The sequence below is a fragment of the Elaeis guineensis genome, chromosome 12 (assembly GCF_000442705.2).
Source record: "Elaeis guineensis isolate ETL-2024a chromosome 12, EG11, whole genome shotgun sequence".
NCBI classification, from domain to species: domain Eukaryota; kingdom Viridiplantae; phylum Streptophyta; class Magnoliopsida; order Arecales; family Arecaceae; genus Elaeis; species Elaeis guineensis.
This window is the reverse complement of record NC_026004.2, coordinates 1007921-1079267: the sequence shown is the minus strand read 5'-3', so window position 1 is coordinate 1079267 and position 71347 is coordinate 1007921. Positions and strand designations below refer to the sequence as shown.

Genomic DNA, 71347 nt, shown 5'->3' with positions numbered 1-71347 from the left:
TAACTCTTGAACTCGATCCGTAGAGAGACCCTAGCCCTGGTGGAATCCGGCGAGCGGACGCCATGGTGTGCATCCGTCGAGCGACGATCGAGGACCTTCTGGCGATGCAGGCGTGCAACCTGATGTGCCTGCCTGAGAATTACCAGATGAAGTACTATCTCTACCACATCCTCTCGTGGCCGCAGCTCCTCTTCGTCGCCGAGGACTATGGCGGTCGAATCGTCGGATACGTCCTCGCCAAGATGGAGGAGGACTCCTCCGAGCCCTGCCATGGCCATATCACCTCTCTCGCCGTCCTCCGCTCCCACCGCAAGCTTGGCATCGCCACCAAGCTCATGACCGCCGCCCAGAACGCTATGGAGTCGGTCTTCGGTGCTGAGTACGTCTCCCTCCACGTACGCCGCAGCAACCGCGCTGCCTTCAACCTCTACACCTCCACCTTGGGCTTCAAGATCCACGACGTCGAGGCCAAGTACTACGCCGACGGCGAGGACGCCTACGACATGAGGAAGCAATTCAAGGGTCGCCACCACCACCACCATGGCGACGGATGTTGCTCTGGGGACTCAAAGGCGGCCGGTTCTGGTTCTTCTTCTTCGTCGGGTGAGGGAAAGGTCTAATCTTGAGGTAATCTCGTGAACTTTCTGGAGAATTTTAGTGGTCAGTTTTATTTTGTTTTCTGTTTAACTCCATATAGCATCGGAATTTTGATGTCTCGATGAAGCAATTGGCTAGTTCGGTTCTCTGTTGTCTGATTCATTGCTGTTGTTTTCTATATTTTAGATGATTTAGTGTGGGATTGATATGTTCTAATGGAATGAAATTAACGGCTATCTGTTGAACTTGATGAATTCATAACGGGTTTTGTGACACCTATGGTGATGGAAAAATGTTGAGTTTGTTGATCTAATGCAGGGATCTCTCTAATCTATCACCTTTTACTGAATATAGTGAACCGTTCAGGTTCTCGTCTTGTTGCCCGTTGAGACGTTTCTGTTTTGGTGTGGTATTGTTGCAGGAGATACTGGAAACAAATCACCAACTTGGCAGGGCAGCTGCGTTTGGGCAAAGACGGCCAAGGATGGTGCTTCATTGAGTGAGAGGGAGAGAGCACTGTACCGAAAAAGTGAGAGGGAGAGAATATCAAATGTTGACTTTTGAGGTGATCTCATGAATATTGCTGGGAAAGGAATCATCCTTATTTTTTGTTGCTATCGCTGTTATGACTTCTTGTGATTTGAAGTTGATGATTTGGTGCAAAATCAACAAATCATTGGATTGCTTTTGCATATTTTATATCTGTGTGGTCAATCCCGTTGTACATGTGAAGTTCTGCTTTGGTTTGTGTTTGCTTTTAGCAGCTGAAATTGCGATTCCTGTTGATATTCTATATATGATGTTGATTGAGCCAAGAATGATGTGTTTTGTTAAGTCAAATGGCTTTCCGATGGATTCGATGAATCAGTAAACTGTTGAAGTGATGGCTTGCTGGTGTGTGATATGTTGAAATTGTTGATTAATACAATGGATTGTACTTCTTACTGAGTGTAGTCAAAGTTATGGGTTTTCTCCTTTTTGTTGTTGACATTCTTCTGGTTTATTTTGGCATGAGAACATTTTTTTCCTGAAAGCCATCATGTCATGCATGTCCAATGGATCCATTTTTTCTGTAGAGAAACCATCATGATGTATGACATGTGTGCTGGTATGGAGATGGATAATTTGATTTATCTTTGCCTTATCTTGGATTATGATCCATGTTTTAGTGGTGAATGGTGATTGATATTGGTAATGAATGTCTGAGAAATGGATGCATAGCTAAATCTGGCTGAAAGTGCTTCCTCCTTTGGATTCTGCCAGAAGGTTGCTGTTTCTAGGACAGATGTATCTTTCATTTTCCCCCTTCTCAACCTTTTTTGTGCCTTCAGCATGGTTCTGCATCATTCATTTAAATTGCATGGTAGATACTGGCTTTTGCTCAATATGCCTTTCCTTGTCAATTCCTTTAGTATTTTTTGTATTTGATATGTTTTCCATTTGAAGGATGTTTTAAATGTAGAGTTACTTTCTCTATTATTTAGGATCATTAGATTTACAAAGACAACTATGCTTACAGAGATCTACACTCCATGTCTTTCTTCTGGTATTGTTTGTTGTTTTGCATTTGCATTTTACATACAAAGAATGGTTTGGTTAAAATTACATGACAATCTTACTATGAAAACAGGTATACTGGCAGATCTAGCAGAATGGTAATGATACATCACAATAATCAACTTATAAGTATTCTGCCAGATTATTTTGGCTGGTGGAAGTGCTATCCTCTCTCCCAGGCTTTTAGTTCAAGAGCCTGCTTCTTCTGTTTCATTTTACTTCTTGTCGTACATGGTTAATGCTTGTAGAATTAAGATTGCTTTTCATCTTTGTTATGCAATGATAGGTGATACAAGAACCATGTTTTTTCTAGCCAAATGCTTATATATGCATATAACTTATGCAAACAGCATACAGGACATTTGCATATTGGATGTACTACACTAAAAGAGAATACATGTTCTAAATGGTACATCTCAGAAACCAAATGCTATGTAGAGCAAACACTGCTGCAAGTTTCTTGCATACAGGCGCCATTGATTTATTGCTTCAGAAAGCTTTTCAGATATAAGCCTGCAGATGAAGTTAGGGAGATTGGATACACCAAGTCATTGTCTGCCATCATTTATGTTCAGCAACATTCTTTTCTATAGACTATGATATCCAATAGTATCAGTTGTCGGGTGTCTTGTAGTTTCTCATCTGGCGAGCTCTCTATCTCTTTAGGACTTCCTTCTTCCCATGAATGCTGCTTGGTTCTTCGTAGCAATTGCAACATCTGCCACTTCATTTTGGGTGTCTCTTCTCCCTGAAGATTGCGGCATTGCACTGCAAGTTCAGAGATTTCTTTAAGTGGCTTCATCACTTCTTCCTCTACGAGCTCATTGTCCAATGTGTCTGCGAGTGGATGCTTTTTCATCATCGAAACTGAAAATGTGATGCAGGACTCTCCGTCCGAATAAATTGCTGGGTTCCCGGTGATGAGCTTCAAGATAACTACCCCAAAACTACAGGCATCATTTTTTTTTAAATTTTTTCCTGTTAAATGGCGCATCTGTAGGCATTCAGGATCCCAAGTAACCTGTACAAAGCCTTGACGCTCCAAGATCATATACTTTGGCCATACATTTGTCATCGAGAAGTATGTCGATGGTTTTCGTGTCTCCATCAACGATGGAATGAGATGTTGACGAATACAAACAGGCAGGTGCTTCAGCAGATTCGATGGCAATATTGAAACAGATATCTGATTTGACATTTTTGCTACGGATAGAGTTGTAGAAGGGCCCTAATGGGGACAGTTGCATATACCAACATGGGGATATCTACCTCTGAACAACAACACGAGCTTGGCAACGTTCTTGTGGTTGTTATGTGAAAGAATGAAAATTTTCATTCACAAATTCTATCTTCTTTTATATCAACGATCACCTTAGAATTCTTTATGGCAACTGCTCGTCATCCAAAATTCCTTTGTGAACTAGGTCTACTCTGAAACAACGGGTGTGTATTGGTCAGAGTTGGTTGATGCCCTTTCTAGGTCTTCTCTAATGAATGTGTGCTTTGTATCAACTTGCCTTGACCTCAGTTCCTCATCCAAATCTAGACCTTCATTTTGCGTATCTCTCTTCTCTCTTTCTTTGGGTTATCGCATAAGCATGAAAGAATCTTTTGCTTATCTCATAAGCATGAAAGAACCAAGAGCAACCACAATGCCGCCGGTTGCGCTGAAACCGGCATGAATGTAGAAAGCTCAGAAACTAGTTGGAGAAAAAAGATTGGTATTTGTTAGCTCTCATGCTTGAATGGTAGTATTACAGGGAGAATCTACCATCCGGCCCGATCTTCTCGTTATCGGATTATGATTGAACACTCATGGATATCTTACTGACAACTTGAAAAGATGATAAAAAAAATCTATCAAACACTAGGAAGGAAAGATCATGGAACCAAACTGAAGTGATTTACAACATCGGCTACTACTCGACCCTTGGATCGGAGGCTTGCCGACCTCAATTTCGGGATCATTCTGATTATAAGAGACGAAGCTTTAAGCCATCAGACAGTTAAAAGAAAAGATAAATCCAAAGAAATCTTTTAGAATCTCGGATGGTTTTCTTTAATCATGAACACATGAGTTAAAATCACACAATTAACATCGATAACCCACTGCTGCGGTCGTGGGCACCGATTCTCTGCTTCTATCATCGAACTTGGAGTTCACGCATGACTATTCTCCTCTATATAAAAAGGGACAAGGGGACTCTCAAAGAGGTTCTTTTTGAAAGAATAAATTTATTCTCCCACTCTTATACTCTTTTCTCTATTATTCTCAAGTTCTGATTGATTTAATCATCGAAAAATCCCCTATCAGAGAATCTCCGGCACAAGTGGACTTCACTTGCAGGTTCTTCAAAGAGTTTCAGTTCTTGAATTGAGACCGACCACCCCCATGCACCACGGATTGGAGACTTGCTGCAATAAGTAGGATTCCTAATTGACGAGGAAGGCATGATTACAGAGATTCAAAGTTCGACTTTGACATGTTGCCGCTGCCAACAATGACTGAAACGGTGGCTAAATCGAGGACGACGTTCTCTCCCTGAAAGTCGGCCAAAGCAGTGCAAGCCGATGGAATGAACTCATTGCGAGTGTCAAAAATGAGGTCGCAGTCCGGCAACCCCTCCACCCATGATTTTTAATCCTTGGGAGCTATTTTTCTAACGTAGTTCTACCATCTCACTTTTCCCTTCACCGTTCTTCTGTTCACCAACCAAACCAATTATTTCATCCATTGGTTCACCAGTCAGTGATTTGTGACAAAAGGCTAAATCTACCCATCCCTAGATATTTGGCATCCTACTGCAACCTATCTTACCATCGAACGCTTGCTGTCTTCTCGCCGTTCTAGCAAGCGCAGATTCAATTTCACTTATGATCTATTCTTTTGTGGATAAATATTATAAAAAAATTAGTTAATTTTTTTATTAATCAATTTATAAATATTCTCATGACTTTCAAGATGGATAAGTTATTTTTCTATGGATAACATTTACCCATAAAATGAGAAAAAATCTTATCCATGTAGAAAGTGGGTAAATCATTTTTCCATCAATCAAAAAAGTAATCCATTTAATTCTTTCCTAATATACCCTTAACCATATAATAATATAATATAATAATATAATAATATTATATAATATATATTATATTATATTAATATAAGATATTAATATAATATTATAATATATTATATTATATTATAATAATATATAACAATAAAATAAAATAAAATATTAATATTTTATATTATAATATAATATTATATTATATATTTATAAAATACTATAATAATATAATATATTTTATATATAACATTATATATTAATATAATATATTATATTATATTATTTTCTTATATATAATAATATTAGATATTGTTATATTATATTATATTATATATATCTATAAAATACTATAATGATAATATAATATGTTTTATATATAATAGTATATATTAATACCATATAATATAATATAATATTTACATAATAAAGGGTATAATATATGACAATATATTATAATGATATAATATATTATATTATATATTAATATATTATAAAATACTATAATAATAATATACTATATTATTATATATAATAATATTTTATAATATATAATATATTAATAATATAATATATAATAATATTTATAAAATAAAAAATATGATGAAAAATATAGATAGATCATAGCAACTTATCCAAAAAAAATAGTAATACAAAAGAATATGGATAACAGATTTCTAAATATCTTTCAATGTATAAAAAAATATAGATAAATTATTTTTTTTTAAAAAATATTTATCTAAAAAAATATAATTTTTTAGGTAAATCTTTTATCCATAAAATAATGAACCTTAGAGTTAACCCTCGGAATGGAGTGGATATTGCGTAGAAAGCATGAGGATTAACTCCTCTTAATTGCTGGATGGAACTAGGTGACATATTGATAGATTTCTAGTATTGTTTGACGTGCTTTATAAATTCTAGGAAGCTATCAGAGTGCCATAGAACTATCAGATACGTGTTGATATATTTAGTTGTGTATGCATATTTACTGAGATCTAAAATGTTTGAAGACGTACCACTCAAGACAATATCCCTCTTGAGCAGGCTTCTTAAAAAGAAAGGAATGAGTATTTTGTCACGAGAGTCGGAGGCCATGACCATCCAAGCTACCAGAGGTGTAGGACATGGCATGTGCCAAGATCTAGTCCATTATATTACGGTATAAAAACTTAAAATCCTTTACGCCTGGTTGAATATGGAAGCTTGTGTTTTCCCCTCCCTTCTTCCTGACACAGAGTGTCCAATTATATCTGATCTCACGTACGTCACGGAATTATATATCCAAGTTTCGGGGAGGGAAAAAAAAAAAAGCGTGGAAATGTTTTTTTATGGTGCATTAACATGCGAGGTCTCACTTTTCTGAGTGGCACGTGACGCTTCACCTCATTGAATATATGATATACATAAATATGGTGAGCCCCCACGAATAAAAGCAAGAGCAGAAATATGTTTTATAGCACATTAAACATGGAAGACCTCACTTTTTCCGCAATGGATCGCACGGTGGTCGCTTCAAGATCTGTACAGATGCTGAACGAAGGAGATCAGGATGCTATGATAGCTGTATGGGACGAGATTCAATGATCAGTATTGCAAAAGAACATCAATCACTCTTTCACCGTCAGCATTGCAAAAATACATCAATCACGCCGTTCGTACAAAAGAAAGAGAAATTTTTTGTGCACCGCAGACGGTGTGCACGGTTGTTGACTCACACACAAAATCGAAAAAAAAAAATTTTTTTTCATACGTCATATTTCGATCCTGCATTTGAACAATCATCACGGACGATATACCGCCGGCGGTGCATAAAGAATTTCTCAAAAAAAAAAAACCGAGACCCACACCAACATAGCAGCACTGATTTGCTCAAGGCCCAAGCACCAAGCGTTGTACGGTTTATGGTGTTTTCTTCCCGCTGACACAATATGGAGCATTTGCGGTATCCTTGACACGAGGCAAGGTTTTCCAAGAGGACACACCATCAATTGTCCCTGCATTCTCCATGGTTTGCTAATTACAAATTTTCTACCATGTGATTTATGTGTTATGGGTGAAGACGTACAGCATGTTATATTTAATACCCACTTGCGAAGGACATCTGAAATATTATTATAATTAATTTAGGGGTCATTGCCATTGGGACATTCAGATTTACTCGTCCGATTCTATATCGACTATTCAATTCAAAATCAGCTCTTCTGATTCCACATCTGTCAGATTAAATATACGGCTTCCAAATTTTAAAATAAAAAAAATCATATTTGGATGCCAGATATTACTTTTGATAGAAATAATGATAAATACAAACTTTGTAGGATGGACGGAATCTTGATTTGCTATAATAGTTATCCTTCAGCACACCATTCAAAATGTATAGGGTTATGCAAAATATTTATATTTGATAGAATATGGAACTGATAACATTGTATTGATTATCAACACCGTCAGATATTTTTTTGACAGTGACTACAAAGTACAAATCTTGATAAAAAGAAAGAAAATGAATCTGTCGCTCAGTCTGACAATAATAATGGAGAGAATGTTAAAATGTATCAAAACTATACCATCAGTACACTAACAACTTATCAACTATCAGCATCTTCAAACGGCTACCGACACTACATCGATTTTCGATCCACTCTCGACCATAAACATCAAGCAATCTCCAGCTGGCATAAAGAAAGGATGGCTTATCTCGCCCACGGACCTCTCCTGTCAGTTGCTGACCCCACACTTAATTTTAGCCGATCCCACTTTAGCTATTGATCCCTAATAGTTTCGATCAATTCGAGACTTCTTCAAAATCAATCATCTAACCGATGCAGCATCTTCATGGCCGAAACAGAGTCATTATGACCGACTGATCAACGATCGACCGTCAAACGGTTGACTACCATGATCAACTACCGACTGCCATAGCTGACTGGCCGACTGACCATCATAGCCGACTGCTCATCATGACCGACTAACCGTCATGATTGAAGCAGCATCTTCATGACCCATTGCCTAATTTACAATCATGATACTACAATCATAGATAATAATTACATATCACGATCGTTAGTGAGACATAAACAACCTACTAACTCCATGATTATCGTCCGATAATCAAAATTAACTATCCTTTAGTGCCATAAAAAGCAGGACTACGTACTCAACGGTTACACCCAAATCAACTATAAAAGGAAGATAAGGGAACAGGCAATGGTAAGACACTTCTGGGCAAACATTCTGTCACTTTCTATATTCAACTAACTATTCGTCTACTCTCCACTGACTTAGATATCAGAGGATCCCTACCGGACACAATTTCGATCAGTAGACTTTCTTTTGCACTAACGTCAGGTGCTCCAGGAGATTAGCCGCAACAGATTGGTGCATCAGGAAGGGGGGGGCAAAGATCCAATTATCAGGATGAAAATGAGAGTCCAGAATATTTTTACCGGCTCCGACCGACAATCTTCTCGTCAGAAAGATCCCCCATCTCCACCGACAGAGCCCAATTCTTCACGTTCGATCATCACTGCAGACGCTCAGTAATTCGTTGTCTTTGTGCAGCAAATAAAGATGCTGACAGAAGATAGTTCACAGCCTCTAGCAACAATCGAAGGAGCTCTCACCAGTCTCGATTGTCCCCTCAAATTGACGTTGTCGAATGTCGGCTGTCTTGTCTTGACACAGCTAACAATCGATGGCGGTGCAATCTCAATGGCAGTCTCATCGACAGGGTGGAACACACCACTCATTCCATCACTTTCAACATGCCGATCACTGCCTATTCCCGCCTTCAAAGCTGATAAGAAAAAACGATGATGTTCTTTTCCTCCATCCAATGAAAGTTCTACTCTTGGGTGCTCTTTCCGAGAAGATTTTCGGCGCATGGACAACTACGAGCAGAAGCCCTATAAAGCAACTAAGTGATGAGTTTTCGAAGGACAGATGATTTGAAAAGCTCCTCCAAATAATGAATCGATCACGATCGATGATTCAAAAAGCTCCTTCAAACGACGAATCGATCACGATCGATGATTCGAAAAGCTCTTCCAAACAATGAATCAATCATGATCGACGATTCGAAAAGCTCCTCCAAATGATGAATCGATCATGGTCAATGATTTGCAAAGCTCCAAACGATGAATCGATCGTGATCTACGATTTGGAGAGTTCCTCCAAATGACAATCATGTTTCGATTCAATAGAATAATATTTTTGACTGAATATTTGACTATCTACATATTGGTCAGTCGGCTTTTATCCGATTGACTAGGAGATCCACATCCCGAAAGAAAAATGATGACTCAAACAGCTCATCCAACGGCCATGTCATTCGACGACAAATATGAGCTCCTACTCGAGATATTCGGCTATATACAAATATGGTGCCTGACCGATGACTCATCATCCAATGTACATGCCGATCCAACTTTCATCGAATGAGCGGAACAATACGCCGACTCAACCACGATTGAGCAGAATAATACGCCGACTCAATCATGATTTAGCGGAATAATATGCCGACTTGACTACGATCGGATGGAACAATATGCTGACTCGACTACAGTCGGACGGAACAATATGTTGACTCGACTATGATCGATCGGAACAATATGTCAACTCGACTCTAATCAGTCAAAAAATATTCAACAATTATCTATGATGAATGATGATCACATCCAAAAAGACAATACAAAGAAAAAAAATTTCACTATGAACTGAAGGCTACAAAATCGAACTAAGATCCGATAACAAAAGAAAATTTTCTTTCATTATCAACTGAAATGACCATAGAATCAGAACTCAAAATCATAGCAGAAGATTCGCGGACTCCTATCATCCAATGCGTCAAGTCACCTTAGACTTGGGAGTGGGAGGCAACTATTGGAACATTTGGATTTACTCCCCCAATTCTATATCGGTTGTCTGATTCAAGGTCGGCTCTTCCAATTCCACGTCTGTTCAACCAAGCATATGACTTCCAAACTCTAAAGTAAAAGCAGAACCATATTCGGATGCCAGATACTACTTCCGATGAAAGTAATGATGAATGCAAGCTTTGTAGAATGGATGTGACTTTGACTTGCTGTGATGGATACCCCTCAACACACCATTCAAGATGTATAGGGTTGAGCAAAGCATTTATATCTGATGGAATGTGGAACTGACAACATTGCATTGATTATCAACACCATCAGACACTTTTCTGACAGTGACTACAAAGTACAAACTTTGATAAAAATAGAAAAATAAATCTACTACTCAGTCTGACAATAATAATGGAGAAAGTATTAAAATGTATCAAAATCATACCATCAGTACACTAACATCTTATCAGTTATCAGTATCTTCAGACAGCTACCGACACTACATCAGTTTTTGATCCACTCTTGACCATAAACCATCAAGCAATCTCCAGCTGGTACAAAAAAATGATGGCTTATCTTGCCCACGGACCTCTCCTATCAATTGCCGACCCCACATTAGATTTTAGCCGACCCCACTTCGATTATTGATCCCTAACAGTTTCGATCAATTCGAGACTTCTTCAAAATTAATCTAATCGATGCAGCATTTTCATGACCAAAGCAGAGTCATCATGACCGACTGATCAACGATCAACTATCAAACAGCCAACTGCCATGATCGACTGTCGACTGCCATGATCGACTGCCGACTGCCATAGTCGACTGGCCGACTGACCATCATAACCGACTGACCGACTGATCATCATGACCGACTGACCGTCATGACCGAAGCAGCATTTTCATAGCCAACTACCTAATCTATAATCATGATACTACAATCGTGGATAATAACTACATGCTACGACTGTTAATAGGCATAAACGGCCCACTAACTCCATAATTATGGTCTGATAATCAGGATTAACTACCTCTTAATGCCATAAAAAGTAGGACCACGTGCTCGACGGTTATATCCGAGTCGTTTATAAAGAGGAGATAAGAGAACAGATAATAGAAAGATACTTTTGGACAAATACTCTACCACTTTTTATATTCAACTTACTGTTCATCCACTCTCTACTGACTTAGGCATCGGAGGATCCCATCGGATATAATTTCGATCAATGAACTTCCTTTTATTGGTAGCTCTTCACTGACGTCAGACGCTCTAGGGGATTTGCCGCAATACTATTCAATTTCAAAATGTTGAAGACAATTAATTTCTTTTTTTAGTATCATGATACTCGTTCTCGTACATTGGTTGCGTATGTGGGCTGGTATATTTGGCAAGCAAGAAACTTGCGTATATTTCAAAATCAGTCATCTACTCCAAATCACATTGCATGTATCTCTTATGGAATGGCAAAGGAATTTATTGAAGGCTGTTCCATCTCTTGGTCCCGGGACATCTACAGCTCTAGAAGCTCCTTATCATTTTCACCTTTAGTGCATTGGATGCCCCTTCCCCAAGATTGGTTGAAGGCAAACTTTGACGGTTCTACAAAGAATAGAGTAGCTTGTGCAGAATTTCTTGTGCATAACCATATTGGTAGAATGCTTTGCGTTGGTGCATGCTGATTTTACTTTTTTTCTATGCCATTTACTGTGCTCCGTGCTGCTTTGAAAGCTATATGATTAGTAGCCTCTCTTTTTCATCATCCCAAGCTCATTCTGAAAGACGATTCGACAATAATTATTGAATGGATCAAGCGACAATCCCCTTCGTGTGCAACTCAGCCTATGCTTCATGAGTTCCACCATTTTGTTCCTCTATTTCAGGACTTTAAAGCAGTTCATGTGTTTAGACAAACAAGCAAATTCTACTGTAGATTTTTTGGCTGGTATTAATACAAATATTCATCTTACAGATGCCTCTAGTCTTCATCTAAAAGAACTCTTTATGTTAGACCATCTTGATGTTTCTCTCTATGTTACCCAAAAAAAAAAAAAAAGCCTCTCGACTCACTTTAGACCACATCCTAGGATACCAACCGCATTGGTTTGCATTTCTAACATCATAAAAATGAATGCCCCAAGCCAGCCACTAAATAGTTAGTTCTTTGTAATATATTTGCATAAACATGTCTTCATGACAAAATCAAAATATTTATATTTTTTTGAATAAATCTGATGATTCATACATGTTTTGAGTAAAAACATCCAAAAAAAATTAGAAAATAAAATATCTATAAAAGACCTAGGGACCACCCCCACAGTAGTCCATAAAAGGTCTCGGACATGCTCCACAAAATAGGCTGCCATCCAAAATACATGCCCAACTATTAGGTCTGTGCATCCAAAAACCAAAATGGAGATGTCCCTTCGGAGAAGATAGGTGACAGCTAAGATACTTGCGTTTCAAAAAAGCCTTTCTATTGACAAAACCGACTTTGTTTCATGTAGTTTCTAGGGTTACAAAAAGCATGTGCTTTACTGAACCATATATATATATATATATATATATATATATATATATATATATATATATATATATATATATATATATATATATATATAAACTAGAACATCAGTTATTCAAAGAATTGCTGGGTCTTTGTATCTCTTAAAGATATCCTCAATGCCATCTACAACTTCGGGTGGCAATGGCCGCATGGTTGTAATGAATGCATCAATATCTTCTTTCAGCTGATCCACAGAGGTTGCACCAATGATTGAACTTGTTGTGAATGGACGGTCACGCACAAATCCAAGGGCAAGTTGGACTGGGGTCAGGCCATGCTTCTTGGCCAGCTGGATATATAGTTCAGTTGCTTCCTGAAACATAGAAATGGTAGGAACCACAAATTGAACAGTTTTCATTTTCTCAGGGTTCTGATTCTTGAGTTTGTTTAAAGGTGCTCCGAAAATGTATGGAACATTTCAGTATGTAACGAAGATTGAGCAGCATTGGTTTTCCCTTTGACAGCTATATAGGTTTTTCACCTCTTTTTTGTAGAAAAGGATGAGAAATTTCCCCATTTTTACCAAAACATGTGCAATAAAGAAGCATATTAAAATCAAAGGAATCATATATTCACTAAAAAAAAAAAAGTCTTGCAATAGATGTTCATAATTGAAAGAGAAAAATACTGCTTATGTACATAGTGGTTTTTAAGATGTACTGGAAGAAATATTCCACATAAATTTGTATCATAAAACATACCTTTGCCAATGAACCTTTGTATCTATCCATGTACCCTGGGAAAATGCTTAGCCTGCCCCTTTTTGCAGCTTCAGAGTAGATATCTAGATACTTCCCGCTGAGAGTCCCACTAGCCAGTGGGGAGTATGCAAGGAGCCCAATGTTGCAGTTATTGGGGTGACATACTTCAACAAGATCAACTGCAAGTGTAAAATGTAATAGAAAAGTTTAGTGTGATGTCTGCATGATCTGGAGTTCTTCAAATAACCATTTATTCTACTGCCCTTTATCAACCATTATCTTTCAAATGGCACAAACAAAACTGGAAAGAAATGTGACGCAATGGAAGAGACAGCTAAATTGAAGGAATTAATGAATGATAATGCAACTTTTTAGCTTGCAATTAATGAATGATAAAAAAAATGGTGACCAAATTAGCCTCTTTTGTAAAATTAATATGAATTTATAGATGAATAGTTTATAGGACTTGCCTTCAAAACGGCACCTGACAAGCAGACTATAGCTATTTTGGATGCTGGCAATCTTTGGAAGCTTCTGAACCTCGGCAGCATGTACAAATTCCATAACACCATACGATGTTTCATTTGAAACTCCAATGTAACGTACCTGAAAGTATGGACAACAAGGATAAAGTAGCAAATCCAGATATTCAGGTCAGAAATTTTGGAGTCCAGTTCAACACTTATGCAGCTGTACCAGCTATATAATCTCCATAATGGAATATTTAGGTGCAGGTGCTTTTGAGTACAAACAGGTTGTGAGCAATCTCTATGGAATAAACAAGTGGTAGTTACTGATGGTAACAATCTACGCAGCTACAGCAAATTGTTCCCTTTCAGAATGGGTTATAGCGTTATCTACAACCCGATCTTAAGTTTGTGGACTCCCGATGCTATGAACCAAATATGCAGAGGTGCTTAAATGCTAATATATACATACTTATCGATCACATACAGCAATACATACTATCAATTCCATCAGAAGAACACAAAACGTAGAATCAAAAAGAAAGCACACAGAGACAATGCAGATGAGAGTAGATTATACAAGTCTTTTAGTACCTCCAAAATTTAACAGCTAATACATTTTTGCTCCAAAAAGACTAGGATAACTTCATGAAATTCACAGATGGGGTGACCCAAATACGTGCACATGAAATTAGAGAAGGATTTTGGTATATCATACAGGGTTCTTGATCTGCTATAAGAGAAGACGGTTTTGTGAAAGGGTTAAATGGTGAGTCCAAAATCCAGTATACTGTGATAGTACAAAAAGGAAACAATTTTACAACACATCATGTTTATATAGCTCAACACTTTGATGAATGATGATGATGTATGATTTCTTTCTTTCTTACTCATAATGTGTGTTTTGAAGTACCCCTTCATCTATATTATTTCCAAGCCTGGAAAACATGGAGAATTATTTTCTAGTTGCATGAGGTTAAGATAGCACTCACTGCCCATTAAATGTCACTTCGAAGTTTCCTCACAGGTTCCTTTCTTGCCAGAAGTCATTTTGAATAAGACTTTGGACTAATGTCGAAGGACTAATATCAGGTTTAATCGCTCAATCCCCCTAAGAAAGCCTTCTTAATTTCCTCCATTGTTCATTCCAACTTTGATTGGATAAGACAAAATTGGAGTAACCATAAATAAGATCTCATATTTCAATTCATGGTTTCAAAGAGATACACCATAGTTTCAACTTAAAATAAGTTTGCACTGTGCCTACCTTATTCTACACATGGTTTCAAACAGAGAAACCAAACAGATCTGTCAAATGGAGAGTGTGCTTAGCAATTTGCTTCATCTCACAAGTCCGGGTCATGGATCCTAAACAGTCAGATCGCCCTCTCGATAAGCAATTTCATTAGTCATGCTTCCATTTGCATTTAGCAATTTCAAATTTCCCTACAAAATATAATCTTAAGTTGACCAAAATCATGCATTTTGAATCACAAGTTTGCATGCTGAGCATAAATTGCTCAGAAGATATTACCTTCCCTTCATCAATGAGCTCCTGAAGGGCCCTAAGTTGTTCAGCAAATGGCACGCTGGGTCTCCATTTTGCAGGGTCATATGTAAATTCGCCAAATAGTGCCACATATCGATCTGGCCTGAAGAAACATCATAGAATTATCAAAAATACAGTTCATCAAAATCACAAACTGGGAAACTAGCATAAACAATAAGAAGTATCATGATGTGTTTTGACTCCCTTTTACCAGATAAAAACATGAGATGTCCTCATCTTAAAGCATATAAGTGGTTCAGTTTTAACAAACTAATTAATATATTTTCAGGATCTAAATATTATAAAAACTAAGATCATCCACCATACTTTCGGGCATTGGGCAACTCTGCAATGGATATAGATTCTATTTTCTGGAAGACTAGTAAACCAGACATGTCTGGTACAGATACGAAGACACATAGTCACATACCACCAAAAAAAATCCCACAAAACCTCATGATAATTTATTTTAAAAACTATGACATCAATTTTATAAATTAAATAATTTCCATATCATTATCCAATTTCATTTGTAAGTCCCCACACACTGGATCTCTCTTTTCTCTTCTCTAGTTGTGTTATTTATTTAAAAATTTATGGCATAGAAGCCACACCTTAAACACCATTCAGCTCACAGTGAACTTTATACATGGCCTGATTATAATTTTATAGTGTACACATATGACCTAAAAAGGTGTATCTTACAGGAAACATAAATAACCTATCATTAGTTACCAAGAAACCTGCTAGCAATTGAAAATTAATGTGATGTGGCACAAATTAGGATAGATTTTGAGATAGATGTTGCTAAGCTGCAGAAAGTCATGATAATCAAACAAGGCATACTTTTCCGACCTAAATAATGTGAGATTCATTTGACAGCAGCACTAAGCCTAAATACTATTGCAGGAAGGGCTGCCTACATGCAAGTGAATCACACCAAAAGACCTCCATATGAGCTTAAGAAAGAGGTATTCTCCAGCCAACATGGCATGTAGCTGACCTTCACATGCATAAATACTTTATAAGTTTATATTTAATTTAATTAAGGGGATTACTGTTTGTGTAAAGAGACTGACCAGTGTATCTGCAGTAAATCAATGTAGTCAGTGGACAGGCGCTTAAGGCTCTTTTCTACACTTTCTCTTATATTAGCAGCATCAACCCGCAAAACCTTTGCATTGTCACGAATATAACTTGACCGCTCTGAGTAACCACAAACTTTTGTAGCCAAAATCACCTATCAAAACATAGCAAGTGATCACCTCCGAACTCTGAAAGCCCAAAGTCCTCAAAAAGTTGAAAACTTTTTTCCTGAGTTTATGGTTTTATTTCTTGCTAATTTATAAATTGCAAAATGTAGACAAGATAAGTTGAACAAGAATATTTTACAGAATGACTAAATCCTAGAATCCACAATCAAGGCATTATCGATGTAAATTACAAGTTGACTACAAAATGAGTTACATTGAAACTAGTTTAACCAGTACAACAGCCAATAAACCAAGTCCCTGTCCTGCCAATTTTCCAAGCAAGGCTATGTCCTCGATCTTCAAATCTTGTTCAGCATCTCCATATCTTTCTGTATATTATGTATTATGGTCTTCAAAGTCTTCTTTTCTCCCCAGAACTTTCAAACTGGCCAGCATGCTCGTTTTACCAAAGTCAACTCTGATTTTTTAGCTTGCTCATGACTAACCATCCAATGTCTATTTTTAAAACACAGCCATCTCAAAGTATTACTCTGTTATGCTCTTAGGTGCATGTAGCCTCATTCATCCAGAATATTAGTTATTGGGTCATAAATTTTTCCTCTTTCAAAGTTCATCAGAAGAGAGGATGGGCCTTGGCACAATGATAAGGTTGCTACACTATGATCTGGTTGTCATGAGTTCGAAACCCTCTGTGGACTCCTCACTAGCAGGAGACTTATGCACTGGAACAACCTTTTTTTTTTAGTTTTATTAGCAAACAGCACCTTGGTTATAATTAGGTTTCAGCAACAACCAATGATAATAACACAACAAAGCAATAATTATAAGGACTCCTCATAAATGTAACCATCCAATTTTTTTAGAACTATCGTTAGTTAACATCCACCTACAATACAGAGGTGAAGTAGTGAAAAAACAGGGAGGAAAAAAAAAAAACTTTTGGAGGGTATGTCCTAGGCATTGATGTTGATTAGAGTTTCATGTCTTAAATATTTCCGCTGAGCTTAGTTAGAAAACATATTTAGAGACCAAATCTGTATTGAGCTATGACCATGATGGTTCAGGATGATATTATGAATGTCAATTTGTGGTACAGAATTTCTGTGAGTATTCTTCATCTACCAAAACTGTCTTAATTTTCCATTGACCTTGCAAAGCATTATAATTGAGCATCCAAACAGAAGAAAACATAGAGATCAGATAAGTCTCCAGTAAAAGTCATATGACACATCAACAAGTGAAAGAATGATTCAAGTGGCTTGATCAGTTGAGACAGTACTTATCTTAAAGTTCTTAAATTTAACAAGTTGGTGTTTGTTAGCAGCTCTCTGTTTTGCTAATTTAACTGGAGTAGCAAAAACAATTTCCAGTATTTCTCCATCAGAAACTCTCATACAAAAAGCAGATCATAAATTATTTACCTGGAATGGACTCTAATAAAATGCAAATTAATGACCTTTGGTATGCACATACCTTATCACGTGGTTTAGACTTCATCCAGCTACCTATATAAAGATCTGTCCTTCCCTGTGTCTCCTTTCTCATTGGGACCGGGTACTATGGAATAGAAAATGAAACAGACATCCATGGTGTTAGTATATGGCAGCAGTGCACATATTATGTATTTGCCACAACAAAACCTACATACATATAACAAGATATATTAAAATGGACACTGCAGACTAACTGTGTACTTATTAGATAATCTTGCTAAAAAAATTGGCATGGTCTATATGGTGTACGCACATAGAGAGTTTAAGACATCAGAGTGTCAGATAGTTGACACAAGTATCCATGATCTATGAAAGACAGTCACACACAATGAAATGGCCCTTAGTTTCCATATAAAGAGGCAATGCAAAAGGAGAAAAGCCTGGAGTATTGAGTCAAAAGTGATTACACCCAAATGCCAAAATTTATCCAGAAGCACAAAATAAGCACAATGAACAGCAATTCTTGTACCCACACATTATGATTGGCATATGCAAGATTTGTTCAAACCAGAGTTATATGCTGCATTAATAGCCATTCCACAACGATGACCCAGTGTGTAATATATATGCTCGACTGATATCTGCTCTTTAAACAGGCTGCTAGAGAAGGATGTCTATGTGACTCCACCAATTCACACTTGCCTAAGAAAAATTAACAAAGTACAGAAGTTGGAAAATGTAAGTTATGGTTTGAAAGAGTTATGAAGAATCTGGTTGATGACAACAAGGCCACCCATGTTATTATGGATGCAAAATGTATCATGAACTTGGAACAGCATAGCATTAATTAAATGCTGGGATGAAATTGCAATGCTCTAACAGTATTTAACATATTGCCATTAAAAAGGGAAAAAGGAAAGTAGCAAACTTAAGGCCATTGTAGTAATTTTACACCAACCCACATGATTTTTCATGTTTTCTAAGACAGAAATGCATATCATTCATCAGCCTAAAATAGACTGATTATTATAAAAAACTCACTGCTTCTGCTGTATCCACAGCATTAATACCATGCTCAAATGCGTAGCTAAGCATGTCATGGGCTTCCTTCTCCGTATTCTGTTGTCCAAATGTCATCTGAAAATTTAGGAAAAAAAAATTCACTATTCTTAACAAAGAAAGGGCAAACTTTGCAAGGTCATAGGATCCTCTTTTTCCCCCTAAAACTCAGAACTCTAATCCCCCAAGTACCAAATCCAGAATCTTCTACCATTTCTTGAAAAGGGAACGGTTCTGGCAAACATGAGAATAAAAAACAATTTCAAATACCTAATTCAAGGCTTAAAAACTCCTAATGCCTACGAAAATCAAACTTATACCACCTCTTAGGAAGGAAAAACACTCTGGAACACCCAATAGGGACAATAAATAAATAATTTATCAGAAGTCTGATACCCACAGTTGAAAAAAACCACATCGCATTGTAAAATATGATATTTTTATGCCGTTTCTTGAAAGAAGGGAAGAGGGGCGCGGGAGGAGTCATACTTCTCGACTAATTGCAGGAAAACAGGAAGAAGAAAAATACAATGTTGAGGAACCCATATTGTTTTAACGGTTTCTTGGGAAGGAACACGAAGAAGAAAAGACAATCCTGACGCACTCGAACAAAGATCAAGAATTAAGTTCCGACAACCAGCGTGAAATTTCTTCGCTCGGATAAAAGAAGTTACAAAGACGCACCATAAAAATCAGGACCTCCCGCTTCTTTGTCCGAGAAGAAAGACGGGGCAAAAAATAAGAAAAGGGACAACCACATGTTCCTACCGTTTATTGGGAAAAGAAGAAGAGATAAAAAAGACAATCTTGACTCATCCAGGCATCAAAAGAAAATCACAAAGAACAAATTAACCGAAAAGAGACCAGGGCTCAGTACAGTTCCAAGCATGACTTCGCTTATCCGGAGATCCGAATCGCCGAGCTTCCGATACTGCAATGCGCTCTCCCCTTGCTTCGCTCTGATGGGCGAACCCACCATGGGCCTCCTCCCCCTCCCGCCATTGATGGTAGAGAGACGCTTCGGTCTAACGCCAGGAAAAAGCTCGAAGTCACGTCGGAGGAGAAGAGTGCAGGACGGCAGCGAAGACCCCGCCACGGATGCCATTCCTGCTCCAACTGGAAGCAGCGGATGGCAATTTTCCACGGCACCCCGGAGGAGCTAATCTCCCATCTCCCCCCTCCTCATATCATGCCAATAGTCGAACATGAGGTGCGGACGCCCGCGTATATTTCTGCGCACCGCAGTGGAATTTTCTTTTTTTTTTTTTTTGGTAAAGGAGGAGGACAACTCTTTGTTTTTTTTTTTTCCCTTCTTCTTTAACATTTAATAATGACCTTTGCGCTTCAATAAGCGTCCAGCCACCGTTATTCCACCGTTGGCATCCTTCCAATCGGAGCCAGGGTAACTCTACAATTTTAATTTAATTTTATTTATATTTTTTATATTTTAAAAAATATTAAATTAATTTTATTAATCATCAATATATTCTAATATAATCTAATCATTCACTTATCAATAAATAATATTAACTTTCTCTTTTAATGGATAAAAATATATCTTGCTCATACAAGAGAGATTGTCGATAAGAAAGAAATAAAGATGGAAGCAGAGAAAGCCATTATAAAGAAGAAGGATGGAGCTATAGAGATTGGTATAGAGGAAAAGAACGATGTTGAAGACCTCGTGGATGAAATTAGAAGAATGGGAGGAGAAGGATGCGAGGAGAAAAAAAAGACTGCTGGTAATGAAGGGATGAAGATAGAGAGAATACTATGGAAGATGACTCATAGATGGTGATAGAAAAAATGGATGATAAGGAGAATAAGAGGATGAGGAGAAAGGAAAGAATGAATAATGGATTGCAGATGAGAAGGGATAAAGGTGGAGGGGGCCATCATAGAGGGATAAAGCTTGTGAGCAAACTTAGAGGAGAAAAGGAAAGAGGAAGAGAGGAGGAGGGGAGAGAGGCCATCGATAAGAAATTGATGGAGATGAAGAAAATTGCTCTAGAGTGGGAAGGCTTATTGACGGCCTTAAAGAAAGTGAACGACAGAGAGGAGAAGAAGATAGGGAGAGGGGGAAGGATGAATTACTGACGAAAATGGATGAAGATGAAGGGGCCGAACATAGAGGGAGATAGCTTATGGATGATTTGGAGGAGGAGAATGAGAATAAAAAATAGATGAGGAGAAAAAAGAGGAGGTGGACAGAGGGGTCGCACGGTGAAAAATAGTTAGAGATAGAAGAAGTCACCATGGAAGAAAAAAACTTGTGGGTAAGCTTGGAGGAGGGGAAGGAGGATGAGAAGTGAGTGAAGAAGAGGAGGAAGGAGAAGAAGAGTCGCTAGTGAAAAATGGGTGGAGATGAAAAAAACTACCATAAAAGAGTAGAAATAGATGAGGAGAAAGGTGAGGAGGGAGAAAGAAAGATGTTGGCGATGGAGAAGAAGGGGATTAATCGAAGAAAAAGGAGGAGAGAGAGAAGAGGTGGAGATAATGATATTTTCATCATTTTATAAAATAATAGTGTTATGTGATAGTCATATAACATTATTTCTTCAACAGAGATAGATGGTTAGATCATATTGGAACATATTGATAACTAAAAGGATAAGTTTGATATTTTTTAAAATACACGAGGTGTAAGTGAAATTGAGTTAAAGTTGACGAGATATTTATGTAATTTTTTTATCTTTTAATATCCAAACTTTTAGATAGTACCTGATTATACTACTAAAAATATTTTTTAAGAAATATAAATGGATTGATTCAATAAATTTTTTGTAGAGAAAAAAACTTATCGAGGAAGATTTCAATTAGTAGATAGAAAAATATAATGTAGATTTTAAAAAAAATGTATAAAGGATTTAGAGATAACAATAACAAAGACAATGCTATTTTGAAGTTTGCAATAAATTATGACAAATATTAGCTAATACTTGCTTTAAAAAAGAAGAATTCTTTATTGATAACTTTTAAAAATAGGTATGATGCTAATCAATAAATTCCTTAATTGATGGGAAGATGGATCGAGTTTTGTTTAAAGATTTAAAAATTATATTGACTTAAAGTTTAACCATTAAATATAATTAGTGATTTTAGATGCATGTATAAAAAAATAAAGAAAAAAAGATTAAGATATTATTTGACACTTTTATTTATTTATTTATTTCAAAAAATAGAAACATGTAATACAATGCAAAAAACATGCTTGGTCACCCTATTTCATGTCTCCATTTTATTTTTTAACAATTTTTATTATTTTTGAAAAGAGCGGAAGAATTTCACTTATACTTTTTATAAAAATAAGTTTTCATTCTTCTTCTCTCAATTCTTCTTCTTTCACTCAATCTTGTCTTCAGCTTTATCTCCTCTTGCCCAACCACACTAGCTCTTTAGGCTTCGTAGGCCATCTCTACACTTGATGCCAAGCTATTCTTTATCTTTGATCGTATCATCGACGCCATCCCTGCTTCATTTTTCTCTATCGCTCCCTTGATTGCCTTTTTGCTTGATATCAAGCTCTATTTTATCTCTAACCATGACATCGCCCCATTCCCCCTCCTTACCTCTCATTGTTAGCCCTCATTGCAAAAAAAAAAAAAAAAAAAAAAAAAAAAGAAAAGAAAAGAAAAAGAGAAAGCATGTGAACCAATATGTTTTTCATAGTTTGGAATCTAAAAAATATAGAAATAAAAATTTCTATTTCTAGATTCTTTTTTTTAAAGAAAAGATGACGATGATATCAAATATAGCTTAAATAAGGTATAAGCCCAAGGACCAGATGGTGGTAGAATTTTCAATAAGAGAAATAAATGAGTTTTTAAGAATTAAATGCTAGAGAAAGAGAAAATGGAAACTATATAAAAAATCTAATTCTATGTGAGGGAGATGATTGATGGTATTAACAAAGTGACTATAAAAGATGTTAGGAGAATTAAAAGGAAAAATGATCATCCAAAAAAAAAAAAACTAGATGAAGAAATGAGAAAGTTAAATTGGTGGTTAAGATTAAAAGTAAGTGTTAAAAGTAGATGTATAGAAGTATATAAAATTGTAAGGTAATCGAGAATGATGTTAGAAAATAGAATAAGAGGCTAAGTTGAAGATGCATGAAGAGCTATGTTGCAAGTTCGAAACTAAGAATTTGGCAAAAGATATCTATATATGAAATTAAAAAAGAAATTAAAGAAAGAAAAATTACATGTTTGACTCAGATAAAATGTATCAAAGAGGAAGATAAAAAAGTCATAATTAGAGAAGATAAGATTAAAAAAATAAAAAAATTATTTTAATAAGCTATTCAACAAAAGACATGTAGATGACTCAGGATGACTGCAACAGTTCCATTAGGATGGTAATGTTTACAATGTGCATAAAATTGGGGCATTTAAGATAAACATGGCTATAAAAAAAAAAAAGATGGAAATGGAAAAACAATCAACTTGATAGAATTATTGGTGAGTTTTGGGAGTGCTTAGTTGACATCAGAGTAGCCTGGTTAATTTATTTAGTAGAAATTTAAAGACCAATAAGATACATAACAAATGGAAGAACAGTTGTTTGCGTGTAATGTTTATTCATATATCCCATGCATAGCATACGAATGTGTTCCCATTATTATATATATATATATATATATTACACACAGACATACGTATCAAAATTTTAAAATAAAACTGCAAAGAGTGGATCCTAACCTATAACTCATGCCATACATGGAGTGCAGTTTTTTTAATTCTTTTCTAATTATTTTTAAAATATAGAGAGAATAAATATAATAGAATAAAAAAAAATAAAATAGAGTATATTTTAGGAAAAGGAAAAAAAAAAGACCCCTGCACCTCATGGAACATAGTCGGTCGTGCTATCCTGTACAATTCGATATGGGATATATCATATCATATCGATATTGTACCCACATGCTTCATCATCCTATAGTGATCCTATCATACGGTATATCAATATTATAATAAAATTTTATCGATATGGAATCTCATGTCGATGGATAACCATTGGTTCATACATGAAGTCCACCGACTGCACATGATTTTAGTCCAGCACCGGTTCTCGCATAGAATTTATGCTGTACGTTCAAGAGCCTTTCTCCCAATTGCCAAGTTCATTTTGGTTTGGCGCCCGCATGGCAGTGCGTTAAAAATGATGGTGGCGGCACGCGCCCTGTCCGACTTCAGTCGGAATGTCCGCGTAATTCTATGCGGCCAGGAGTGAAGTCGGCAGAGCTGTTCGACTTCGGGCGGGGTTAGGAAGTCAAAACTACGGCAACACAGGGACCAGAATTCGGCATAGTTTACTTGGGCGTCCGCATAAAAGCTGTCTTGCGTTCATTTTCCCGTCGTATATCCCTCCTATCCCGTGTCCCAGCCGGTTTGCTCATCTCCCACTCCTCGAATCTTTCCCTCGAAGCCTCCTACTGTTACCCTCTCCCTCCCTCCATTCTCGTTTCCTTTTCCCGAGGTTTTCGGCCATCTTCTTCACCACCACCCCTCCCAAAACAAAACACCCAGAAAAAAAAAGGGAAAACCGAGCTCCAAAATCTCCTTGGAGAAACCCTAGACTGTTCATCTATGTAAAACCCTAGGTGCCATGGAAACTGCAAGAACCCTTGTTTTCGAGCTCCAAGCCCATGAAGAAACCTAGATTTCTTCTCAAAGCCCTAAACCTAAAGTCCTTGGTAGTGCTAGAGGCGAAAATCTTTTTATAACTGTAGCTTTTCACGGTTCCAAGAACGATGCCGTCTCTGATCTCTCCGGGGAAGATTCACCGCCTGGAGCTCGAGAACTTCAAATCGTACAAGGGATTCCAGACAATTGGTCCTTTTCATGATTTCACCGCGATTATTGGCCCTAATGGGGCGGGGAAGTCCAATCTCATGGACGCTATCAGCTTCGTGCTTGGGGTGCGGTCAGTCCAGCTTCGAGGGGCGCAGCTCAAAGATTTGATCTATGCCTTTGATGACCGGGAGAAGGAGCAGAAGGGGAGGAAGGCCTTTGTCCGGCTCGTGTACCACATGGGGAATGGGTCCGAGATCCAGTTCACAAGAACCATCACGGGTGCCGGTGGTAGTGAGTATCGGATTGACGGGAGGATTGTGATGTGGGACGAGTACAATGCCAAGTTGAAGTCTCTTGGCATTCTTGTAAAGGCACGGAATTTCCTTGTTTTTCAGGTACTAATCTTACATCTCTTATTCATTGCTTGCGTTCATCTTTATAGTATCACCAAAGTTCATTTTTTAGCCATCTCCGAGTTAGCACATCTCGTCAAGGAATTTGGGGCAGGTGCCACAAAAATCGCCAGAGCAAATTTTTTTACATTTTTCTTTAAATTTTATGCTTATTTTTTATGAAGCAAAACAGAAACTCATTGCCAAGTCCCGAAAAGCATGAGTAGAAGATTCATTTAAAAAGCCCATTGGAGAGGTTCTGAATGTTGGAAAATAAAAGCAAATGCTTTTATTTAAAATAAAAGATTGCTTAGTATAATCATCAAGGCAACTTTTCCATTTGATACATAGGTTACTGTTGCTAGTTGGCCTCATTCCTTCATTCCCTTACCGTGACGTTTGAAATTTTGGTTTTCTTCTCATTTAACCGGAGGAAACATTTTTGCCAGTTTCTTGCCAGAATTGTTCCAGAAAAAGTTAAGGGTTGATTGATCTTTCTCCCTGATCTCACCATTCTTTTATCAATAACATGCATTTTATTTTATTACATGTGGGAATTTACACGGCCTCATGGGAGCAAATCTGATGCATTTGAAATCTTTATGTATCAAAATGTCCAAGAAGGCTGCATGAACTACAAGCATGGCCGATTTCTTCATCTTAAATTTTGAATCATATAAAATTCTTCTTAGTTATACCTTGATTATTTGTGGACTAGGGTGATGTAGAGTCGATAGCCTCCAAAAATCCCAGGGAACTTACTGCTCTTCTTGAGCAAATATCTGGGTCTGATGAACTCAAGAAAGACTATGAGGATCTGGAGGAACGAAAGGCCAGAGCGGAAGAAAAGTCAGCACTTGTTTATCAGGAGAAGAGAACAGTAGTCATGGAGAGAAAGCAAAAGAAGGCACAAAAGGAAGAGGCTGAAAAACATTTGCGCCTGCAAGATCAACTGGTATAACTTATTAGTATGCATCATTATGCATTTTATTACTTCCAACTTGTTATTTTCGTGAAAGATTTATTTGATGGGGTCTGTTGAAGAATCATGATTGTAGCTATCCACTCCTGCTAGAACTTTGGCATAATTCTGCAGGTTCGTATTGATTACAAACTTAGTCATGTACAAGTTTATTAATTCCAATGCCAAAACTGCTGGTTCCCGATTCATTTAACCTTTTAGATTAGATTACTTTTATCAGCTATAGTTGCTGTCTGGTTTGGTTTGCAAAGAATGTTTTGGCTATTTTCTTTGTTCTACAATGGTGCAACAGTTGGTTATGTATTGCACAAACCTAGGACCTTTATAAGTTGTAACACATTGTATGTCCCTTCAAGATAATGATCACAAGCAAACACTTCTGTTGAACATGCCTCTAATCATTATCGATCTTGACCATATCTCCATGGTATTATGTCTTTATGGTATGGTAGCTTTGTATCCTTTTTGTTATTCATAGAGGACCAAAAATAGAATGATATTTCAAGAGGTTGACAGATGTACCAGCTACAATGACTATGGTAGTGAGATAGTCTACTAGCTTTACATGTTAGCTGCATCTATTTGATACGCAAGTATAGGTTCTGTTGTGGTCAAAGGCTCGTGGTTCGTGTGGGTTGGTCTCTACTCTCGCATACGTGAGGTATTGTCCACTTCGGCTTCTGGCACTATGGCACAAGGTCTCATAGTTTTGCCCTTAACATGGGATCTTACGTGGGATAGAAGGTCCTATCCCATATATGTTAGAGTTTCTCTTGACTCACAACCAATGTGGGACTAATGATGTCTTTTCACCTACACCATAATATAGCCCCCAATCAAGGGAGACTTCGGACAAGGTTGCGGGAAGTGTACCACAGTCTGTCGGAGGCAAGTCGGCCCCACGATGGGCACCAATATTGCGGTCAAAGGCTCATGGCTTGGGTGGATTGGTCTCTGCTCCGCATACGTGAGGTATTATCCACTTCGGTTTCTGGCACTATGGTATAGGGTCTCGCTGTTTTGTCCTTAAAAAGGTGTCTTATGTGAGAGAGAAGGTTCCGTCCCATATAAACCAGAGTTTCTCTTAATTTACAACCAATGTGGGACTAATGATGCTCTCCCACCTACACCACAATAGGTTCCATATGGTTTTAGATGATCAGTTCATGGATAACCATGTGTATTCTGCTTATGAAGAAACTTGTCCAAGGAGATATATTTTATGTGTATAACATCTGTGTATGCCTTAGCAGCAAGGTCATCTTGACATTAATTATCTACTATTTCAATACATGGCAGTTGCAATTGTAAACTTGCTTTTTCTAATGCTGCCTGACTTTTGCATTCCAACATCCTTTGTTCTGGTAAGCCTCTCATATGCGTGCACCCTTCTTATCTCTAATACTTTGGTCCATTTAGCATTCTCAAATTTTATATGAAACCACTCTTCACTTCTTGTTGCCACATAACCTATAGATCACCTATAACAACACTTATTTCTCCCTCCCTAGTCTGTTTCTTTATGCTAGTATGTAGATGAACTAGAAAATAAATAAATAACAGAAGGGGCTCATATATAAATTTATGACCACATTTATTACTGATATTTACCCTTATTGACCACTGACCAATTAAAATACCTAAAATCATTTTTTTTTCCTATCAGTAATGACATGGATGCTTATATTATGATTTGGGCTAGTGCTAATATCTAGAAGCATGCATGTATCTCTTTAAGCTGGAATTTAATCACTTAGTCTCTTTCATTTCTTGTTTTCTTGCATATCATCTCCATGGCACTTTTTTTAAGTTCTTCAATTATTAGGGACTGATGACTACATCCTCAATTGCATAACATGTAGCAAAAACAAATTCATGTTGGAAAAACTTTTGTATTTAGTTACATTGAGATCATATGATTCATATAATATTCTTTTTGTTCTAAACATCTGCAGAAATCACTGAAGAAAGAACACTTTCTGTGGCAACTTTTTAACATTGAAAAGGATATGGAAAAGATAAACGGTGAACTTGAAGAAGATAAAAAAGTTCTAGAGGGAGATCTCAAGGCACAGGAGGAATCTGACTTTGAAGAAAATATTAAAAAGAAGGAACAAGCTGGATATTTGAAAGAGATGATGCTATGCGAAAAAAAGATTGCAAAGAAAAAACTTGAGCTTGATAAGAAGGTAAGCAATCTTTGAGTTTATTTGGTCAGGTTTCTTGTCAAGTTTTCTTGTATCTTCTATCTTTATTGTTCTTTCTTGTTCTCTAACTATTTCCTTTATTCCATGCTTTCAAGTTTTATTACATTTTACACATCTCTTTTAGGTGTATTACTATATATGTTTGTGTATATGTCCATACTCAGAAGCCTTCTCACATGATCAAAAGTGTATTATCGTCGAAGGGTGAAGTGAGACTATGCAAATATGCAATGGTTTGCATTCATGGGGATACGGAATGGTGGGGACAGCTAGAAAGGGCTGAACGTTAGTAGTATCCAGTGCTTGGTTTAACTAAATGAAGCTGTAACTACCCATTGTGATTATTAAAATGACAATAAAGTGATAGGTTCAAGCTCATCAACTGCTTTTCATTTTTGACACTTTTGCTACCTTTTGTCTGTTTCCCTTGTAATTTGATGACAAATCACCCAATGGTTCATCATCAGCCTTATCGATAAAAATATCGTTCATTTCTTTGTTTAACAGTATTGCTGCATGCCTTTGGATATCGTATGATAAATAATGAAGCATGCATGCCATTCAATACATGCTATATGGTTCAAAGAGATGGGTTGTTTTCTTTTGCTTATTGTGAAAACAAGCCATTTTATTTACTCATAAAACCAACAAGTTTTGATGAGTAGATCAGCATAAGTCTTTTTTCTTTTCTTTTTATGTTTTTTTGGTAGGATTTCTTTGTTCTTTCAAACAAGTTGAAATTAACACGACCCCTTAATTGGAATATTATAAAAATGGGAAAATTTTATTTCCGTTTTTGCAGGTTCAGGTGGTCACTGCTCTCTTCCTCTCTTTCTTTCTTTCTTTTTTTTTTTTTTTTGCTTTTCTGGCAGAAATAACTATTGTTCTTAATCACAGTTTTGTCTTTTATTAAATGCATATTTGCAGAACATATAATGCAAAATTTGACTTTCCGATGCTGTTAAGATTCTGTAGTCACCTTGTCATGAAAGAGTTATGTATGTTATGTTGGTAATTTCCCCTTATGCTGTCTGTGAGATTATTACCTCCAAGGAGTGAGGTATCATGTGCCAGTTCTGTGTTGGTTGGGCACTGGCATGACATATTCCATGCCATGCCAGTGCTTGGCATATATTTTCATGTAAGGCATGCGTGTGCATGAATGCGTTGGCATACAACTGGGTACACAGCTGTTTTGCTTGCCAGTTTGGACCATTGGCACAGCACATACTGGTTCATGCATAATGTGCCAACTAACACTTTAGTTCTTGATTGCATCCAGGGCAGGCACTTGTCCCTTCTTTCTCTCTGTCTCTTTTTTTTAATTTTTTTTTTTGTTGGTCTGCTCTTATATGACACATCTAAAAGTACATTATTTGTTGTATAATCATAATTTAAAAGAGTCTATTTCAAGGTGCTGCATCTATTTCAAAAGAGTCTGCTAGAGTAACAAAGCAAGTTTCTACCTGCTGCATGATGTAAAAATGATTTTTTATCTATATTTTTTACTTTACTGGTATGATACATCTATGTTACAAAGTATAGATTTTTATAAAACATTATTCCTCTTTTTTCAGCAACCAGAGCTTCTTAAACTAAAAGAAGAAATCTCTCGCATTAATTCTAAAATAAAAAGCAGCAAGAAAGAGCTCGAGAAAAAGAAAGAGGATCAAAGAAAGCATGCAAAAGAAATACAAAAGCTACAAAAAGATTTACATGATGTCACTGAAGCTATACGTGAGCTAAATGAGCATGGCCAGGATGGTGTTGGAAAACTTCAGTTAGCTGACAACCAGCTTAAGGAATATCATAGAATGTAAGTTGTCTTTAAAGTTTTTTATTTTTATCATATCATTGCATAATGCAACCAATATCTTGTTATAGTTTTTTTTTTTTTTTTTTAATATTTTGTTTTGCTTTAACAGCACAGTAGAAACTCACACACATTTAACCAAATAATATTTTTCTCTTGTGCTTAATCAGCAACTGTAATGTGACATAGACTAAGGAACATGCAAATAAACAGAAGAAGCCACAACCTTCAAAGTTCTTAGGTGGTGATGTAGCTGCAAAAATTACTGAATATTTTGAGCAATTGTTTTTATTATTTAGTGCAGCTATCTTAATTTGCTTTCTTTCATGCTGATGTTTGACATGCTGTGATAGGTGAAAGATAAATAGCACGTTTGGAGATCCAAATATCTAATATACCTTTTTCGTGCATCTGTGTTATTTCGGAAGAGACTTTTTCTGAATATCAAATGTTTATTGCATCTTACATCATATATGTATCCCTGCTGATTGTTGATATTTAAGGTTAGGCTTTTAGCTTACCTTTTCTAAAGAAGTTTTAACATATAGGCTAATGGGAAATGGCATTATCAATAAGATAGGTTAGAAGCAAAAATTAGAAGCTCGAGGGCTTTCTTATACAAATTACAGGAACATACAACTAGTTAAGAGATATGAAGTCGTGGCTGGTGGACGTCTGGATGCACAAATTATCTAACGTATGACCCATACATAGCATCCTGCAAACAGCATCATGTGATTATTGATGAACTGATATGGCAGAATCATGCTGGTCCACTGCAATGCAGACTGATGCTATGCATACTGATGGATCCTATTGATAGATACATGCTACTTGTAAATGATATTGCACAAGTCAAATACAAACAGATTCTGTATTAGAAAGAGAGATTGCTTTGCTACGAGGGTTTTTATAGTTCTGTTTTATTTATTTATTTAGTTTTTTTTGAAGGGATTTCTGAGTGGAATCACCCCCTCCTCTTCTTGTTTGGGATTTTTCTGAGGGAGTTTCTTCGTTCTTGAGTTATCTCATTGAATTTCAAAGGGTACTTTCATATTTTTTTAATGCTATGCTAAAAAATGGCACTACGAATGTGAGGAAAATGTTATTGTACATAAACTTGTTATGAAAGAGCACTTACATCCAAGGTCTTCTGTACTAACCTGTATTGGTCCCTACTGTACCATGCTGGTAAGGTACCGTATTATACTGTGGTTTAGTTGGGTATATGAATTGAATAGGGCCGTATGGGTCTGAACTGAGCAGAACCACCCCATACCGTTTGAAATTGGGGTGTGTACCATACCATACCGATTGGTTTCAGGTGTGCCGTGAGAAAAAGTGAGAAAAAGTGAGAAAAAGAGTCAGAAGCTATCGCAGTATGGGGTGCAAATCATATTATACCGACCGAACTGTACTGAGCTGATAATATATTTGTATGGTATCAGGATTGAGATTGTGGGCCTTGCTTATATCTATATAAGATGGAGAAACTGAAAAGCCAAAGATCATGATTACATATAAGATAGGGGAGCTAAAAAGCCACCACAAGTTCTAATTATTTAAGGCTGTGACTTGTTTATCAAGAAAAATATGCTTCTGCAGATTAGTTTGTAGTTATATTGCATTAGTTTTTGCTGGTCAGATGTGATATATTGACCAGCACATTTTGTCCTTTTTCTCTCTTGCTAACAGCATCCAAAAGATTTTTCGTTCATAGATTTGCCTGAAACATATTTATTATATTTGATGCTGCAGTAAGGAAGATGCTGGAATGAAAACTGCAAAACTGAGAGATGAGAAAGAGGTTCTTGATAGGCAACTACATGCTGATGTTGAAGCTCAAAAGAACTTCGAAGAAAATCTTCAACAGTTGACTAATCGTGAGCAGGAGCTATCATCACAGGAGGACCAAATGCGAACGAGATTGAAGAAGAATCAAGATACAATTACAAAATATAAGGATGAGCTTGTACGGGTCAAGAAGGAACTGAACGAGATTTCAAAAAAGCGCCAAACTTCTGGGTTAGAACAAACTTTATGCCAAGTTATTTCCATTTATATATCAATTTTATGCAAGTCTCTGTTTTCTCCTGCTCATATTAATGGACTTCCAAGTTTAGCCTCTATTAGTGTATAGTTTATGCCATTTGGTCAATACCCCTTTTTTTTTTTTTTCAAAATTCTCAGGACAAAATATCAGAATTTAAAGCAAAAGGTTGATGAAATAGATCTGCAGTTACGTGAGCTGAAAGCTGATAAGCATGAAAGTGAGCGAGATGCCCGGCTTTCCGAAACAATTCAAAGTCTCAAACGACTCTTTCCAGGAGTTCATGGACGTATGACCGAACTCTGCAGGCCATCACAAAAGAAGTATAACCTTGCTGTTACTGTTGCTATGGGCAAATTTATGGATGCAATAGTGGTAGAAGATGAGAACACAGGAAAAGAATGCATCGAGGTAATTTTTTTTTCTGCTCATTACTTTTAACCTGCTCTACCATGACATACTTTTGCTGGTCTTAAGACAGCTGATTTCATGTTAATATACTCATCTGGTTCTGCGTCTGTTACTTGTTAGTTTGATCCTATTTTTTGCTTGCAGTTATTTATTTATTTATATATTTATTTATGGTTTGCCTGATGGGAAATTTACCACTGACTTATTATGCTTTAACATGTGAGAATCCTTTATGAAAGGGAATCCCAGTGCACGAGGCTGCAGCCTTTACGGGGTTTGGGGAGGGTAGATGTTTGCAGCGTTACCCCTGCATGCAAAGAGGCTGTTACCGTGTTTGGAACCTATGACACCGATATCGCAATGGAGCAACCTTACTGTTGTGCCAAAGCAGAGTCCTTCACGAACTAACATGATATGATTTTTTTTGCATAGCATATTTGACATTGCTGTGTCCTAAATTTTTTATGTCCTCTTCATGTTTCATGTTTCTTCTACTCTCAACTTGATATGGATGACAATGTTATGGTATTGGACCAATAACCATGAAGCATAGATCCTTAAATGGCCTTACTGACTCAATAAATGCGTTTATGTGCTCCCCTTGCAACATATCTCAATGTTTTGCAGAATTTTAATTTGTTTAATACTTTTCATGGTTCTTGAATATATGGAAGACATTTGTGACCTATTCACCGTGTCAGTAGGCAACGTTATAGGCTGACTTCGTTAAAATAAGCTATTCTTCTCTGTGGCATGTTTTCTTGTAGATGTACCTGTTATTCCTATCATGCTCTATGTACAAGCAATTTTACACCAGATTTATTTACTATATGGGGTTATTTGGTGAATTGAACTAGCTAAATTTCAGTTCCTTTTTGCTTCTTTAAGTTGAAAGTATTTGATGATCTGCTGGATTACTTGCTGATATTGCTTATATTTTCAAATGATTAAATTTCAGCTTTCTGACTAATTTATAAGCAATATGGAGACTGCCCCTATTCCAGTTTCTTTATGATATTGTTGATACTTCTCACCTACTATTGTGATCATTATTTTGTGTAATAATCTTTTTGTACTTTTGATGAGCATCAATTTTTCTTGCAAAGTTTGCTGTATAATCACCTGAGCAACTTATTTTAGCATCCAATACCGTCCTTTCTTATATTTTTTATGTATAGATATCATATATTGCATGCAAATTACTGTCCATTTTCTTAACATATATGTTGTCTGGTTTTAGTATTTGAAGGAACAACGTCTTCCCCCTCAGACATTCATCCCTTTACAATCAGTTCGTGTGAAGCCGATAATTGAAAAGTTGCGTACTTTAGGTGGAACCGCACAGTTGGTGTTTGATGTGATTCAATATCCTACAAATTGGAATCCATGCAAGTTTTTAGAAAGACAAAAAATGACTACATGTGCATATACTTATGTTTTCATATTGACTTTTCTTCATGGAACACATTGATATTTGGTTAATGATACAGGTAAGTTGGAAGTTATATTCATATGAGGTAGAGTGCCATGTTTGTGTATATCTTCTTTTGAAAAAGATCATGCTTGCATACATCATTTTACATTTTACCTATTTAAAGAATCTGTGATGAAACTATCTTTTCTGTTATATTGAAGTTTGCATATTTATAATATGCTTATATGCATGGGCACAAGTATAAGGAAGTTCTGTCTTTGCTTTTCATGGCTGTAATGGGAACCATGACTATCAAGCCTTGTTCTGGCTTTTAGGGTTTGGCTTTGGAATCCTCATTTACTAATTATGTTGTGAGCTTTCCAAATTCTTTTTTACTAGTTCCACCTATACAATAGTAGGCCTTATCTCCTCTTTCTAGAACAAGGATGGTGGAACTGTCCTGAACTGCCCAATTCGGGGTGTTCCGAGCGTTATGGTGGCGGACCGGGATGGTTCTAGCAAGCAAAATGAGAAATTGATGATAGAGTGGGAGAGGAAGAAGGAAATAGAGGAAAAGAGGGGGGGAAGTCGGGAGAGGGAGACAGAGGGGGCTCGGAAGCCCTCTTCTGGTCATCCGTAAACTCCATTGGGTGGAGCCCTGTTTCGAATAAGACAAGGGCTCGACCCATTCTTTTTATTTTTTTTCAGAAGCAAAAAATTTTTAAAAAGAATGGTGCTGAGCCCCTGGTTCATTCGAAACAGAGGCTCTGCCTAACGGCCCTTGCGGATGATTGAAGGAGAGGAGGGCTTCTGAGCCCCCTCCCTCTCTCTCCTCCCTCCCTCTCCCTCTCTCTCCTCCCCTCCAAGCTTGTGTTTTGTTAAAACAGGGCTCTGCCCAACGGGGCTTGCAGACGACCAGAGGAGGAGAGGAGGGCTTCCGAGTCCTCTCCTGGCATCTCTCTCTCCCCCCTTTCCTCCGCTCTCTCTTTTCCTCTCTCTCCTTCTGCCTCTCCCCTTTTGGGTTTCCTTGTTTGGTATGCATCAGGACAGGACAGTGGTATTGTACCATATCATACCACTAGCCTACCGGCATGAGTGTCAATTCCAGTGTTGCAGACCTTGGTGTAGAATCTTAAACATATAATAGATAACTTTCCTTAATAGTGCCTCCTCTCTTGGCTGTAGTGTGCATAACATTCCAATTGATTCTTTATCACTTCAAAATTAGCCATGCTCCTCTACCTACCTTTACCAAACCTTCATCATAAAATTCTTATCCAACCATGCTCATCTTTTTGGTTTGTCTCTTTTCATTGCTGAACATCTTGAACTAATTTACGGGCCATGTGTTGCATGTTAATTTTTTCACCTTAGCAATTCTGAGACCACATACCATTTTGAAAGCACCAGTCCACACTATCTTTCCATCTCTCTAATCTATCCCTTCACCTGTCTCTGTGTTTTTTTTTGAAAAAATATTTTGATGGTCATGAAGCTCGATTGGGCCCTCAGTTTTCATTCCTATTTTAATTGATATTGCATTCCATGCATGTTTTGGTTGTATTACATGAAAATTGTACCCGCTTATGTGTTTACAACTAATAAAATGTTCTGGCATAATCTGTTATGTTAAGCTTTTCAACTTACTGTGTAAGTTTATCCCAGATATTTAAAGACTCAATAACTTGAGGTACTTATTTCTCATCATTTGAGAAAACTATTTGGCCACTAACTGGGTTGAAGAGAAATAAGTGCCTAAAAAGGTGCTTTTCAGCTGCTTATCCTGGGTTTTTTCCAGGTTATTCACAAACCCAGCCAGAGCCATATAAGTAAAAAGAATATTAATCTGCATGCAGACTGATCTGTATTGTATTTTTGCACTGATTTTCTCATTTATTTCATCACATGGTATTCAGATGGTCTGATATTTGTAATATGAGCTATTGTGCTTGATGCATCTATGTATGGGTGTGGCATAGGGAGTTGGTAGAACCGAAAATTGCCAAACTACTTGTTGTACTATGGTTGTATGATACTAAACAGCATGGTACAGTTTGTGCATGTTGGGGCAATGAATGTTTGCCGAGGCATATACATTTACTGAAGTGTTTGTGAAGCTTAATGACCCTTAAATTTCAACTTCTAGTTGAAAATTTGTTACTTTGCATGTCGAAAGAGTCACAGTATTTTATATGCTTTGTCTGCTTAACAATTTCACATTCGACCGATCCTTGGAGAAGGCTATCTTATATGCTGTTGGGAATACCCTTGTCTGTGATGGTCTTGAAGAAGCTAAGATTCTTAGCTGGTGTGGCGAGAGGTACAAGGGTAAATGCTCAGCAATATGCTTTATTAAGCTTTTTTTGTTTGTTATGTAGTCCATATATATGTTGCTTTAAAATGTTATTATTAATTGATATGATCTTTGTGTATTCAGTGGTTACTGTTGATGGGATTCTCCTGACGAAGTCGGGTACAATGACGGGTGGAATAAGTGGTGGAATGGAAGCCAGGTCAAACAAATGGGATGATAGTACCATTGAGGGTTTGTATTATGGGTTATTCTCATATTATTTGTAGCATGTTTGCCTTTTTATCTTTTCTTATTGAGTGCTAATTGGTATTTACAGCTCTTAAAAAGAAAAAAGATCAATGGGAATCTGAAATGGAAGCACTTGGATCAGTTAGAGAGTTACAGATAAAAGAGTCAGAAGCATCAGAAAGGATTAGTTGGCTTGACAGGAAAATTCAATATTCGAATATTGAGGAGGTAGCTAGAATGACAACTCTCAGTTAACATGCTAAGTAGGGAGCAGTAACTTGGGTACCTTTTCAAGTTTAGTTTATATAAGTGTTGCTCTCGCATGATTTTTTTTTTTTTTTTAGTTACAGAAAAAATAATGGAAGCTTATGATCTATGTTTCATACTCTTACAACATGTTGTACTTAATATGTTAGATTTCTATTTTTGACAAGACACTATCTGTATAGCTGTTTCACCTATTTGATTTTTTTAATAATCAAAATTTGCATTCTCTCTCTCTCTCTCTGTGGGTATGTGCATGTGTAAATGCATGCGCATTTTGTCTAAGACAGTTGTAATACTTTCTTCTCAGCATTTAGTAGGGGACAACCAGTCTTTGACTTAATTTTTCAAGGTAGCACTTTATGAACAAAAAAGGAACAAGAACTTCTATTCTGTCAAATATGGTTGGACTGCAGTGTTCATATCACCATCATTTCCTATCCAAGGCCATTTTCCTCTATGATAGAAAGTTTTATTTGATCATATTTGACAACCTCTATCTTTCTGTCTTCTTCAGTCTCCCGCATTATTCTAGTTCTGATGCCTTCATTCAAATTAAATACTGCACTTGGATAGGTTGTATTTTCATTTTTTGGTTTAAGATTTGTAATAAGTGATTTATTCAAGTTAACCTCTGGATGAATTGTTGCCGGTCTGTTTTTGTTCCATAGGAAACACTGACTTTAAAGTTTGAAAATTTAAATTTAAATCTGTGATTGGTATTTGGAAGTGGCATGTCAGCTTCTACAAGTTAATGCAGGTTGAGGTTTTGAGGTCAAGATGATCATCTGGCTATTGTCCTTGCTTATCATTTTTTTTAGGGCCTTCGTTTCTCTTAACATGGATGGTTGTGTACTGATATCAGTGTGATGGGGAACTGTGGTTTCTCCCAGGGATGGGAAGTTTATTTGACTTTATGCCTATGTTCCTTTTATCATCCCTGCTATCCTGCTGATATTAGCATAGGTGGGTGAGTATTGATGCCGGAAAGCCTATAATTAGTAGGGCAGCATGGCATGCCATAAGTCTGCAGGAGATTGTTTCTAAGGCTAGAGAGATCTTGGTTTCTCCTGATAAAATCATTTATGACCTTTGATTTCCATGTTTTGATAAGCATGTTGGGAAGCCCATTTTACTTGTAATGCAAGAGTTCAAGCACTATTTATGGAACGCATATTGTTATAAGGTTTTCTTAAATGGTATAAGTCAGCTTGATACTGATTTTCTGAACAAAAACACCATTGAAGTTCTGGAGTTTTCTCCTTTTGTTATGTTGCCAGAAGCTAAATGTAGTTACGTTTTATGGTTTTTATACAAATATTTCCCTTCAAGTACATTTGCTGTGGTCAGCTACTTGTAAATTCTTGAATTCAGGATCCTGGAGTTTACCTGAATGAGTCTGTATGCAGAAAAATATCCAGGAAAAGCTCTTAAAACTAAAGGAAGAAGGGAGAAATATAAAAGAGGAGATTAGTCGTCTAAAGCCTGAGCTTCAGAAGGTGGTTGCTAACATGAATGGTTTTGGTTCTCCATTTGATGGTAGGCATACACCTCTTCATTTTTTAATGGCTGGCTCTCTGTTTGTGCAGTTAAAAAGTCTTGTTGCTAAAAGAACTGAAGACAGTCACAAGCTCGAGAAGAGGATAAATGAGATTGTTGACCGAATTTACAAGGATTTCAGTGAGTCTATTGGAGTGAAAAATATACGTGAGTATGAAGAAAACCAGCTCAAAGCTGCTCAAGAAATGTATGAGAGAAAGCTAAGCTTGAGCAACCAGATGTCAAAACTGAAATATCAGTATGTATTTAACTGTCCTTGTTTCTTCGAGTTATAGATGGTATCTTTTGCTGTCCTGATTTATTTTATGTTGTCATTAATCCATTTTGTTTGTATATCTGTATACATATACCTCTTGTGAGTCTGCTAGCTGTACTTAGAAAATTCTGTATGTTTGGTTATCAAACCCCGTAGGCGATGTATTCCACTAACAGATAAATGCATTATATAGTGGAGGCACATCAATGAGTTCTGATTTAATAGTATGTTAGTAACAATTATGAGGATTATTAGTGTGCTATCCAATGTTCTAAAAGCCAGCCTGAATGTCAACCCATTTTGGTTTCTGGGTCTTGGTCTTGTGGACAGGTTGATCCATTAACCCAGATAAATAAATACATTAAATAAATTAATTTAGTAAATACTAAAAAAGTAAAAATGTTCAAAAATGTAAAAATATAATAATACGTTACAGTATAAGATTTTATAATAATAATCCCCTTACATATGTAATATTTACACCATCAAATGTGGTATTCTCAATTCCACATCTTCTGTAACAAAAAATTGGTGCAAAACTGATACTAGGAAAATGCTAGGGTGTATGATCACCTAACCTCCCTAGTGGTCAGACATAGAAATTTTTCTATTTTTGTTTCAGGGCAAATAGACTTTAAAATCTAGTTGTTCTTGTGTTTTTGTTTCAGTTTTAACATCCATTGGCAGATAATTAGGGATGATTCTATCTTTTTACAGGACTGGCTTATTTTTAAACTTGTGGCCTGTATATCCATGTTTCAAAGAGATGCATCTGGTGGTACAGTTCTGTGGTCAATTTATCACCAGAAATATTCTGAATACTTGCAGTTGTTAGGTTTAGATCTTTTGATCATTTGGTGAAATTGTTATATTAAAAAATATAATGTAGATTTTCTATATTCCTAGTTGATTCTGGATATAAGAAGCATTCCTAAAAGGTAACTTTTTGTTGGAGTTAGATGATTCAGTGCTACTTTTGTTTCAGGCTGGAGTATGAGCAAAAGCGGGACATGAAGACACCAATTGCAAAGCTGATATCCTCTCTCGATTATTTAGATAAAGACTTGAAAGATGTACAGAGAAAGGAGTCTGATGCCAAGCTGGAAGCGGAGAAAATTGCAAATCAGGTGGAAGAACTGAAAGCCGAAGCTGATGGTACTGTTAGAAACCTTACATTTCATTTTACGTCAACTTCTGGATGTGTAATACTTGTGTTTTTGCAGCAATTCCATCTTCAGTAATTCATTTTCTCTGAAGGTGATACTTATTCTACAATAGTGGTTATTGAAGCTGCCTGTCCTTTTTGTACTTCCTTTTTGCAAGCTATAATGAACTTCAAGCAATCTTCTGTTGTATGGTGTAACTCCAAAAATCTAGTTTCTGAAGCCTTTTTTCTTGCATTAATTCATACGCAGTTTAAAATTGGCAATCAGCTTAAAACTATTGTTGCAGCAGAAATTGCTTATGCCACTCAGGTAACTGTCATTTCAAAATTAGAGTAGATGGAGATGTATGAGTAAAGTCAGGTGATGAAGAAGATTATGATGGCAAACAGATTATTATCGTCTCTAGCAAGATTGCTTCCTTAAAGTGTAAAAATATCCCCTCTTGTTTTTAAGGGCATCTTTATCTTTTGGTCATTAAAGTGGATATTTTAAGGACTCTTGTTGTCGTCATTGTCTTTCTTCTTTTCTTTTCTATGTATTTCTGTATTAGCGCCACATATTTTTCTCTATCCATAGGATGTGTATTACTTATCCTTCTTGCTTTTCTTCCTGCTTCTGACTAAGATGCATCAGATTTCTCCATGAGAATTGGTTTATGTAGAGTAGGGCTTGCCCTTTTAGGCCTCTCTATTCAATCTTGTAGAATACATTGCGTCCACAATTAATGGCTAACACACACCAATGGGCCTCATCTTGAATTTTGGTAGTTGATGTATCTACACCCGTGTTACAATTTAGGGCTTGCTGATGTTTCTCACCATCTTTCTACTTTGTCGGCAGGCAAATAGAGGCCAACTTGCTGGCTGCTTTAACTTCTACAACTCGCTCACAAGTATTATGGTGCAGATGCCACTGTACTAATGCTAGTACTTAATTTGTGATTCTCATCCTTTTATTTACATGGTTTTTAAGTCACATTTTGGTCTGCACTGTTTTACAGCCAAGCAACCTCTAGATGACATTAGAAATGTGCCTGGGTGCTTCTGTCATATGGTTCTTGTTGATCTGTTAGGTCATATATCATTTGTGTGACATTGTTTGTGCATTCTATGCAGTAACTTGTGACAAGCCTTGTCATTCAAACATGAATGATGCTTTGATTCTTTTCTTGTTCTATCTTTTTGAGCACATAGTACTTTAGTTTAAATATCAGTCTTACTCATGTCATTTCCAGCATTGTTTCCTGAGAAAAATGTGATCTTTTTCTAATGTGCTAACTGATCATCTGAATCAACCAGGTTCCCTTTTGTTTATCTTTTAACCAACCCTTTTTCTATGTAGAGTGGAAGTCCAAGTCGGACGAGTGTGAAAAGGTCATTGAAGAACTAAAGAAGCAGAGTGCAAGTGTTGCAGGAACTATAGGAAAACTGAAGCGTCAGATAAATTCGAAGGTTAACTCCTACCAAGTTAACATAATTTATCATTATGGTTTCATGATGTGCCTGGTTTATGTGGTAGACATTGTTCCTCGTATCGTTTTTAGGTTATCATGTAAAGATCTGTACCTTTTCTTTCTGGTCAGGACATAAAGTTAATTAAGGCATCATGAGACTATTAGTACAATGTGACAAATTTGTGATAAATTAATTTTAAATTGTTGTTATAATCAAGACTCTGTTTCGGTAACAGGAGACACAACTTGAGCAGCTGAGATCACGTAAGCAAGAGGTGGTGGAGAAATGTGAATTGGAGCAGCTAAAGCTCCCCACAATTGATGACCCAATGGAAACTGGATCATCTGTGACTGGACCAGTTTTTGATTACAGTCAGTTAAGCAGAACATATTTGCAGGATATGAGACCTTCTGAGCGACAGAAGCTTGAGTTAGATTTCAAACAAAAAATGGATACTTTAATGGCTGAAATTGAACAAACAGCACCCAACCTGAAAGCTCTAGATCAATATGAAGCTCTACAAGGGAAAGAAAAGGAGGTGATTGAAAAATTTGAAGCTGCCAGGAAAGAAGAGAAAGAGATATCTGACAGATATAATTCCATTAAACAGAGGAGGTATGATTTGTAGCTATATAGCATTTATGTAGCATCTTCATTTAAACCAAATTCTTTATGACTTTTGATTATATTTTTTTGTCAGTTTCTCTCTTTTAAAATATAGTCATGCAGGTACACATATATTTACACATGTTAGCAGATGACATTATAAGGATTTGTAAGCATTTGCTAAAATGACTGGAGCATCTATATGTTTACTCTAAGAAAAGTTACGATCGATATGGAATTATTATTTTCGTAAGCTATGCATCCAGTAAGTTTGCTCGTTTTGCTTATGCTTTATCTGGCTGAGAGTAACTAAATTGAAAAGTCTTTCATGATATTGTTATTGTGGATCTATCAAAGAGTATACTTTATCAATCACATACCAATGAATATTAAAAGAGTAAATAAAAAATATTATACTAAAAGTACTTTTCAGCAATAAAATATTATTTTTGGAAAAAGTTTAGCCATTATGAGATAAATAATTGAAAAGTTAAATAAGATAAAAAATGTATGTGCACCCAAAACTATGAAGTAATTGCTTTATGCTCATTACAGTCTGATTGGGAGGGAGAGAACCAAAACACTATCTTATGCTCATTCATTGCAAAGGTTCATTTAATACAGTAGTGCTCTTATTCACATATGTTTTATCAATTACTTAAGATTCTTCATAGTTGTATTGTTTAAGAACTAAAATATTTAGTTCAAGTTTTCCAATTTGAATATTATCTATCATAACATTTAAAAATTAATGAGAAAGTAATTTCAGAGTATTGCCTTGCACTTCTCAATGATTAGTAAGGGACCATTTTATTCGACTATGAGGCTGAAGTTTGTTGGTAATAAACATGTAGGATCATTTAGTGGTGTTTATGAATTTGATAGCCATGTATTACTGTGAATTGAAGTTTTCCCTAATGGTACAGGTATGAGCTGTTTATGGAGGCATTTGATCATATATCTAAAAGTATTGACAAAATTTACAAGCAATTAACAAAGAGTCACACGCATCCACTTGGAGGAACAGCATACCTCAACCTAGAAAATGAGGATGAACCTTTCTTACATGGCATCAAATACACAGCTATGCCCCCTACGAAGCGCTTCAGAGATATGGAGCAGTTATCAGGTGGGGAGAAGACTGTTGCAGCACTTGCATTGCTTTTCTCCATTCACAGGTACATTTTCTTAGGCAAAGTTGGGGCTTAGGTTTCTTTGATTTATTCGCTGGAATTTTTCTCTCAATGACAAGTGCAACTATACTGGGCCATGACCTGACATTACCCTCTTCTCCTCCTCCCCACGCCATGTCCAGTGCTTGTTCTGAAAGTTTTGCTTCTGCTGGCTGGCACATTCACTCATCATGCTTGACATCCAGTTATTAATAACAGATCATTACTGTACCATTTATTATTAACAAACATTGCTTCCTGCTTAAATAATATATTTAAATCCTTTCTATTTTGATGTTCTAAAATTGTGGGTTTAAGTGTGTGAAAATGATAATTTCAAATCATCAAATCATAAAACTACTACATTCTTTTTTGCAATTCTAATATTCCAACGTGACATCAGGCTTGCAAATGGATTGGGTTGACCCATGACTTGACCCGCTTAGATCCAATCTGAACCGCTTTAAAGGACCCATTGAGCTGGGTCGAGTTCTAAAATGGAACCCATCCATTTTCCAGGTTGGATCTAGGTTTACCGGCCTGAGACGGCCTGACCCCTTTGATTTTGGGTCCGTTTTGGATCTACTCTGTGACCGACCCAAACCTGGTATACTTTTAGGGCTCGCAGGGGATGGTTAAGTCAGTCTCTAGTCTCTTGGATCGAGCTTTGGGATATGTTGGATATACTGTGAAGGACAGAAATTTAAAGGAGATTCTATTGTTCTGTTGGTGATGGGTTACTGATTGTTGAGTGCCACTTTGGCATGATGCTAAGGCCTTAGGATCGGGAAGATATGTATGGAGTACCAAAATAATACTTAAGTTGCTACAATCATGGAAATAAGGCTTTATGTCATGGCTTATGGGGTTGAAGTGTTGTACAAGCTTGATGGTAGGAGAATTACTCATTCCTTGAAGCATTCTCTTAGTCTGGCTGTTATCAGAGAAAATTTGCACCAACTTGTGAATCTTGATTGCTGATCAATGCCATGTGAAAAAGAGTATAACTTCGATAATACAGTAGAAATATGTTAGGTAATCAAGATACATCTAATTCTATTGCATCATTTATTAAATGTTGTGGTCATCCAATCAACAGAAATGCTTTTCATTTTTTGGCTTTTCCAGCAAGAGATCAGTTGAGTAGGTAGAGAAGGATCTATCAAGATAGAATATAGAGAGATCAATAATTTACTATTCTCTATTTAATATGCACAATTAGATCTACTTCCTTGAAGAGATTGTACATATAAGAAAAGGGATGAGAAGAGATTTGCTTGTTGTGATTTGGGAAATGTGTGGTTATAGGATCCTTGAAATAAAAGTGATTTAAGACTTACATTGCCCTTTCCTGTAGGTCTGTTGAATGAGAAGTGTAGGGACTCGGACTTGACCCTGACCTAAATCGTATCTGATCCGGACCCAAATTTGTTTGGTTGGGGCCGGGTTCTACATGGACCTGAGTTGACCTGAATGATTCATTGGATTAAAAGTTCTGGCCGTGGATCCGATCCTACCCAACCTAATCTTCTTTTGGGTTGGATCTGGCTCCAACATTAGGATCTGATCAAAGAATCAGGTTAGATCAGAGACACTCATGACCCAGTCCAACCCCCGACCCATATGCACCCCTACATGACATTGAGCAAAGTTTAATATTTTTTATAAAATTAAGGGCAGTCTTTTCTTCCTGATTATTCATTATAAACATAAAATTTTATTTACACTTACATCTGTAAGATATAAATGTCTCTCATGTTAGAATTCTTCTTCCCCCCATGTTTTCTGTGGTGGATTCTTCTGGGCACTTGGACTCCTAGTTTCACGTGTCATAGTAACATCATTTTAGGTTGAACAGAAAGTACCTTTTGTTCATGTGTTATGTAAATTAGTTTTATGCCATCAATTCATTTTCTTCTGTTAATTTTGTTAGCTCATAGGGTAGACCTTACAGAGCTATATACCTAAAATGTTTCACAAACTCCTTTCCTATCACCGAGTGATACATCACTCAACTCAGAAGCTGTCATGATGCCCTTTTAAAGTTGTCATTGCACTATGTTAATTTTCTTGAGTCATTTTTTATTTGCTCAGAGGACTCTTAAGCATATCAATTTTTGTATATCCATTCTTTGAAGCAGTTTGAGTGCTTGTTTTTCTTGTAAAGGACGTTATATCTAAAAGGTAAGCAAACATATTATTGCAGTTTAACTCACTCTTTGTTTCTTAAACGATTATTTCAGTTATAGGCCATCTCCATTCTTTATACTGGATGAGGTTGATGCAGCTTTGGATAACTTGAATGTTGCCAAGGTTGCTGGATTCATTAGGTCAAAATCATGTGATGGAGCTAGGGGCAACCAAGAGGCTGATGGAGGATGTGGTTTTCAGAGTATCGTGATATCACTGAAGGACAGCTTCTACGACAAAGCGGAGGCATTGGTTGGAGTATATAGAGACTCGGAAAGAAGGTAATCTTCAAGTCTATTTCCTGTGTTTTCACCAATCACGTAGTTATCATTGATTTTCTTTCTTTGTTTTTTTTTGCCGATTATCTTGTCTTTCATATTTGTGGACATGTGACTGCTATTTGCAGCTGCTCAAGAACATTAACGTTCGATCTAACCAAGTATAGGGAGTCATGAAGATCTCCATGGATTTATGGTGGGTTGTAAGACTTCCGATTGTTCCAGTGTGCATATGTATCACTAGCTCACCTACAGGACAGCTGGATTACCTGTAAATACGATTTTGTGAATATTTTGTCTGAGGAAAGAGTTGTTACTTCTAACCATCCTTCAAATGATTGTTGCTAGAGCACCTTAGTTTGAGTTCATTGTAAAGCATGTAGTAGCTATGACTCATCCATATGAATTATGAAGTCTCAGTATTTTTTATATATTTTCAATCTGGCTTTTGGGTAGACCCTTTGCTTGCAATAACTGTTACCGGTACTGCACAACTTCCATGTTGATGATGAATTGCTTCAACCTACACTTTGATGATGTTTTGTTATTTTCAGGGCAGACATGCAGATGATTGGTTGGTGTATGATTGCTGCTTCTTTACCTTTTTTAGCTCTTGTTTGTTTAAATAAAGTGCTAACTGGACAGGGAGTTAAGGAATCAATTAGAAGTTTGAAATTGAATGATATAATCTAAATTTTCATGCATTTTAGTTCCAGCATCCATTCTGAACGATATAATCTACTATTAGGTGGAAATTATCATGGTTTTTGGCTTGATTTTTTTTCTTGAAATCATTGACTCAGATCTTGATGAAATCATTCAATTTATTTTAATTCTGAGACTGTACTTCTTGCCTGAGAGCAAGGTATGCCATTTCGGTGCCGGGATCGGTGCTATATTGTTATTATGTCGGTACATCTAGTATGAGGCTGATTTGGTATACTGAGTTTAGGTATATTTTCCTTATTATGTATCGATACCAAATCAATATAGTCCGATACGAGTTGTATTGTCTAGTTTGGTATGGTATGGCATATCTTGCTTGAGAGGGTGGTTTCCAACTAGTTGAAAGGGTTATGAGCAGGCTAGTGGTTGCAACAGGTCTAGTGGTGGTATTGATGGCTGAATATTTTGAGTGAAGGTGGCACTTATGGTTAAGCATAAGTGTCACAAGGCCTGATATGTCATAGATATGATATATGCTAATTGTCATGATAAGCCAGATGAGCAGCTTTGAGGATTTTCTCTGAGTTTCGGTCTTCCATATGGGGAACTGATGGATTTTATTTTGTTATATGAAATACGATGTTGTATAGACTTGGATGTTATACCTAGGGTCAAGCTGAGGTTTTCGTTTTATAGTGCTGTAGTTTATGTATGATTCAAAGATATTGACTGTGGTTGCTGTCTTAATCGTTTTGTTAATATGCCTGTAGATATCTACTTGAAGATTGTAAATATGGTTGAGAGTAATTTTTTTTTTTTGGTATGTAATAAAGATTAATATTGAAATCCAGTTTCCTCCCGAAGATATTCGATGACAATGCATTGACTGCTCAAAATGCTTCTTACTCTAAATGGAGTACTAATTCTTGAAATTATATTATATGATCATAGTTCTTTTCTTCATTTTCCTTTGAAGGAAATAATGGTCATAAATATTGCACATCGCGATTGTTGGTAGTCAGGGAAAGGTGTTAAAAGTGTATACCCTTTCATAGCAAACTATACAATGGGATGTTCAGTTTGGTTTAACAAATTGTACAAGGGGATGGTGGGCTTGCTTTTGGATCTGTGGTAGACCCTCTTCTTCTTGTAAGTGCGATTTTCTATCGTCAACACCACCTTCCCAGGTTCATTGATGTAGAAGGAATTCCTAACGCTCTCTTCCATCTTTTTTTCCTTTTGAATCAAGACCCTATATGAGCCTTCATCATCTGGGATGAACTCCTCCTTATAGATTACTTCCCATCCTACCGTCGTGATGTCCCAAACAACGGTCACTCCTGGCTGTTCAGTTTATAACAAGATAAAGGAAAAGATCAATCCATCATTAATATTATAAGGAATCTGGTTGTGGGTGAAAAACCCCATACTAATTACCAAGGGGAAAAAAAAACCCGGACCATCTATTCAGTTGCGACATCATAATTCGTGTAATCTTTAGCGCTCTCTTTAGAGAATATTTATTTATTTCAGAGTAAAGTCAAACGATCCCTCCCCCTCTCCCTTGTGTTTTTTTAACTAAAACAAGGAGCAACCTCCATTGGAATTACTTGGCTCAAACTCTTGCAGACACCACTATCAAGATCCGAATCCAGAACCTCCTACGAAACGAGGAGATTTTCAAGTGTGGTAGCCAGTGGCAGTGGGTTATACTCCACTACGCCCAGAACCACCGCTCTTTGGACCATCATAGTGTGCATACAACAAGAAGAAAGACAGGAGGAAGTTAAATGCACAAATATACAACCACACTCCTACTAAGTGATTTAAAATTTTGATGCTGTCATGGTTAAATTTAAGCAAACGGAAAGTAAGATATCACTGTGTGATTTTCAAATTTTACTGAACATATTACCTCAACTAGGGGAATTTCAATGGTTGCCGTACCACCACCTTTAATGACCAACTCTGAGACTGGATTTTCTGGTGAAAATTCATCATCATCCTCCCTTTTAAAGCCACCATATTGTACTGGTATTTCCTCTGGGGCTATATACCTTCAGAAGTATACACCATTAGATATATGAATTTTCTAAGGACACTAGATAAATCAATTGACCATGAGTCTCACTTGAGGAGTGTTTCCAGAACTTTAGAAGGCCTGGCAAATATAAACTTGCTCTTGCTTCTTGGTGTGATGAGGTTAGAAAATAATGCATGGTAAACGTAATACCCGAATGATACATTAATGAATATCTGCACCAAAGACACAGATAGGATGGTAATCAGTTCGGAGTAGATAAATACAAAAAAATTGATGATTCTTAATTGTCAAAGAAAGGTTGAGACTCTGATAGGTTCGCAATATTTTATTTATACAAAAATATGCAGATATATATATATATATATATATATATATATATATATATATATATATATATATATATATATATATATATATATATATATATATATATGTATAGAAAGAGAGAGAGTCCTTTTGAGAAATAGGTGAATGCTGATAGCACATCAAGCGGTTATGCTACTTCCTATCATGATCTGAATTCAGTGGCCAAGCACCATCAGACATAATGATGGGAAAATTTGCCGAGTCTGCAAGACCAGGAGAGAACCAGACTCGCTTCGGGGACTCGGAGCGTATCATCGGTGTAAGCAGGCAGAGTCCCGGTTCGTAGTACTTGCGATTTGAAATTTAACTCTTTGGGATTAGACGAGATACATAAAAGCCATGCATAGCCTTACATTCTTGACGACGAATTCCGGATAGTTGTCCTGGAGAACGGAGACGACCTTCTTGGTGGCGCTGCGGAGCTCCTTCATGTCGGGGCCGCAGGAGTCCTTGAGGTCTATGACTTGAAGAAGCAAGGATCCCGCTCCCCCGGGCTTGAAGCTGAGCTGCTGGATGCCCTTCTCCATGAACCCAACCCTCCACCGCAGAAAGCTGTCGCGCCTCTGCTTGCTCCCGAAGGTCTTGCGGTACAAATCCTTGTCTTTGAACGCCCCGCAGATGTTGTAGCACACGGGGTGGCCCTCCTTGTCCGTGCCATTCACGTAGGCCGCGTCATCCAGCTCGGCCAGCCCCAAATCCTCGTCCTCCAAGATGTTGTCCGCTCCGAATTCCCTTCTCCATCGTAAGGTCTTTTGGAGCATCGCAAATGCGTCGGAGACCTTGAATTCCCTTGCCCGCAGAAACTTGAGGAGGATGACGTCGGTCCCTTCGTGGCCATGGCTTGGCAACAGTGGAATGCCCCACAACGAAACCTCGCGCAGATCCTCCACCCCGCACGCGACGCGGCTCTTGCTCTTCTCGCGCCCGGACGGTTTCACCAGCTGCTGGGTGCCGACGATCGCCTCTTCCACTCTCGCCCGGAACTCATGCAGAGCTTTCTTTTCGCAGGGCCTGAGATCTTCATCGGAGGATTTAGGCTCGGGCATCGATGCCATGGCCATGGCTTCCTTCCGGTGATGGTGGATGGGAAGCCAAGGCCCCGTGGATCTGGGAATGGTTGGTGGTGGTGGGGGGAGACGAGCATGGCAAGGTTTTCTTGGTAACGGGAGATGGGTCAAGACAGCCGGGCCAGTTGGGTTAGCGGAGGCAGGATGGTTGGCTGAGGGGTGCTTGAACCGTTCAAACACCGACATCGTTGGTGCTGGAATTGTAGGGTCGCAGTTATCACGTTGTCCTTCGTAAACGAACACTTGGGGGATAGCCCTGCTTTATGTATGCGTGTCCAAATTACAATGGGTTTAGATAAAAACTAATATGGGTTCGGGTGACTCATTTCTGAGTTCACACCTTTGTTTATCACTTTTTTTCAGATTTTTTTTTTTTTTTTTTGTTTTTTTTTAGGATTTCCGACTTTCGGGTCTCTATTAGCCCTTCTAAATTTGTTCTTGGGAACTTGCCATGTGGATAGCTACCACCATCATTCTTGGTACCCCTAGCTGATCCGCAAGAATCCTCTAACTCCACTGCTTCACGTACCTGCTTGTACTATATTTGCTACTTTGGGAACAGTTCATACAATTATCATTGATTATTTTGTTCTGTTTCAGCTTTTCTTTTTAATCTTATGTACTACTTTGGTTTTCTATCTGCTGATGAAGTCTGTACATGAATTTTTACTTATGCATTAATAAAGTCGACTTCTTGTCCCAAAAAAAAAAAAAAGAAAAAAAAAGAAGAACGCATGAAAATGGTTAAATACAATGCGTACCAAAAGTCATCGAAACAACTTCTTGCGGAAATTTATCTCCTACTACGTTAGATTGACTGTAAAACATCCCATGTCCACCATCTCTTGCATGAATCTAATGTATATCCTCCACCATCAGCAAAACATCCCGAGGGATCAAATGTCTCGACTCCTAATCTGTGTGCGTATCTGCGTGGTGAAAAAATAAATTAAATAAAATTAACCACATAACTCTAGGATCGCGTGGCCTAATGGATAAGGCGCTCGCCTCCGGAGCGGGAGATTGTGGGTTCGAGTCCCACCGTGATCGGTTGTTAAGTTTTTAACCCTACCCCCCACTTTGTTCTATAGTCACATCTTTATTTCTAACTAGCCTCTGTAAAGTTTTTTTCACTTTCCATTTAAACCAGTTATTAACATATCATTTCACAAACAAAATGTATTTCCAAACAATTTAGCAGCATAAAAGCTAAAATATCTCATTTCACAATCAGTCGGCTACAGTATGTAAAGAAAGCAAATATTTTTTGTCTGTGAAACATTTATCTCTTTATATACAAAACACAGAAGCTTTTTATCATTGACTGATCGGGAAATTGAGTTTCGTTCCTTCACCGCGTCCAACCGTCACCACAGCCTTCACTTTTCTGCACCGAGGGAGTCCCTTTCATCTGAAGCATCACTTTTCCGCCCACCTGAAGTGCTCAAATCATCATGGCTCTGCCCATGCTGCGGTGGATCAGCATGCTGGAGCTGCTCATACTTGGAAAGGACCTGTTGGAGCTCGTCATGAACATTCAGAGCTTCAAACAACATCGACTCGTCATCACCAATGCTCTCTATGATCCTTTGTATTACAGGTTGGGATTCTTTGCACTTCGCCACCATACTCGGCATCAGATCATCCTGCATCGAGGGACCAGCACAATGTAATGCCAAAAATATAAACTCTTGGTTCACTAAGACAAGAAGATAGCCAGAATGGTACAAACAGTGGGCACACCTGATCTCTCCTAAAATGTAAGTACGCTAAACCACATGTTACAATGCATGTTCATCCTACATATGTTCTTATGCACAATTTTACTTCCGGTGCTTGCATAGAGATTTTTGCTGATAAATTTGGGATGGTCCAACTAAAATTTTAAAGCAATTGGGAGAAATGAGAGTTTTCAGCCCAAACCAATATGTGGTTCTCTCATTGAGAGGAATGGAGGAGTCTAACTTTGCAAATTGGACTTAGTTTCACGAAAATGTATCTATAGCTCAGTAGAATAAAGGTGACTAAAAATTATGGCGAGATAATATATATACCTTAGTGGCCTTTTCTTTTGTTTCCGAGTTCAATATTGAAGAAAGAATCTCTATGCTGTTCCGAGTTACCACAAGAATTTCCTTCTTTTCTTCCATGGAAAGGGCCACACTGTGATAGGCAAGTTCACCTTGCTCCCTGTTCTGCTGATCCATGTGGGCATGGGGATAATGTTCAGGAAGAACCAACGAATGATCATCAAAGCCTGGTTCAGAGGAAGAAAATAATGAAGCTGAATTATCATCATCCTGCATAGGACCTGGTGCTCTCCTTGCCTTCAAACTCTGGACAGATGAAGACCATTAGATCAGCACAATAAAAAATGTTACAATGATTTGAATTCTATTTGTGGGAGGACTACAAGATGACAATTTTTTTTTTGTGAAGAAAAGAAAATGTAGTTCAGCAACATGAATAACCTGGTAAATCAATATTACAAAATGCTAAAATCTCAGGTGGTTTAATGAGGACTGCCTACATGTCAAACTTTCATGAGATAAGTCAAAACTATGTTACTTCATTTTTACAATGCTGAAGCAAGGATTTAAAGATCTTTGCAGCTTGGAGCTGCTCTTAATCAATCTACAGTTAGAGGAGAACATGCGATCATGATCAAAAGGTTCTTTGCACTTATATTTTCACATAAGATTACAATCAGCAAGTAGTAAAACATTGAAAAGCAGATAATATTATATAAAAGCTCCCTCATGACATGAAACCGGCTACTTGGGCTTAATTGAGCCATCAAAAGCGTAGCTTCAAATTACACAAAAATGGATACAAAATATGTGTATCATATAGAAGAATTATGGCTAGGCTGCAAAAATGCTTTGGAAAAAAAAAAAGAAGTAGTGACCAGTTGACAATAGAAAATGATAAACATAAAATAAGCAAAACAAAAATGTTTTCTGATTGCCGAAGGGTTAGATTTCAGACTGATGAAGAGTGAATAGATGGACAAAAGGGAAATAAAAAAGGAAATGTTGGGTTAGAAGAGAGAGAAAAGAAAGTGGAGGGAAAAAAATGGAAGATAAGAAGGCTTTTAACAAAAGAGACAGGATTATACAGGACACTTAGGAATATTTAAGAAGATATTGGACAGAGTAAAGGATCGAAAATACAAGGAAATGGGATCATGAAAGTCAGACTCTAGAAAGCTTTTGTATGACACATGATGTTTAGACATGATTAAATAAACTGATTAAAAATAGTTGGGGAAACTAATGAATAATGGTTGAGATCATTGTTACAGAAGTCCAAATCTCAGCACTGAGCAAGAAAGAATATCAAGTGGATGTATAGAATACCTACAAGAGAATGTATGTGTGTGTGTGTGTGTGAGAGAGAGAGAGAGAGAGTACTAAGGGAAGGTTATGCATGGCGTTAAACAATAGAAAATTAAGCTATAAAAATTTGTTTGCTCTGTTTGCATATGTATCATAGGCTAGAGAAGACCTCGATGAGGTCGATACTCAACTACATGGACAATGGGTAAGGCCAAATAGGCATGGCTTGTAGCACTTGGGATATGAGTATAAGAAAATTGCCATTTCAAAGGATTTTGCTTTGAATAGGATGCAGTGGCTCCATAAGATCGATACAGATGATAAAGTGATGGAATAAGTTGTGCCCATATCTCCATTCAAACATGCTCAAAAGAATATGAAAAAACAACAAGCAGAGTGTAATTAACATGATTAAGTAGATAAACTCATAGTGTGTGACATTGTGACTTCAGATTTTTGGTGAATCCAAAGTCAAATGAGCGAACTTTTTTACTTGTTAAGGATACAAAAAGGTAGTGACGAAGAAACAAATGATGTATGTAATTACCCCTAAGACAAACTGAGGACATATTACACATATATTGGCCACCCAAACATAGTGAAATCATACTCGAATAACCATCCACCTGATCCAAGCAAATAGCATTTTTACATAACTTGTTTTTGATAATTCGCTTGCTTAACCGATAAGACATGAATGAGAAAAAAAAATAGCATAACCTTTTAAACATAAGCAAAGCGTGCATGAAATACCACATTGTGAATGCTAATAACAATCTTATAATCTCTGTTCTTAGTAATTTGCTCCATTAGCAAATAAGACTTATAACAACTAAGGCAAGGTGACTTCTCATTATGAACAAATACATATTTTTTAATAAAAAATGACACTGAATTATAAAGTATTCATAAGACATCCATGAATATTGTGATGCAATGATATGAAAAATTCATAAGATGTGGGAAATAAATGAGATCCAGAAGTACCTACCATATAAGTCTGTTTGAAAACAGGTAGATATCCGATATCATCAGACTCACCCCATGCCTCGATCAGCTGCAAAGCTCTCTTTCTGTTAGCATAATGTGCTTGTGGATTATCAATCAACCTCACCATTTCATCCAACACTTTCTCAGAAGCCACCTCAGAGAAAACCTTATCACAATTCATAGCACAAGCCTCCAACAGATCAAGACTCAGCTTTTGGCTCATAGCGTTCTTGCCAGCAATTTTCTTCTTTATTGCCCTCACAACTTCAGACCCATTGAACTCATCACTATTAAGTAACCCACAGATCTTTAAATTTAGACCCCAGTTTGGCTCCTCCAAGCTATCTGATGTTGCTTCATCGACCATTTTTGCCTCTTGCGACTGGCCTTGGAGAATCTCTTTCATCTTCCCACTTACTTTTCTACCCATTTCAGCACCTCCCATTTTCAAGCGCTCACCTCCAATCTTCAAGCGCTCTCCTAAGGCTGCTAACTTGAGCCTATCCATTCTGAACAGATGAATGCAAAATGTATATGTGAAGCCAAGCAGACGAACTCGTAGAGCCCCAGTCCAACTCCACAATCTTCGTCAGCTCTTGTTCAGCAATCTGGAGACAAAAATGTAGCAATCATCAAAAGTGAAGAAATCCCAGCTCCACAAATTTAACACTAAATCTAGCATTCTTGTTTATGGTTCAAATTCAAAATCTAGAAAATTGGGATATCAGAAGAAACATGGTGATATTTGTGTGTCCTAATATTGGTGAATACAATGTAGAAACTGATAATGACAAGACCTTCACCATTAATAAATTTTGGTTGGGAATCTGGAGCTGCTAAAACATCCTTAGATTCAAACAGTTGGAATGAATGAAAACAAGCAATTCGTTACAAGCTTGACTGCTAAACTATGCTTCTCAACTTGTCCTGGAAGCAATTTTTTCAGAAGCAGAATTTCAATTGGAAATAATCACATCTTTTTATGTGCAGAGCCCCTGCTTCCTTGTTTAGATATTTGACCAAATCCCCATGCATCGTTGCATGCCAACACAATTACCAATGAAATGGCTGTATCCCAGCTTCATCAGGCTGTCATCAATCATCTAGAGTAGGGCACCTAGCTCTGCTGATGCAGCATGACATGAAGCATGAAACAAGATCGGTGCCACATCAGGATTTTTTGGAGAGGTTCTTAATTGGGTAACAAGAGGGTTTTATGTGAATTGTATACTCAGGTAAGTGGGTTCGGGTCTAGTAAGTGTTTAGTCGACATATGATAGTCAAATATGATAAATTTTCTTGAAGGATTTTTCACGATCAAGTGCCTCCCGTTTCTTCAGTTAACCATCTTTATTTGCCTCTTTGTGCTGTTATAGCTAATCCCGGAATTTTCACTTTCACACAGCCTTTGCCAGGGAACACTTATTCCATTTACATGTAGCAAATAGTGTCATTTCTTTAAATAAATGCAAAAAAAGGTTACCACAGACCACGGGAGGTAAAAAAGCTCAGATGACAACATAAAAGAAAAGGTTCCTGCAACCCAAGTCTTTCAGCAAGATGTCCTCGAAATCGAGCACACAGACACAAACAAAATTGATGTCAAGCAAGTGCATGATTCTCTTAACACATAAAATCTCTAAATCCCTATGGACGGGATTCTCAAATCATACTGAATAATTACTAAAACCTATCATTAGATTCAGAATAAGTTTGGATTTCTGTTCAGTTCTTTATGAGCCAAAAAGTTCAGAATTATTATACCAGTCAGTTGTATGGAGAATTTTACAATCGACTTTTATGCGTTCACGTCGACCAAAATCAACTCAATCGAGGGCAAGATTTTTTTTTTTTAAAATTTATTTAAATCCTTTTCTATACAGTACCCATCCATCCATCCGATACCTACTTGCATCTAGGTTGTAAACAAACCGATGCGACGAAGCCCTAAAGAATCAAGCTTCATCCCATCTTTATCAAACAACTCTTTTCACCACCCAAAAGCCCCATCCGATCTACAATAAAAGAATCAATCCGTAAAAATTCACCAAACACTGGACGATTCTCCCTTCGGAACCCCTCCGAAGACCAAAACTAAATCGAAAAGTTCAGGACATTCCGCCGAAAAATTGCATGTTCCCTATCGCTCTCAGAACTCCGACAGATTTGTGATAAAACCAAAGAACGATTAAAATAATCGTTGTAATTCCGGGAAGCAAAAAAAAAAAAAAAACTAATCCAAATAAGGGTTGAGAAAAGAATATGCCCAAAAAAACCGGAAAAGCAGAAAACCTAATCCAAATCAGGGTCGAGAAAAGAACATACCTTGCTCCTGGATTAATCGTCTCGGAGGAAGCACGACAAAGATCGATAACTCCAGCCATAAAGAAAGAACCAGCGTCGAGTGGAAAAGCGGCTCTCGAATGGGAGTAAACACATTAAAAAAAATTAACAACGAACTTTTTTTTTTTCTTTTTTTTTCTTTTTCTTTTTGGCAAGATGGATGGTCGATTAACCGGTCGAAGTGTCCGAGTAACCTTGGCACCACGTGTGCAGTTGCCGATAGAGGCGCCACGGGGGATTGGGGAGATTTCAATAACTCCGGTCATCTAAGAAGAGTTTCACATAACCGTCCGATCATCTACGACTGGCGTTTTGATCTTAGCCAAAGATCGACTTTTATTATTGCGCTAGGCTTAACTGCTTCAGATGATCAATTTTGCATGTGCCGCTCAATGTCCCTGCGAGTTGCCGTTTGCGCTCCTCAGTCCCCCTCCAGGCAACGTTCAAATAGGACAATGCGACGAGACTGCTATTTATTTTTAGAACACCATGTAGCAGGTTGCAGACTTAATTTTCTTTTTTTGGTAGAAAAAAAAAAAAAAGTCCGTTGCCTGCTTTTGTAAACACCAACAGTTATCATTTTGTGCAGTAAAATAAATAAATTCAATTCTTAACGTACCATTTGATAATTTAACACAGTATTGATATCTGATTGAATATTTTTTTTATTTTTTTAATTTTTTTTGATAGAAACCTATAGATCTATTATTTTATAAACAAACAGTATACAGCTTTTTTTTTTAACGAGGAACGAGCATCAAAAAAAAATATGAGATAGATATTAAACATCAATAATTTTTATTTTTCATGATAAAATAAATGAATTCGATTCTTAGCATACCATTTGATAGTTTAATACGGTACTGATTTCTAATTGAGTATTTTTTTATTTTTTTAATTTTTTTTTTGATAGAAGCTTATTACTTTATAAACAAACAGTATACATATCTTTTCTAAAGAGGGACGAGCATCAAAGAAAAATCTGAGATAGATATTAAACACCAACAATTTCTATTTTTCGTGGCAAAATAAATAAATTCGATTCTTAGCATACCATTTGATAGTTTAATGCAGTACTGATTTCTGATTGAGCACTTTTTTATTTTTTTTAATTTTTTTTTTGATAGAAGTCTGTAGGCTTATTATTTTATAAACAAACAGTATACAGATCTTTTCTAAAAAGGGACGGGCATCAAAGAAAAATCTGAGATAGATATTAAACACCAACAGTTTTCATTTTCCACGGCAAAATAAATGAATTCGATTCTTAATGTACCATTTGATAGTTTAATACAGTACTGATTCCTGATTGAGCACTTTTTTATTTTTTTTTTAATTTTTTTTTGGTAAAAGCTTATAGGCCTATTATTTTATAAACAAACAGTATACAAACCTTTTCTAAAGAGGGACGAGCATCAAAGAAAAATTTGAGATAGATATTAAACATCAATAGTTTCTATTTTCCATGGTAAAATAAATAAATTCGATTCTTAGCATACCATTTGATAGTTTAATGCGGTACTGATTCCTGATTGAGTACTTTTTTATTTTTTTTAATTTTTTTTTGATAAAAGCCTGAAGACCTATTATTTTATAAACAAACTGTATACAGATCTTTTTTAAAGAGAGACTAGCATCAAAGAAAAATCTGAGATAGATACTATGAACAATAAAATACAATCTCAAAATCAATACATAAACATTCCAAAAAAAAATTAAGCCGAGTCGCTAGATAATCCAACAGATATAAGGACAGAAAAGAAGTGCAACTATCTCCATAATGGTTGATGTTCCAAAGAAAAGTAAATCCCAGCAAATATGGAGACATCAATTGCATGTAGAGCAGGCGTGAGGGAGAATGATGGTAGCAGTGATTTTCAGCAGCAACATTTGATACAGTAGAATAACAATCTTTCAAAAATAAAAAAATAAAGATCCCAAGTAATAAACTACCATTTGCAGCACCTTGGAAGATTGAGACTTGATGTGCACAGGGGCAATGAAATCCAATTCTATATAGCTGAGTAAGACATGACGATAGATTTTAAATGTTGAAATGAATAGATATGTCATAGAAGAAAGATACAAATAAGTCAGAAAGCTATCTTTTGCCCTCGCCACCAACAAAAAAAGAGAATATGTAACATTTGACATGGTAAAATTGGATGCTATTTCTAAACAAGTAACATCAACTAACCCACAAATACTATTATGAGAACTCAAATAACCCAACCGATAGTGACAAAAAGATATCTGAGAATGTAACTGAGATCCATCTGACCTTGGAGCAGCACATATATAATTAACTTTATACATCAAAAAAGAGAGCAAGATGCGAATAGATAATTAGAGTGCTGAAATGATACATCCACGGTATTGAAGATATGAATAGGTAATAATAAAACCTGCAAGCAAATACAAAAAAGGTTAGTAATAAACTTTCTTTTTTCTTTCTTTCTTTTTTTTTTCTTTTTTGGTTCTTCCTTTTCTTTTTTTTCCTTTTTCTTTTTTTTTGTTTTTCCTCATTTTTTCGACACATCTCCCATCCTCCTTTTGTTTGTCTATGCAGAGAATAATAGCACATTGACAATGGCATTAATCCTATGTGATTCTACGATACGTAAACCGTAGTATCCTGTAGGATAGAGTCATTGTAAATAATAAAACAATAACCAACATGGTGTTTGAAAAAAATATATCGACTTCTGCCAGCCAAAGCTTCCAATCCAGCACATAAGAAGATATGATGGATGATATTCAGTGAAACCATAGTAACTGAGATACAGATATCTGAAAATTACTATAGACAGATATGTAAAAAGCTCCAAAGAAAGGTATCTGACAGTTACTAAGACCAAAACAAACATTCTGCTAACAGCCCAAAGAATTGGAGAGTATAATATCATTGCTGAGATAGCAATCTATAAGGAAATTTCAATCTGTTTATTACCACCATTAAGAAATATCAAGATTTTTGGTATATGTAGCAGAGAAAAAATAGAAATGGATAAGCCCATATCCTGCACCCAAGGACAAACTGGGTTAGAAGTAAAGCTTATTTTTTTTATTTTTTATTTTTGATTTTTTTTCTTTATTTTTTTTCTCTTTTATCCTCTACATTTACCAAAAAACTATGAAATGCTCGTACTGTACAATAAAGAGTATCAGTAAAGATAGCACCTTTTTATTTTAGAAAGAACCACGTTTGCAAGTGTGGGATTTCTTTTCAATGGCCAAACGAGTGTTAGCCTTCATTTTTTGTAAAAGTTGCAAATGACTTCAAAAGCCCCTCAAGGTTCTTAAGGTTTTTTCACTAGACATGGGGCACTTGCTTGAGGAGATAATCTGGAAGGGACCTGGCTTCCAGGAATTGTTAATGATTGATTTTCGCGTTGCATCAGAGGCGTTTACTCCTTGTCAATGCCTGATCAGAAAGTTTAGCCTCCTTTTGCAAGGAAGTTGAAGTTCAAAACCATCCCACGGTTTTGGAGAACTTTTCTACCAATTACAGAGGTGACATTCTCATTAAAAGGGTCATATTTGGCACAGTGTGCAGTGACAGCAGAGAGACTCGTGGATATAATATGAAAGGGGCACAGTCCAGTAATTGTTGATGCTTCATTCCAGTGTTATGTATGTTACATGCATTTTTCTCTGGTTGAACTAATTCTTTTTCTTGACAAATATCAGTTAGGTCATCGTATGACTAATAAAATAAAAATAAAAATTCATGTGGAATACAAAATTCTAAAATTTGAAGTCCATCTAAGACATTGTTGGTCAGAAGGAGTTTGACTCTGAAATGGTTATAAGAATGAATGATTTTTATTTTAATCATTTGGTTAGAGAGAGTAGTAAGAATGTGAATGCTTCAATCTTCCAAAATTCAATCTCTACTTTTTCTTAAGCATTGAAATCTCATTTTGATTTTGATTTTAATTTCAATCACAAATTAAATATGACGGGAGATACGACCATTCTGATTCCATTCCAATTCATTCTAATTTTGATTTCAATTCTGATTGTGAATCAAATGCACTCCTAATGACTTAATTTTTTTTTTTTTTGAAATTGTATTATAGCATTGATCATATAGTGTGTGGCTGGCTCACAACTCATACTGTTAGTGATTTTGATTTTCATAAGTAATGAAAACCGATTAAGCTCCAATAGTGCATCATGATTAATTAAAGCATGATGCACTCTGAATACAAAAGGTATATTTGGAAGAGTTTATGGATCCAATAAAATACCTTCAATCAAAGGGTAAACATTATGTGGGAGGAGCATTTGAATTAAGAAGAAGCAAAGGGAAGAACTAGGAGGGATTGAGCATAGGGAAAGAACTACTTATCTAGATTTTTAGAGATAATATTTTTAAATTATTTATTTGATTAGATTTTGTTTTAGTTTATAATGAAAATAATTAAGATGTAGAGACGAGAATAATATACCCTAATCCTTTGAGACACACTCTACCAATTTCATGCATTAATTGGGAAAATTTTCTCACAAATCAGCTAATGCACAAGTGACAAACCCTATCGCTCAAATAATCCTTAATATTGTAAGTAGTCAATGTCCAAATTGTTTGCACATTAATCCATGATCGTGATGGAATATGAATTATATAAATTAATACTTATTGATTCGATTAGATATACCACTTAACTCGTAGATCAATTCAACTATAAAACTATACATATAAAATCTATCTATATATCTGTTATGGTCATGGGTCAAGAGGTCGAATGGCTCGGATGGTTGACTTATGCATTCGCACTCGCATATGTGAGGTATTGTCTATTTTGATTTTGACCATCTTTGGGCTTCAGTGGATCTATGACTATTTGGAGTCTTACGATTTTATCTTTTAAAAGATGCCTTACGTGGAAGAAAAGATTTCAATCCATATAAACCATACTCCCTCTTGACTTACAAATGATGTGAGACTAAAGATATTCTTTCCCTTACAATATAGCCCCCCAGTCAAGAAAAAGTATGTGTGGACAGGAGGCATTCTCACAGATGGCGCCAATGTTGCAGTCATGGGTCAAAGGGTCGAATGGCTCGGATGGTTGGCTTATGCCTCCATGTTCGCATACGTGAGGTATTATCCGCTTTAGTTCTGACCATCTTTGGGCTTCAATGAACCTATGGCTATTTGGAGTCTCACGATTTTATTCTATAAAAAGTGATTTACAGGGAAGAGAATATTTTAATCCATATAAACCATATTTTCTTTTGACTCACAATCGATATGGGACAAAAGATGTCCTCCCTCCAATAATATATATATATATATATATATATTATTGATTAGACCAATTCAATAGCAAATCAGTATATATATATATATATATATACTGATTTGCTATTGAATTAGTCTAATCAATAATTAGTACTCCAACTCATCTCAGTCTAGGGTAGGATTGGTAAAATATGATTCGACCCACTAATTCGATCCATTTTTTATCCATTATGAATAAGTTTGGGTTTAGACTAAATGGATTTGGATGATCGATCTATTTAATTTATTTAATATTTAGATCAGATTTAAATTTTAAATATCTACTTATTTAATCTATTTAATATTCAAATTGGATTGAGTCAGATAATCTGTTTAACTCATTTATTCTGTTTAACGTATTTAAGACTTGTTTAATCTATTTCTGATCTATTTAATTCGATCTATTTAGTCTGTTTGATTTATTTAATTTAATTTAATTTATCTAATAAATTAATTAAATGAATTGATTTAAATTATTTATTTAATAAATAAATTAAATTTAAATATAAATTATTAATATATTTAATAAATAAGTTGGATATGAACTTAAGACTTCCTGATCCAATCCGCGTTCCATCCATATCAATTGCCACCCTTGGGCTGGGGCAAAGCATTTTGGACAGGCCACAAGCCGCCACGGGTACCATAGACGTATCGAGATGGCCAGCGGACCGGCCGCGTGGATGTACGGCATATGTAAGATGAGTTACCTTAGCCGGATCGTCTGCGCTCGCAGACTCCTGCAAGAAGTTAGTAACAGTCCCGCTCCAGAGCACGCGACAACCATATATTCGTTTTCTTTTAGCCGACGCCTCAAGGATATTTCTGAGACAAGCTGACACGTGGTAACTGATCCTTTCACAAGCAATGACGTGTTCCCCTTTTGAAGTATCTAAGCGTCCAGAAGGCAGAGGTACCACCACCAAATGTTGCTGTCCGGACTCTAGAGGCTAATAGAGCATCAATTCACGCGCGTCATCTCATCTGGTCTGGTGACAGGAACACCTCTCACGCAATGCTATCTGCCAAGGATCGGTACGTGGCCTCGACTCCATGTCTCCTTCCTTCAGAACTCGGGCACGTAGCCTCAACCATTAGAATATGCGGCAAAGCAAGCTCGAGTCTCAGTTTTAGAGGGCCTTGCATGGGCGTAAGGTGGCGGAGAGTTCTCACGCGCCACCCTCGCATGCGTCCACACCAAAACAACTTTTTTCCTCTTATAAAACATCAATCTCATCTAACCCTCCTCTTCAATGTACCAACCATTGCCAAATTAAGGTAAAGCCAGCTCCCACATGAAAGGCATGGTAACCTCGGCCGCCACCTTGCTCCCATTTTCTCTATGCTTACTGCTCCTCTGCCGTCCATCCTTGGCCCAGTTCGAAAGGAGCCCATGGCAGAGCGTTCGACGATCTGGCGAACAAAGCCAGTGCGGTGTTGAGAAGCTCAATGCCCTCGAGCCCATCAGGGAAGTGCGGTCCGAGGCCGGCGTCACCGAGTACTACCAGAACAATGCGCAGTTCGAGTGCGCCGGCGTGGCTGCCTTCCGTCGTACCATTGAGCCTAGAGGCCTTCTTTTGCCCTCCTTCTCCAACGCCCCTCGCCTCGTCTATATCATCCAAGGCTTGTTTCTTCGTCCCTGAATCTTTGCCTTCTTGTATCATCATATATATAAATAATAAGCTGCATCATCAAATATTGCGTTCGATCTCTCGCCCTGCTCCTCCAATGCCCCTCGCCTCGTCTACATCATCTAATTCTTGTTTCTTGCATGGTCTGTTTTGGCACATGCATGCAGGAAGGGGCATTTATGGCACCGTGATCCCGGGCTGCCCAGAGACGTTCCAATCCTTCCAGCAATCTGAATCCGAGAAGCAAAGCGAGAAAGGACAACGCCAGAGGTTTAGAGATGAGCACCAGAGGATTCACCACTTCAAACAGGGAGACGTCATCGCAATCGCGGCTGGAGTTGCTCACTGGTGCTACAACGATGGCGATACTCCAGTGATAGCTTTCACTGTTTCGGACATCAGCAACAGCGCGAATCAGCTTGATGAAAACCATAGGGTAAGTCAGCTAGCATCAATATTTATCAATTAATTTGTCGAGTACAGAAAGACATCCCTGCAAGAGTGCGTTAATTGAGCTTTTTACTCTGTCGGATGGAACGTACGTACGTAGCAATTCCTACTGGCTGGGAGACGGAGTAGCAGCTGGCGGCAATCTAGGAAAGAACAAGAACCGAGCTCAGAGGGCAACATCCTTAGCGGATTCGATACCAAGCTACTGGCGGCGGCCATCGGGGTTGATAGGGAAGTGGCGAGGAAGCTCCAATGTAAGGATGACCAGAGGGGGGAGATTGTCCGCGTGGAGAAGGGCCTTGAGGTTCTGAGGCCCTCAAGTGAGAAGCAGGAGAGAGAGGAAAGGGGAAGGGGCACCAATGGGTTGGAGGAGGCCATGTGCTCCATGAGGAATAGGGAGAACATCGATTCCTCGAGACGTGCAGATGTCTACATTCCACGGGGTGGAAGGATTACCAACCTCAACAGCCAGAAGCTCCCCATGCTTAGTTTCATCCAATTGAGTGCCGAGAGGGTGGTGCTCTATAAGGTAACAGATTAATTCCCACATTGGTTTGTATTGGATCGAACGTCTCTAAAGCAACTGGGTTTTTATTGACAAGCGTTTCCTCCCTTATTTGTGCGTAGAATGCCATGCTTGCACCACACTGGAACATAAACGCACATAGTGTGACGTATTGTACTGGAGGACGAGGCGGGGTGCAAGTCGTCGATAACAATGGCAAGACCGTTTTTGATGGCGAGCTCCGCCAGGGCCAGCTCTTGGTGATTCCACAGAACTTTGCCGTCATTAAACAGGCAGGGAACGAGGGCTTCGAGTTTACCTCGATCAAGACCATCGACAATGCGATGGTGAACACGATCGTGGGGAAGGCCTCGGCTCTCCGAGGCATGCCGGAGGAGGTGCTGATGAACTCTTACCGCATCAACAGGAATGAAGCTAGGAGGGTCAAGTTCAACAGGGGACATGAGATGGCCATCTTTTCTCCTAGGTCTGAGGGAAGAGCTGATGCTTGATGCAGTAACTAGCGTTGCCACCGGGGAGGAATGACGGGTTCTGTGACCATATGCAGATGAGGTTACGTAAATAAAGCCTGGTGTGCAAGGAGGTAAGAGATATAAGTTTTATGTGTGGTGACTGTTGGCTGTGGAGCAGGGGAAAAAAAAAAAAAGAAAAGGGTTCTACGTGTATGCACCAGACGCGGTAGTAATAACATCAGATGTTAAATCTCTTGTTTGTTTGTTGGGCTCGGATCGATGGACGGCACCCTTTTTGAGTACCGCAGAGAATATCAAATCTTATTTTGTCTGCTTGGAGAGCGGATCCTCTGCTGCGCACCGATATATAGTGTGGTGCACAGCATGCATCGTTCAGAGACAATCGTATGGGACCGCATACTATGTGATGCATGCTTCGCACGGATGGCACGCACGATGCATCATAGTGTGCAAAGCATCACGGGTAGCGTAGAGGATCTGTGCTCGTCTGATTAACTACATGGATCCTTCGGTACTTCATTGAGCGGTGAGACGCATGGTCTAATGGAATTAGAAAATATTATATCTATAAAATAGAATAGTAAGAAATAATAGAAAATAAAAACCGGCACATAAGGTATGCCAAGGTTTCATGTAGTTAATTTTTTTTATTATTATCATCAAAAAAGATTTCAGGTAGTTTTTCATCTAAAATAATCAGATAAGATTATTTTTCCGAATTGAGAAATACGATTCACTTTTATATGTATCAGAAAAATATTCACTTTTACACGGACCACAGAAGCGAGAGGTTCATTTACTTTTACAGGTATCAGCGACAGACCTTTTGCCAGGTATCGGCGACAGACCTTTTGTCAAGAGATTCATTTCCACATGCATCGGCGAGAGCTTTGAGAAAAAATAATCAATAGAAAATATAAAATAAAGATTTTGCTGAGAAATTGAAGCATCTTGATGCTGAGAACGTAAAATGGAACCTTTTTGGATATAGATCTAATCAAATTAAAAAAAAAATCAATAATAAAAAAAATAGAAGAGAGTTTTTAAATTAAAAAAATGAAGACGAATAAGAAAATCCGACTCCCTCGTTGCAGATCCCACTTGCACACACAAAAAGAATATCTAACTGAGACTGCTTGATTCAGCTATATATCCATCGGGGAGAAAGAGGTCTGCCGAAGCAAATAGGATATAGTGTTTTTTTTCTTTTTGCTTTTTTTTTTTTTTTAAATTAACGTTCATTGAGAGAAAATAACCTAGAGAAAGTATAAGAAAAGCTAGCGGAGAAATCCAACACAAAAAAAAGCATGTCACTTTGGCACCATCGAGACTGTGCTAAAACTCTAAGAAAAGCAGCACCTTCATCTCTCTCCACCGCTTTTTTTGTTCTTTTTCCTTTGCCTCTCCATCTACGTACGCTTACTGTCACGCCCCGAACCCAACATCCGGGTCGGATACGTGATGGCCGCACACTCCTTAGAGCAAGCCCTAAAGAATATGCAAGGCCAAAATAAATCATTACAATCTTATCAACGATAATATTTAATTTCAACAGTAATTCATAAAACTTGCATAATAACAATTAACATTCCTTCAATTCTCTGATCAGATACTATGACACTCTATTTATCCTTCTGCTCACCCGTAAATCCAAGCCATAGCCAATCTAAGTCATCCTGCAACTCTGAGAAGAAAAAGAAAGATGAAGGGGTGTGAGCTTTACAGCCCAGTAAGAATTCCCATATCACACTGATATAGTAATATAGTCTGAAAATAAGGATAAGCAATAAAATAAAAATCTCATGTTCAATGTCCAGAATAATGCAAACATTCATAAATTTTCTGTCTTGTCAAAATAGATGCATCATCATATGTTAACTGGTGAAACACTTTTGTTCAACAATTGTTTCATATCTTATCTTTCATTTCTCCTTTCATAATCATATGATTTTAACATTTTCTTTCTGGCTCTGGACTATCCAAGTCTATACCTCAGTCATCATCCGGATCGAATCCACTTTAAAAAGTCTTTCAAGACTGTCCCAGGATGAGCTCCTGGCCGGCTGTCCCACGTACCAAAGCCCGTGAGAGGCTGTCCCAGGCATAAGCTCCTGGCGGGCTGTCCCAGGCATGAGCTCCTGGCCGGCTGATCCACCTGTAAGCCAGTGGGGGCTGTCCCAGGCATAAGCTCCTGGCGGGCTGTCCCAGGCATAAGCTCCTGGCCGGCTGTTCCACATGACAAGGCTAGTCCATACCATAAATCTCTTTCTTTTCATTTAATCATTATGTGTTGATTTCATTAATCAATTCTGTCTTGCATTATGATCAATTCAGATATGTCATATCCATATAATCATGCCATCAATCTCTGATACATATATATTGACATAACATACTCATGCTCAAAATCAAATAACAGTATCTCAGGTATAATAAATTCATCGATCTCAAATCCGATAACGCAAAACCAATAATGCAAGACCAACAGTAAAATAGCATATATAATAGTGATCGTGTACAGGGATTCTTACCTTTATCGATGACTGATCCAAACACAGAAATCAATGTTCTTCTTTGATTTATGAATTTCTTTAACAAAATATTTCACTCGATATCATTTGCAGACAATCATCTCTTCATAACCCTGATCAAATATAAAAATCATATATAGAGAAAATTATCGATAATCGATCCTAATACACAAATCGAGGACCTCTCTTAGGATTAACCAAAATTAGGACTTGTCTATGTATCTGGATCCTCCACTGATCCATAAGACTTCTAGAGAGAGAAAATCCATGAAGAGAGAGAAAATTCTAGAGAGAGAAAGTAGAGAGAGAAAGTGGAGAGAGAAATCTTCATATCCTTCCGATGAGGCACTCATGATCGAGATCATCAGAGGTCCTATCAGGGTGACTCAATATGAATTAAGTGTTACAAATTTCAAATAGGATTGGATTGGGATCAGACCTACTGCACGAATTTCAGAGCAACCTCAATTCATCATATTTTTAATTCAAATATATCCTAGGGTCTGTGATGCAATCAGAGAGAGAGTAGAAAAGATCCTAGAGGGACAAAATCCGTAAAGAGAGAGAAAAGTCTAGAGAGAGAATCTAGAGAGAGAAAATATAGAGAGAGAAGGTAGAGAGAGGAGAGAGAAAAGAGAGAGAAAGAAGAGAGAAAGGAGAGAGAGGAAAATTCTCTCCTTCTTCTTCTTTTTTATTTTATTTTATTTTATTTTTATTTTTATTTTTTTTTCTCTTTCTCTTTTTCTTTTTTTTTTCTTTTCTTTTTCTTTTTCCTTTTTCTTTTCTTTTTCTTTTTCCTTTTTCTTTTCTTTTTCTTTTCTTCTTCTTCTTCCTTTCTTCTTTTCTTCCCGCGGCCTCCCTTGGCTGAAACAGGGGAGGACCGTGAGGTCCCCCCCTCGATGGCTCGGGCTCCGACGGCTTGGTCGGAGATCCGGCAACAGGTGGAGGCGGCGGTGAGCAATGGACGGCCGGCGGCGAGGTTCGGCCGGCAAAAAATCAAAAAGAGATCGGAAAAACAGGGGATTTCTTGTTCATGAATTTTCCGGCGAAGACGGTGGCCGACGGCGAGGCTTTGGGCCAGGGGAGAAAGGGAAGAGGGAGAGGAAGAAGGGGAGGGGCTTACCTCGAGCTCCGGCAGCCGAGAAGAACTCCGGCAATCTTTTTCTTTTCCATCTAAGAACCCGCGGATCTTTTTGAAAAAAATCCCTCAATCTCTCAAAATCCCGTGATAAAAACCTAAAGGAAGGGGAAAGGGAATTTTATAGAGGAGGAATCCGGTTTTTACTCGGATTCCCCACTCCTTTTCACGGTGGGAAGAAGACTCTCAACGGGAGTCTTCTTCCTCCCGATTCCTCTGTTTTTTTTTTTTTTTTTTTTTCTAGGTCGTTACATTCTCCCCTCCTTAAAATAATTTCGTCCTCGAAATTAGGTTATGTCGTTTGAGATATCTATTTCAAAGTATACATTCTTCATGTCATTCTCAAGCTTACAATAATGTCTTTTATTTCTCATGATCTTGTTATAACAAAATTATTTAAAATTTCAAACTCATCCCTTCTTATTGATTTCTCAACTTTTTGAAGAACTGTAACATTTTAAACTTGTATTAATATACCACCGTTATTTGTCTAATACATTTCACTCGAAATTCATAATTATCTCATACTACCCCTGATAAATAAAGATCAAACATCGAGCACTCTTTACAATCATCGATTTCTTTCTTCACTTGATTTTTTTCAACAAATTTTTATATATATAGACTCTCATCTTAAGAAAAATCTCAATCTTCTATATCAGTTCAAGTAACAATATTAGATTTTTTTTTAAAAAAAATATGAGATCTATGTCAGGACATTCTAAATTTGAACTAATATCAGAACTATCAAGCTATTAATAAACTTGAGATATCTAAAATTTTTTTTGCATTATCTATAATGAAGCAACCTACTAACAAAATTTATCTGACTATGATCAGATTAAAAATTATTCTTTATTAACAACTAATGTATTCCATAATATCTTCAGAATCAAAGAATTAATATTTCTAATCAATTTAACCCACCATGCTTTTGCTGCGCATTCTGATCTTGGTTTATCAAATTATATAATTATATCAAAGATAAAAATATCCTTATATGTTAGATCGATCCAAGCTAGATCCAACCTTCAAATTTCAGATAAAACTTAGGGCAAAATTTTAAGTTTCTTCATCTTTACTACCTTTGGGTATAGCATATAAAAATTAAATCTTGATCTACTTCCTATATTTGAAATTATTGTATAAGTTTCATCACTCTTTCAAGAATCCAACATATCTAGAATCAATTAGAGTTAACTTTAGATTTACCTTACAATCATTTAGATAATTTCTAAATCAATCTTCTTTTTTTTTTAAAAGAATTAATTCTAATTTGACAACTAAAAGAACTCAAGTCAACATCCTTAAGTAGAATCAACTTGATTATTTCTTATAGAATTCTCTTCATCATAACTATTAATATTAATCAATAAATCTATACAAAATCTTGTCCCTTGTATAAGTCATTCAAACTTTAACACTAGTAAGATATCTTATTTCAATTCAGAAATTCAAACTCTGACTTGAATAATTAATACACTTCACCATCTTCAACAATCACAAGAAAAATTAAAAAAAATCTAATCCAAAGATAGTAATATGAATTATTAAAGATTTCATCATAACCTGTATATCGTACTCTGACAAAATAAATTTTCTTCTTTACTTTAACAACAATATCAAAATACTTTTGATCTACTTAGAAAAATAAACTTTTGACTTGAAATTCAATGCAACTTGAAAGATCAAGGAATCATATTCAGAATATAATATTTTGAGTAACCAAAAATTTTACCAAGATGTGTATCTCATATTCTCATAATAAAATTCAAGTATATTTTTCATTTAAAATTGAGTTTCATATATAATCCTCTTATAGATTCAATGTTCAAAAAATATTTCTCTCTCATATGATGAAATTTCTTCTTAGACCATACCCTAATTAACTTTCTTTTGATAAATCCAAAATTCATAACGCATCAGACAATTATCATCGAAATTAGAAAAGTATCATGATCTTCAATCATAAAATCATCTAGTATTCTCAACATAACTTATCAATACCTCCCACTTCATTCCAAGGTCAACTCTTTTCATACTTAGGTCAACCTTACTAATTGAAATCCAAGATATAACTCGTCAATTTTATTATAGATAACATATGCCACTTATGCATAAATTCCATCTTAATATCTATTGATTCGAAATCTAAATATTAAATCTTCTCTTTCATATCTATCGTGTTCCTCATGATCATAACCTAAGTTCAGATATCACTAGAATTACAATTCTGAATAATTATAACCTTAAACTCAAATACCACTTAAATCATATTTTCTAGTGATCATAACCTAAACTCTAATATCATTTTATCATACCTTTAATGATCAAAATCTTAAACTCTGATATTATCAATCATACTTTAGTGATTATAATCCCAAAGTTTTGATATCATTTATATGACAATTTCTAGTGACCTTAAACTTGGGTTCTAGTACTGTTCTGTCATATCCTAATCACTTGTATCATTGTCTCCGAATAAACGTAACCTAAGCTCTAAGCTCAAATGCCACTCCGTCACATCCTACTGATCTTTACATAAAGTTTTAATATCTCTTCATAATCTCTAGTGATCTTAAACCTAAGCTTTGATATTATTCTATCTCATCCTAATCATTTATATCGTAATCTCCAATGATCATAACCTAAGCTATAATATCACTCTATAATATTCTAATCACTTATATCATAATCCCTAATGATCATAACCTATGCTCTGATACCATTCTGTCACGCCCCGAACCCAACACCCGGGTCGGATACGTGATGGCCGCACACTCCTTAGAGCAAGCCCTAAAGAATATGCAAGGCCAAAATAAATCATTACAATCTTATCAACGATAATATTTAATTTCAACAGTAATTCAT

At 36.9% G+C, this 71347-nt stretch overlaps 6 protein-coding genes and 1 non-coding gene across 8 annotated transcripts in view; 4 read left to right on the top strand and 3 right to left on the bottom strand.

Annotated features, from left to right (window-relative positions):
- LOC105055688 (N-terminal acetyltransferase A complex catalytic subunit NAA10) overlaps positions 1–1296 on the top strand; it is a 1422-nt gene extending 126 nt beyond the window's left edge. The window contains exons 1-2 of the mRNA XM_010937610.4: positions 1–627; positions 1019–1296. The exon at positions 1–627 is cut by the window's left edge and continues 126 nt beyond it. Coding sequence (XP_010935912.1) covers positions 63–620 — 558 coding nt within the window. The 5' untranslated portion in view covers positions 1–62 and the 3' untranslated portion in view covers positions 621–627; positions 1019–1296. The remainder of the gene's footprint in view (positions 628–1018) is intronic.
- A 10980-nt stretch (positions 1297–12276) lies between these two features.
- On the bottom strand, positions 12277–20254 carry LOC105055687 (uncharacterized). Of its 2 annotated transcripts, XM_010937607.3 has the most exons (8): positions 19949–20253; positions 19054–19149; positions 18053–18136; positions 16445–16605; positions 15351–15468; positions 13820–13955; positions 13350–13528; positions 12277–12961 (listed from the first exon to the last, which is right to left on the bottom strand). In XM_010937607.3, exons 1-8 carry the CDS (start codon positions 20174–20176, stop codon positions 12722–12724), a joined length of 1242 nt encoding a protein of 413 aa, XP_010935909.1. In that variant the 5' UTR covers positions 20177–20253; the 3' UTR covers positions 12277–12721. The 2 variants fall into 2 exon arrangements, with proteins under 2 accessions (XP_010935909.1, XP_010935911.1); XM_010937609.4 differs by lacking the exon at positions 19054–19149 and having other exon boundaries at positions 19949–20254.
- A 4324-nt stretch (positions 20255–24578) lies between these two features.
- Positions 24579–46078, top strand: LOC105055686 (structural maintenance of chromosomes protein 1). Its single transcript, XM_073246445.1, has 18 exons — positions 24579–25261; positions 25977–26213; positions 28196–28429; positions 30025–30263; positions 32019–32285; positions 32451–32721; positions 33962–34088; positions 36356–36463; positions 36573–36680; positions 36766–36905; positions 38351–38440; positions 38531–38739; positions 39743–39912; positions 41265–41374; positions 41613–41992; positions 42910–43161; positions 45399–45626; positions 45752–46078. The coding sequence occupies exons 1-18, from the start codon at positions 24824–24826 to the stop codon at positions 45798–45800; spliced, it is 3657 nt and encodes a 1218-aa protein (XP_073102546.1). The 5' UTR covers positions 24579–24823; the 3' UTR covers positions 45801–46078.
- A 1172-nt stretch (positions 46079–47250) lies between these two features.
- On the bottom strand, positions 47251–49986 carry LOC105055685 (patellin-6). The gene is made up of 4 exons (XM_010937605.4): positions 49053–49986; positions 48421–48545; positions 48205–48346; positions 47251–47633 (listed from the first exon to the last, which is right to left on the bottom strand). The coding sequence occupies exons 1-4, from the start codon at positions 49950–49952 to the stop codon at positions 47349–47351; spliced, it is 1452 nt and encodes a 483-aa protein (XP_010935907.2). The 5' UTR covers positions 49953–49986; the 3' UTR covers positions 47251–47348.
- A 757-nt stretch (positions 49987–50743) lies between these two features.
- Positions 50744–50816, top strand: TRNAR-CCG (transfer RNA arginine (anticodon CCG)). Its single transcript has one exon. It is a non-coding gene; the product is annotated as a tRNA-Arg (tRNA).
- Positions 50817–50959: 143 nt separating this feature from the next.
- Positions 50960–56560, bottom strand: LOC105055683 (TOM1-like protein 2). Its single transcript, XM_010937604.4, has 4 exons — positions 56420–56560; positions 54096–54702; positions 51821–52102; positions 50960–51412 (listed from the first exon to the last, which is right to left on the bottom strand). The coding sequence occupies exons 2-4, from the start codon at positions 54600–54602 to the stop codon at positions 51146–51148; spliced, it is 1056 nt and encodes a 351-aa protein (XP_010935906.1). The 5' UTR covers positions 54603–54702; positions 56420–56560; the 3' UTR covers positions 50960–51145.
- A 6367-nt stretch (positions 56561–62927) lies between these two features.
- Positions 62928–65038, top strand: LOC105055681 (cocosin 1). Its single transcript, XM_019853883.2, has 4 exons — positions 62928–63350; positions 63526–63794; positions 63909–64337; positions 64436–65038. The coding sequence occupies exons 1-4, from the start codon at positions 63023–63025 to the stop codon at positions 64823–64825; spliced, it is 1416 nt and encodes a 471-aa protein (XP_019709442.1). The 5' UTR covers positions 62928–63022; the 3' UTR covers positions 64826–65038.
- Positions 65039–71347: the final 6309 nt, after the last annotated feature.

Excerpts from the sequence above, each read along its gene's own strand:
- LOC105055686 (XM_073246445.1), top strand. The coding sequence starts at position 24,824 with ATGCCGTCTCTGATCTCTCCGGGGAAGATTCACCGCCTGGAGCTCGAG. Across the intron at positions 32,286-32,450 it reads AAAAAGCGCCAAACTTCTGG|GACAAAATATCAGAATTTAA; the intron begins GTTAGAACAAAC and ends CAAAATTCTCAG. Across the intron at positions 39,913-41,264 it reads ACTGAAAGCCGAAGCTGATG|AGTGGAAGTCCAAGTCGGAC; the intron begins GTACTGTTAGAA and ends TTTTCTATGTAG.
- LOC105055687 (XM_010937607.3), bottom strand. The coding sequence starts at position 20,176 with ATGGCATCCGTGGCGGGGTCTTCGCTGCCGTCCTGCACTCTTCTCCTC. Across the intron at positions 16,606-18,052 it reads AGTCTAAACCACGTGATAAG|GTGATTTTGGCTACAAAAGT; the intron begins GTATGTGCATAC and ends ATGTTTTGATAG. Across the intron at positions 13,956-15,350 it reads AGCTCATTGATGAAGGGAAG|GTACGTTACATTGGAGTTTC; the intron begins GTAATATCTTCT and ends CCATACTTTCAG.
- LOC105055681 (XM_019853883.2), top strand. The coding sequence starts at position 63,023 with ATGAAAGGCATGGTAACCTCGGCCGCCACCTTGCTCCCATTTTCTCTA. Across the intron at positions 63,795-63,908 it reads AGCTTGATGAAAACCATAGG|CAATTCCTACTGGCTGGGAG; the intron begins GTAAGTCAGCTA and ends GTACGTACGTAG. Across the intron at positions 64,338-64,435 it reads AGAGGGTGGTGCTCTATAAG|AATGCCATGCTTGCACCACA; the intron begins GTAACAGATTAA and ends ATTTGTGCGTAG.
- LOC105055685 (XM_010937605.4), bottom strand. The coding sequence starts at position 49,952 with ATGTCGGTGTTTGAACGGTTCAAGCACCCCTCAGCCAACCATCCTGCC. Across the intron at positions 48,546-49,052 it reads CGGAATTCGTCGTCAAGAAT|ATATTCATTAATGTATCATT; the intron begins GTAAGGCTATGC and ends TCTTTGGTGCAG. Across the intron at positions 48,347-48,420 it reads GTTCTGGAAACACTCCTCAA|GTATATAGCCCCAGAGGAAA; the intron begins GTGAGACTCATG and ends ATACTTCTGAAG.
- LOC105055683 (XM_010937604.4), bottom strand. The coding sequence starts at position 54,602 with ATGGATAGGCTCAAGTTAGCAGCCTTAGGAGAGCGCTTGAAGATTGGA. Across the intron at positions 52,103-54,095 it reads TTTTCAAACAGACTTATATG|AGTTTGAAGGCAAGGAGAGC; the intron begins GTAGGTACTTCT and ends TCATCTGTCCAG. Across the intron at positions 51,413-51,820 it reads CAAAAGAAAAGGCCACTAAG|GATGATCTGATGCCGAGTAT; the intron begins GTATATATATTA and ends CCCTCGATGCAG.